General features: G+C 43.1%; 1 protein-coding gene across 2 annotated transcripts; it reads left to right on the plus strand.

Annotated features, from left to right (window-relative positions):
• Positions 1–14,020: 14,020 nt before the first annotated feature.
• DET1 (DET1 partner of COP1 E3 ubiquitin ligase) lies at positions 14,021–42,475 on the plus strand. 2 transcript variants are annotated; one of them, XM_060755174.2, is made up of 5 exons: positions 14,021–14,059; positions 18,777–19,901; positions 24,944–25,134; positions 28,360–28,551; positions 42,031–42,475. In XM_060755174.2, exons 2-5 carry the CDS (start codon positions 18,819–18,821, stop codon positions 42,218–42,220), a joined length of 1,656 nt encoding a protein of 551 aa, XP_060611157.1. In that variant the 5' UTR covers positions 14,021–14,059; positions 18,777–18,818; the 3' UTR covers positions 42,221–42,475. The 2 variants fall into 2 exon arrangements, with proteins under 2 accessions (XP_060611157.1, XP_060611156.1); XM_060755173.2 differs by having other exon boundaries at positions 14,026–14,179.
• Positions 42,476–72,089: the final 29,614 nt, after the last annotated feature.

The raw sequence follows: 72,089 nt of genomic DNA on the forward strand, positions 1-72,089 counted from the left end.
CATCTTCACTGGGAGCACTTAGTATGTCCCAGATCCTTTTTCTTTGACATTCTTTGTCTGATTCCTGCTCCCGAGTCCTGTTCAACATCTTCATTAATGACTTAGATGAAGGGCTAGAAGGCATGATCACCAAGTTTGCAGACAACACCAAATTGGGAGGGAAAGCGAAGACTCCAGAGGACAGGAGCAGAATTCAAAACGATCTTGACAGATTAGAGAGATGAAGGGCCAAACTAACAAAATGAAGTTCAACAGTGACAAATGCAAGATACTCCACTTTGGCAGGAAAAACGAAATGCAAAGATACAGAATGGGGGACGATGAGGCCTGGCTTGAGAGCAGTATGTGTGGAAAAGATCTTGGAGTCCTCGTGGACAACAAGTTAAACATGAGCCAGGAATGTGATGTGGCGGCAAAAAAAGCCAATGGGATTTTGGCCTGCATCAAGAGGAGCATAGTGTCTAGGGAAGTCATGCTCCCCATGCTCTATTCCGCTTTGGTTAGACCACTTTACCTGGAATACTGTGTCCAATTCTGGGCACCACAATTGAAGAGAGATATTGACAAGCTGGAATGTGTCCAGAGGAAGCGGGCGACTCAAATGATCAAGGGTCTGGAGAACAAGCCCTATGAGGAGCGGCTTAAGGAGCTGGGCATGTTTAGCCTGAAGAAGAGAAGGATGAGAGGAGATATCATAGCCATGTATAAGTATGTGAGAAGAAGCCACAGGGAGGAGGGAGCAAGCTTGTTTACTGCTTCCGTGGAGATTAGGACAAGGAACAATGGCTTCAAACTACAAGAGAGGAGATTCCATCTGAACCCGAGGAAGAACTTCCTGACTGTGAGAGCCGTTCAGCAGTGGAACTCTCTGCCCCGGAGGGAGTGTGGTGGAGGCTCCTTCTTTGGAAGTTTTGAAACAGAGGCTGGATGGCCATTTGTCAGGGGTGATTTGAATGCAATATTCCTGCTTCTTGGCAGAATGGGGTTGGACTGGACGGCCCAGGAGGTCTCTTCCAACTCTTTGATTCTATGACTCTATGAGTCTATGACACCTCTACTCTCATCTCCCTCCTCCTCCTCTCACATTTCACTCTCTGAGAAACCTTCGAATGAGTCTTCGTCTGTGGGAGACATAAGTATCTCCCGGATACGCTTCCTTTGTTGTTCTTCTTCTAATACCTGAGCACCTCGTTTCCCTCCTCTACTACTCCCACTAGTAGTAGTATCGGTGCCAGCAGACTCTACTACAGCAATCCATGGATACAGAATCCATGGATGTGGAAAGCCAACTATAGTGTTATACACAAAGTCTATAAATGAAAAAGAGACATCTCCTAAGTTACTGTATAGTGCCTTCAGGCTGTCCTTTGAAGATTTGCAGTAACTATCAAAACACAAGTCCCACTCCTAGGAATAGGAATACGAAGGTTCAAGAAACTATTTGGTACTTGAAATATAGTCCACAAAAGAGACTATCTGAAGATGTGCAGCTAACTTGTAAGAGGGAAGTGAAGAAGCTGAGTGCTTGAGAGGTTGCAAAAGAATACAGATTGTGCAGAAGTACTCAGTCCTCAAACTGAACTCCGTACCAGAATGTTTGCTTATTCCACAAGTACAAATACTTACAAATAAGTAGGTTTTACAAATACATTTTAAGACTTCATTGCAAGTGATCTAATTAGGGAACTATACAGCATTCAAAAAATTAGAAAGCTGTAAAACAGTGTTTCTCAACCTGGGGGTCGGGACCCCTGTGGGGGTCGCAAGGGGGTGTCAGAGGGGTCACCAAAGACCATCAGAAAACATAGTATTTTCTGTTGGTCATGGGGGTTCTGTGTGGAAAATTTGGTCCAATTCTATCGTTGGTGGGGTTCAGAATGCTATTTTATTGTGGGTGAACTATAAATCCCAACAACTACAACTCTCGAATGGCAAGGTCTATTTTCTCCAAACTCTACTAGTGTTCACATGTGCCAAGTTTGATCCAAATCCATCATTGCTCGAGTCCACGGTGTTCTCTGGATGTAGGTGAACTACAACTCCAAAAACTCAAGGTCAGTGTCCACCAGACCTTCCCATTATTTTCTCTTGGTCATGAGAATTCTGTGTGCCAAGTTTGATTCAATTCCATCATTGGTGGAGTTCAAGAGGCTCTTTGATTTTAGGTGAACTATAAATCCCAGCAACTCCAGCATTACCAAATGACAAAATCAATCACCCCCAACCCCACCAATATTCAAATTTAGGGGTATTGGGTATTTGTGCCAAAATTGGTCCAGTGACTGAAAATACATCCTGCATATCAGATATTTACATTACGATTCACAACAGTAGGAAAATTACAATTATGAAGTAGCAATGAAATAACGTTATGGTTGGGGGTCACCACAACATGAGGACCTGTACTAAGGGGTCACGGCATTAGGAAGGTTGAGAACCACTGCTGTAAAACAATAGTAAGCAGTAGGTATTGCTTATCTGCAAGTATTCATTCTATTCTGGTCTTCTATTTCAGGTATAGTCAAAACAGTTGAAGAATTTCCAAAAGTACAAGCCAAAATACAACATTTCTACATTGAATTAGCGTATCTCAACAGTTCATCAATGTTGCTTCGATACTCATTTGCTCAGGGAAATAAACACAACAAAGGGCTGCTAAAATAAATCACTGATCAAATGGCAAAACTACGAGTATCGTCATCTCTGTTGTCACAATTCCTTCATAGGTAAGGTAAAGGTTTTCCCCTGATATTAAGTCCAGTCGTGTCCGACTCTGGGGTGTGGTGCTCATCTCCACTTCTAAGCCAAAGAGCCAGCGTTGACCATAGACACCTCCAGGGTCATGTGGCCAGCATGTCTGCACAGAGTGCCATTACCTTCCTGCTGGAGCGGTACCTATTGATTTACTCACATTTGCATGTTTTCAAACTGTTAGGTTGGTAGAAACTGGGGTTAACAGCAGGAGCTCCAGAATCCAGAATCGGGAAGGCAAAATTCCAGCGAGCTTAAAACAAGCTATAATAAAACCGCTGTTGAAGAAACCATCACTAGACCCCACTAAATTTGACAACTTTCGTCCAGTTTCCAATCTCCCCTTTTTGGGCAAAGTCCTGGAATGCGTGGTGGCCTCACAACTCCAGGTATTCTTGGGAGACACGGATTATCTGGATCCGGCACAGTCTGGCTTTAGGCCGGGACATGGAACTGAGACGGTCTTGGTCGCCTTAGTGGATGATCTGCGCCGGGAGCTCAACAGGGGGAGTGTGTCCCTGTTGGTGCTCCTGGACCTCTCAGCGGCCTTCGATACCGTCGACCACGGTATCCTTCTGGGGCGCCTTGCGGAAATGGGTCTCGGAGGCACTGTTTTGCAGTGGCTCCGGTCATTCCTGGAGGGCCGTTCCCAGAAGGTGTTATGGGGTGACACCTGTTCAACCCCACAACCATTGTCTTGTGGGGTTCCTCAGGGCTCAATTCTGTCTCCCATGTTGTTAACATCTACATGAAGCCGCTGGGGGAGATCATCCGGAGTTTCGGGGTGCGGTGTCATCTGTACGCAGATGATGTCCAACTCTGTCACTCCTTCCCACCCGCTACTAAGGAGGCTGTCGAGGTCCTGAACCGGTGCTTGGCCGCTGTAACGGTCTGGATGAGGGTGAACAAATTGAAACTGAATCCAGACAAGACAGAGGTACTCCTGGTCAGTCGTAAGGCCGAACAGGGTATAGGTTTACAGCCTGTGCTGGATGGGGTCGCACTCCCTCTGAAGACACAGGTTCGCAGCTTGGGTGTGATCCTGGATTCATTGCTGAGCCTGGAACCCCAGGTTTCAGCGGTGACCAGGGGAGCATTTGCACAGCTTAGGCTCGTGCGCCAGCTGCGCCTGTACCTTGGGAAGTCTGACTTGGCCACAGTAGTCCACGCTCTTGTCACATCCCGCCTAGACTACTGCAACGCTCTCTACATGGGGCTGCCCCTGAAGATGGCCCGGAAGCTGCAATTAGTCCAACGCGCGGCAGCCATGATTCTAACAGGAGTGGAGTGCAGGGAGCACACAACCCCCCTGTTGCACCAGCTCCACTGGCTGCCGATTTGCTGGGTTTTTTTGTCTTTACTGTTTGTGAACTGCTGTGAGTCGCCCTCGGGCTTGAGATACAGCGGTATATAAGCATAGTAAATAAATAAATAAATAAATCCTGGAATTGATAGTTTGGTTTGCCACAGCACGACAGCTCCCTAGTCACAAATTCTAGGTTTTCCCATTGACATAAAGTCTAGTTGCGTCTGACTCTGGGGGTTGGTGCTCATCTCCATTTCTAAGCCAAAGAGCTGGCATTGTCCATAGACACCACCAAGGTCATGTGGTCAGCACGACTCCATGGAGCTCCCTTCCTGCCAAAGTGGTGCCTATTGTTCTACTCACATCTACATGTTTTCAAACTGCTAGGTTGGCAGAAGCTAGGGCTAACAGCAGGAGCTCATGCTGCCCCCCAGATTCGAACCTGCAACCTTTCGGTCAGCAAGTTCAGCAGCTCAGCACTTTAACTTACTGCACCACCGGAGGCTCCTAATTCCTTCATATCCATCCTATTTTTGTTACCAAGATTTTTCCACTTTTAAAAATGGACACTCTTCTCAAATGGAGGATATGAATTCTAATGGCACATGGTTGTGTGTACATGTGATTGTGCATATGTGTGTGCTGATCTTTCCTAATTTAAGGCTCCCATATCTGCTGGAATAACAATTGTTGGGGTAATACTGCCTGTTCTCCCAGCCAGCATGGATATTAGGGAATGCTGTGGTAAAAATGTTGGCAACTGTTTTTTATATATCCAGAAGGTACTGGGATGAGAAAATCTACGCTAGGTGTAGAACAGCTTTTCCCAGTGTGACACCTTCCATGGTATTGAATTATCGTGCCATAACCTCCAACTGGCATTGATCATGCTGACTGACAGGAGTTGTAATCAAACACATCTGGACTATACCAGAAGCCGAGAAGCACATTTCATGTCAATCAGTCCCAGAACAAATATGTCTCCCATGGATCATTGGGAGATTTCTGGGGAAATGACAAAGACAAGTCTGCTGGCCGTTGCCTGTGAAAGAGCAATGTGGAAACCGCAATATGCAAGAGAACTCATGGAGGTTTGAGTACGATTCAAGCAGTCAATACACAGCAGGGATATTGATTCTCTTCGCCTCCTGTTAAAACATTTTCCCCCCAAACATTGACTTGAGAATTCAAGCAGGATTTCCCCCCTGCCCCTCAACTCAGACCGATGAAGTGACTCACTCCCATCCCCACTGAAATGTTTTGTTGGTCTGACAAGGCGGAGATAAGACTTTTGACTGGGAGGTGACCTGACCTTGAGTTTCCGAATGCACCTCTTGCCCACGATTTTTTTTAAAAAATATATTTATTGCAATTTTCATATATATACAAACATTAGAGATATTGGGGTAGGGAAGTTCAGAAGTAGAGAGAGGAGGGGAAGAAGAGGGAGAGGGGAAAGGGAAGGGTGTGGTGTCGTGTAGGTAGGTAGGGTAGAAAAGAATAAGGAAAGAGGAAAACGGATATATGAGTGCAGTGAAAGTGACAGTTAAAAGAAAAAATACAAGATGTTTCGTTCTTCAATTCGCTTGACTTCCAGGATTCTTCTTCAGGGAGCTCTTTTCCTTTTCTTTCCTTTCCTCTTCCTTCGTCTTTCTATTTCTCCGCCTCTTTAGTCGACTAGTATATGGTTTCTGTCCTTCTCCTTGTCCATCTTTCTCTTTTCATTTTTTTCCCTTCCTTTTCTTCATTTTCTCTCTGTCTGGCTTTTGTCTATTTATGGTGTACTCATAGTTTTAATTATGTAATTTTAAATATTCTTTAAATTTTGTCCAGTCTGTTTCGGTTTCCATTATTCCTTTGCTTCTTTGCATAATGAAACTCAGTCTATCCATATTTCTAACTTCCATCATTTTTCTTTTCCAGTCCTCTAAGCTAGGAATTTCTTTTTCTCTCCATAGTTTAGCAAATTTTAAGTTACCGCAATTTTAAGTTACCGTATATACTCAAGCATAAGCTGATCCAAGGCACCTAATTTTACCATAAAAAACTGGGGAAACATATTCACTTGAGTATAAGTCGAGGGTGGGAAATGTAGCAGCTATAAGCTAATTTCCAAATAAAAGTAGATGCCAATAAAATTACATTAATTGAGGCATCAGTAGGTTAAATGTTTTTGAATCTATCTATATAAATAAAAATGTAATGTTCGTTTGTGGGATTAACAGAACTCAAAAACCACTGGACGAATTGACACCAGATTTGGACACAAGACACCTAACAACCCAACTTCACTAAAAAAAATTGAGTTTGTCATTTGGGAGTTGTAGTTGCTGGGATTTATAGTTCACCTACAATCAAAGAGCATTCTGAACCCCACCAATGATAGAATTGAACCAAAAGTGGCACACAGTTCTCCCATGACCAACAGAAAATACTGGAAGGGTTTGGAGGGGAATGTCCTTTGGTTTTGGAGTTGTAGTTCACCTACATTTAGAGAGCACTGTGGACTCAAGCAATGATGGGTCTGGACCAAACTCTACATGAATACTCAATATGCCCAAATGTGAACACAGATGGAGTTTGGGGAAAAAATAGAATATTGACATTTGGGAGTTGTAGTTTCTAGGATTTATAGTTCACCTACAATCACAGAGCATTCTGAACCCCACCAACGATAGAATTGGGACAAACCTCCCACACAGAACCCCCATGTGTGCCATAGCAACGCATGGCAGGGGATGGCTAGTATATAAATAAAAATGTAATGTTCGTTTGTGGGATTAACATATCTCAGAAACCACTGGACAAATTGACATGAAAATTTAATATTTTAATATATAAAGAGCATGTAAATATATATAGTATTTCCAAGTAAAGAGGGGAAACAATTCAGTTTAAAGGAGAGTAGGAAACGATGAAAAAGAAAGAAAACGAAGAAGAAAAAGAGAGAGAGAAAAGAGGAGAGAGAAAAAAGAAGAAAAAACCCAAAAAATCCAAAAAATGAGTATAAAAAATAAAAATAAAAATAGTTTGTGACTTCCTTCTAATTCTTCGCAAGATCACCTTTATAATCCAATTAATCTTCCAAGTTATCACAAATGAAAAAAGAAAAAAAATGTATCAAAGCCCAAGGTTTTACCACTTTTTTTACCCACTTATTGTATTATTCAGAATCAGTTTCCTTTATTTCTTTTTTCTATGTATTTCTCCACTTGTGACCAGTCTGTTTGTTTAATCAGGTTACCTGTGTTCCTCTTTAATAAGAAAGTTAATTTATCCATTTCTTTAATTTCATTTATTTTTATTATGAATTGACACGAAATTTTGACACAATACATCTAACCATCCAACGAGTGTTCATCACCCCTAAAAATACAAAAACAAAAATCCCAGTAGAACAGATTTAAAACCCCCCAAAATACTATATATATATATATATATATATAGACACTAGGCCTGGGCGGTTTCGTTTCGTTAATTCGTAATTCGTTAATAATTCGTTAATTTTTTCAATTACAAAATGATAACGAACCATTCTGGAGCAATTATTTAAAAAAACGAATTTTCAAAAACGTTTTGTAAATGCTTCATATTTCGTTATTGTGTTCGTTTCGTTATTGTTTTGAGGTCGTTTCGTTATTATTTCCGCATGTCTGGGCCAGTTTTATGGTTTAATTAGTGAAAAAAAAATATAATATCACACCAACAGTCAAGAACAGAGGGAGAGGGAAGCTTCAGAAGGTTTTGGAGGTTTTTTAGCGTATTGCGCAGTCGCGTCCGCCATTAACGAATCGATTCGTTATTGTTTCGGAAATCGATTAGTTAATTTTTTACCATTTACGAAATTTCGTAAATATCGAACTTTTTTAAGGGAAAATTTTGTAATTATTTTAAATATCGAAACAAACCCCCCCCCCCCCAAATACAAATCAATTTTAGAAACAAATTTTTCCGTTGTTACCCAGGCCTAATAGACACACATATACTCATATACATATACACATGCACACATACATACACATATGTGTATAAAGCAAAATCCCTTTCTCTTTTCCAGGTAGTAGCAGAGCAAAATCTGATACAGTAATGTTAATACAGCCAATCTTGGGCAGATGGGGAAAAAAGAGGAAGAGAAAGAGGAGACATGAAGAAAAAGAAGCTCCAGAGTAGACTCAACACACCTAATACGAAAGCCGGTGGTTGCTATTGGTGATGATCCAGGTATTATGAAACAATGACAGTGAGATGGGGACAGTAGAAGACAGGTGGCATCAAATCAAGGGGGGCTCTGAAATATGTTTGTTGCTCTGAATATAAAAGCACGTATACGTGTACCAATCTATCCCTCTCTCTATCTCACCCTTGTGATGTCTACATTTCGCTCAGGGTGGTGGAGAATAATCAGAACCAATAACAAAACAAAAACAAAATTACAAGGCAACACATGATGAGAAATCAATAGCTACAGTAAACAAAATGGACTGAAATCCATAAAAGCTTAATCTGTTGCACCGACAAGACCAGAAAGCTCAACTTGCGCCTTTTGCCAATCGCACAGCAAACATGGATCAGAAACAGCAGGAACTGAATATGTATTTATGTCTGTTTTGGCAGGCAGGCTTTGAAAAAGATCTGTTTCCGCACTGATCTAGTCTGCTTTTCCCAGAAAAAGAAATAAAACAAAGCTTCTCTTGGACACGTGGACACAAAAGGCATTGACTTCTGGAGGAACAGATGTCCGTGAAATACAATACAACTAGATCTTTATGCAGTACGCACACATTTCTGCTGCTCCTCTAGTAGTCCAACAGATGCTACCCATTTATGTTTTTGCACTGCCAGTAGCATTTAGCTCTATCCTGGTATTTTAGGCTTCCTTCCTGAATTCACTTTCCTTAGAGCAACGCTTCTCAAACTGGGTATCAGAAGGGTCACTAAAGATCATCAGAAATCACAATATTTTCTGTTGGTCGTGGGGGTTCTATATGGGAAGTTTGGCCCAATTATATGATTGCTGGGGTTCAGAATGCTCTTTGATTGTAGCTGCTCTATAAATCACAGCAACTACAACTCCCAAACGTCAAGGTCTAGTTTCCCTAAACTCCAGCAGTGTTCACATTTGGGCATATTGAGTATTCGTGCCAAGTTTGGTCGAGATCTATCATTGTTTGAGTCTGCAGTGTTCTCTGGATGTAGGTGAACTACAACTCCAAAACTCAAGGTCAATGCCCGCCAAACCCTTCCAGTATTTTCTATCGGTCATGGGAGTTCTGTGTGCCAAATGTGGTTCAATTTCATTGTTAATGGAGTTCAGAATGCTCTTTGATTGTAGGTGAACGATAAATCCCAGCAATTACAACTGGGGTTCAGAATGCTTTTTGGTTGTAATTGATCTATGAATCTCAGCAATTACAACTTCCAAATGTCAAGATCTAGTTTCCCCAAACTCCACCAGTGTTCACATTTGGGCATATTGAGAATTCATGCCAAGTTTAATCCAGATCTATCATTGTTTGAGTCCATAGTGCTCTCTGAACTATGAACTACAACTCCAAAACTCAAGGTCAATGCCCACCAAAACCTTAAAGTATTTTCTGTTGGTCATGGGAGTTCTGTGTGCCAAGTTTGGTTCAATTCCACTGTTGGTGGAGTTCAGAATGCTCTATGATTTTAGGTGAACTATAAATCCCTGCAACTACAACTCCCAAATGACAAAATCAAAATCAATCAGTATTCAAATTGGGGCGTATTGGGTATTTGTGCCAAATTTGGTCCAGTAAATGAAAATACATCCTGCATATCAGATGTTTACATTACGATTCATAACAGTAGCAAAATTACAGTTATGAAGTGGCAATGAAAATAATATTATGGTTGGGGGTCAGCACAACATGAGGAACTGTATTAAGAGATCATGGAATTAGGAAGGTAGAGAAACACTGCCTTAGAGTAAGCTTAATAGATATAGGCAGTGTGGTGTAGTGATCCGAGTGTTGGACCAGGACTGGGAGACTAGGATTTAGATCCCTATTTCATTGTAGAGACCCATTGGATGACCTTGGGCAGATTACATTCTCTCAGCTTCAGTGGGAGGCATTGGCCAATCCCCCTCGGCAAGGAAATCGTTCTAGCCCAGCAAGCAGCAGAGGATTTTTCCGTTCCTCATGGGGGTTCTGTGTGGGAAGTTTGCCCCAATTTTCTCATTGGTGAGGTTCAGAATGCTCTTTGATTGCAGGTGAACTATAAATCCCAGTAGCCACAACTCCCAAATGTCAAGGCCTATTTTCCCCAAACTCCATCTGTGTTCATAGCTGGGCATATGGAATATTTGTGCCAAGCTTGGTCCAGGTCTATCATTGTTTGAGTCCACATTGCTCTCTGGATGTAGGTGAACTACAACTCCCAAACTCAAGGCCAATGCCCACCAAACCCTTCTAGTGTTTTCTGTTAGTCATGGGAGTCCTGTGTGCCACGTTTGGTTCAATTCCATCATTGGTGGAGTTCAAAATGCTCTATAATTTCAGGTTAACTATAAATCCTAGCAACTACAACTCCCAAATGACAAACTCATTTTTTTTAGTGATGGTCACTACTTGGGTTAGTAGGTGTCTCGTGGCCAAATTTGGTGGCAATTCATCCAGCACAGGCATGTAGCCGGGGCGGGGTGTGGGCGCTTGAGGAGCTTAACCCCCCCCCCCCCCCGAAATTCTCAGGGTGGTCTGCAAATAAACCATTGTTTATTCATATCATGATCTGATCACCATGCTCAATATATCCCATATGCATGGGGGTATTGGGGTAACGATACAAAAGTTTGCTAGGGTAGATCCTTAGTCCCTCCCCGCAAATCGAGCTCAGCCCCCCCCCCCCCCCCCCCCCCCCCGAATCAAAATCCTGGCTATGGGCCTCCAGCAGATTTTGAGTTGTGTTTATCCCACAAACGAACATTACATTTTTATTTATATCGATAGATAGATGAGGTCCCTCAAATAGGAGCTCCAGGCGCCAAAGGATGCTGAAGTCTCAGCAAACTACAAATCCCAGCATGGCATAGAATTGAGCCATTAGATTAGAGATCAGGTCCCTCAAATAGGAGCTCCTGAAGCAGCTTCTCCTTTTGCTTTGGCTCAGCACCATTCTAGGAAAACACGTGTCTGGCGGGCTGCACGTGGGGAGCGTAGACACGTGTTTTCTCAAGGCCTGATGCTTTTGCTCTCTTGCTGCCAGCTTATTTTTATTTATTTATCGTGTCATCCGCAACCAGAACATTGTATTACATTTCTAACAGAACAGAACAAACAAACAGATAAAATAAATTTTAAAAACACACACACAAATTTTGTAAGCTTGGTAGTTGATTAAATGTCCTTTGACCAGTATCTGGCCCCTTGGAGTGCCTCTGGTATTGCCGCAAGGAGGTCCTCCCTTGTGCATCATGTGGCAGGGCTCAGGGTGCATGGCAGCAGGTGGTCAGTGGTTTGCTCTTCTCCACACTCGCATGCCGTGGATTCCACTTTGTGGGCCCATTCCTTGAGGTTGGCTCTGCATCTCGTGGTGCCAGAGCGCAGTCCGTTCAGCGCCTTCCAAGTCGCCCAGTTTTCTGTGTGCCCAGGGGGGAGTCTCTCCATTGGTATCAGCCATTGATTGAGGCTCTGGGTTTGGGCCTGCCACTTTTGGACTCTTGCTTGCTGAGGTGTTCCAGCGAGTGTCTCTGTAGATCTAAGAAAACTATTTCTTAATTTAAGTCGTTGATGTGCTGCCTGATACCAAAATAGGGATGAGCTGGAGATGTCTCTGCCTTGGTCCTTTCACTATTGGCTGCTCCTTCCCGGCAGATGTCAGGTGGTGCAATACCGGCTAAGCAGTGTCATTTCTCCAGTGGTGTAGGCACAGGCACCCCGTGATAATGCGGCATGTCTCATTAAGAGCCACATCCTCTGTTTTAGCATGGTGAGATGTGTTCCACACTGGGCATGTGTACTCAGCAGCAGAGTAGCACAGTGCAAGGGCAGATGTCTCCACTGTGTCTGGTTGTGATCCTCAGGTTGTGCCAGTCAGCTTTTGTATGATATTGTTTCTAGCACCCACTTTTTGCTTGATGTTCAGGCAGTGCTTCTTGTAGGTCAGAGCATGGTCCAGAGTGACTCCTCCCAGGTCTTTGGGTGCGCTGCAATGCTCCCGTGGGATTCCTTCCTTCCCAGGTAATAATCCTCAGAGCTCGGGATGCTTGTCTGTTCTTAAGGTGAAAGGCACATGTCTGCGTTTTAGATGGGTTAGGGATCAGCTGGTTATTATTATTATTATTATTATTATTATTATCTTTATTTGTACCCCGCTAGCATCTCCTGAAGGACTCGATGCGGCTTACAAAGGCCAAGGCCTCAAAACACAACATAACAATACACAACCTAAAGCAAATTAAAAACGATTAAAGCAATATTAAACAACAAGCAATAAACAATACACCAAGACACAATAAAACTGGGCCGGGCCAGAGTAATGGGTACAAGGTTAAAAGTGCTGATGTGACAGGTGATATGTAAGGCATTATAGGGCAAGTGCAGTGTGCCAGCAATCTTAATTCTAATAAAGTGCTTCTGGGACTTTGTGTTGGAGGTTTCCTATTCTGAGAAGGCACATTGGAACAGCCAGGTCTTCAAGTTCTTTCTGAAGACTGCCAATGTAGGGGCCTGTCTAAGCTCTTTGGGGATGGTATTCAGGAGTCGGGGGGCCAACACAGAAAAGGCCCTGTCTCGCGTCCCCACCAAACGCGCTTGCAACGCAGGCGGGATCACGAGCAGGGCTTCTCCGGATGAACGAAGTGAGTGCGTGGGTTCATACACGGAGATGCGGTCACGCAGGTAGGGTGGTCCCAAACTGTTCAGGGCTTTGTAGGTAAGCACCTGCACCTTGAATTGGGCTCGGAAAATAAACGGCAGCCAATGGAGCTCCTTGAACAGAAGGGTTGACCATCCTGTTAACATCCTGGCCGCTGCCTGTTGAACCAGCTGGAATTTTCGAACCGTTTTCAAGGGCAGCCGCACGTAGAGCACATTGCAGTAGTCCAATCCGGAGGTGACCAAGGCATGGACCACTCCAGCCAGATAAGCCTTCACGAGGTACGGTCGCAGTTGGCGCACGAGTCTCAGTTGTGCGAAAGCCCTCCCAGACACTGCCGACGCCTGAGCCTCAAGCGTAAGCGATGAATCCAGGAGGACTCCCAAACTGCGGACCTGTGGCTTCAGGGGGAGTGTAACCCCGTCCAACACAGGTTGCCACCCTATTCCCCGGTCAGGTTTGCGATCAACCAGGAGGACCTCTGTCTTATCAGGATTGATCTTCAGCTTGTTCCTCATCCAGAGGTTTTCCCTGTAGTAGGCAGTAAGAGCACCTAGAGCTTCGGAGAGCTTCTGTTCTACCATCTCAAAGCTCGCTGCTTGAGTGGTGATGGCACGATCATCAGCATAGAGGAAACGATGTGCTCCTGAAGCAGCTTCTCCTTTTGCTTTGGCTCAGCACTCTTCTAGGAAAACACGTGTCTGGCGGGCCGCACGTGGGAAGCGTAGACACGTGTTTTCTCAAGGCGTGATATGCCTTTGCTCTCTTGCTGCCAGCTAAACTTATGGAGAACTGAACACACGGGTACAACAGGTAGCTCAGACGCGTGTTCAGTCTCACAGGCCCTGCTTGGAGAGCTGTTGTCATGGCATCCCGTTGTCATGGCAACTCGCAGAGGAAGAGGAAGGCCGCGGCGGCCCCCTTAAGCAGCCGGTTGCCATGGCGAGGATGCGGTTGCCATGGCAGCCGCGCGAAGGGAGGGGGAGGCAGCGGCGGCGACGGAGGGGAGCATCGCGCGCCACCGCCCGCCAGGGGGCGCCGCCCCGATGCCTAGAGCGGAAGGAGGGCGCGCGGGGATATGGAGCGCTGGCTCCACGAGGAAACTCGTTGGTCAGAGCAGGCCCCGCCTCTTTGGGAGGAAAGATGGCGGCGGCGAGGGTGGAGGTAAATGCGAGTGGTCCAAATGGCCATTTGCTCCACGATGGCCTGGCACCCAGGGACTGCCAAGTAGTATCCCCCGCCAGGAGCGGTGCTTTTGTGAAAAATCAGTAACTGAGAGCTCACGTGAGTGTCCAGAAGCGAGGGAAGGCCAGGCATGGGCACATTTGGGCCTTCCCTCCATTTGTTTTGGACTTCCACCATCCCTAACAGCCTCTGGACCCTTCCTTTTCCCCCTCAGACGCTTAAGCGGCTGAGGGGGAAAAGGAAAGGGCCTGAGGCTGTTAGGACTGCTGGGAGTTGGAGTCCCAAAACACCTGGAGGGAAGGCCCAAGCTTGCCCAAGCCTGTACTAGTATCTTCCCCTTCCAAAAATCTTGGAAATGCCTGTTATTATCTTACAAATTATTTATATTGTGTCCCCAAACATTCTGTTACTACGTTTTATGTTGGCGCCCATATTTCTGATAAGGAGTTGTTCTCACCGATTTGCTAATAAGACTGAATCACTGTGTTGTTATTATTATTATTATTGATTATTAAACTTTATTTGTACCCCGCTAGCATCTCCCGCAGGACTCGATGCGGCTTACAAAGGCCAAGGCCTCAACACAACAACAGCAAAACAATAACAGTATTATTATTATTATTATTATTATTAAACTTTATTTGTACCCCGCTAGCATCTCCCGCAGGACTCGATGCGGCTTACAAAGGCCAAGGCCTTAACACAACAACAGCAAAACAATAACAGTATTATTATTATTATTATTATTAAACTTTATTTGTACCCCCCAAGCTAGCATCTCCCGCAGGACTCGATGCGGCTTACCAAGGCCAAGGCCTCAACACAACAACAGCAAAACAATAACAGTATTATTATTATTATTATTATTATTAAACTTTATTTGTACCCCCCAAGCTAGCATCTCCCGCAGGACTCGATGCGGCTTACAGTGGCCAAGGTCTCAACACAACAACAGCAAAACAATAACAGTATTATTATTATTATTATTATTAAACTTTATTTGTACCCCCCAAGCTAGCATCTCCCGCAGGACTCGATGCGGCTTACAGAGGCCAAGGCCTCAACACAACAACAGCAAAACAATAACAGTATTATTATTATTATTATTATTATTAAACTTTATTTGTACCCCCCAAGCTAGCATCTCCCGCAGGACTCGATGCGGCTTACAGTGGCCAAGGTCTCAACACAACAACAGCAAAACAATAACAGTATTATTATTATTATTATTATTATTATTAAACTTTATTTGTACCCCCCAAGCTAGCATCTCCCGCAGGACTCGATGCGGCTTACAGAGGCCAAGGCCTCAACACAACAACAGCAAAACAATAACAGTACAATTTAAAGCAGATTAAAACATAAGCAATAAAAACAATACATCAATTACACCAAGGGTCTACAAACTTTTTAAACAGAGGGCCAGGTCACAGTCCCTCAAACTATTGGCGGGCCGGATTATAATTCAAAATATACACGAATGAATTCCTATTCACACTGCACATATCTTATTTATAGTGCAAAAAGCATTTAAAAACAATACAATAATTAAAATGAAAAACAGTTTGAACAAATATAAACTTATTGGTATTTCAATGGAAAGTGTGGGCCTGCTTTTGGCTGATGAGATAGGATTATTGTTGTTATTGTGTGCTTTCAAGTAGTTTCATACTTAGGTTGACCCTGAGAGAGGGCCGGGTAAATGACCTTGGAGGACCGCATCCGGCCCCCGGGCCTTAGTTTGAGGACCCCTGAATTACACAATAAAAACCAGGGCCGGGCCAGTGATGGGTACAGGTTAAAAATGCAGGGTGTGGCAGGTGGTATTTTGGATTTCTGGGAAAATGCAGTGTGCAGAGAGTCTTAAACTCTAATAAAGTGCTTCTGGGATGTAGTTTCCTATTCCAGAAAGGCACATCGGAAAAGCCAGGTCCTCAGATTCTTCCTGAAGACTGCCAACGTGGGTGCTAGTCTAATATCTATGGGGAGGGTGTTCCAGAGTTGGGGGGCAGCCACAGAGAAGGCCCTGTCCCTCGTCCCCACCAAATGCGCCTGTGACACAGGTGGGATCACGAGCAGGGCCTCGCCAGATGAACAAAGGGAGCACGTGGGTTCATAAACGGAGATGCGGTCATGCAGGTAGGCAGGTCCTAAAACATTTAGGGCTTTATAGGTAAGCACCTGCACCTTGAATTGGGCTCGGTAGGTAAACGGCAGCCAATGAAGCTCCTTAAACAGAAGGGTTGACCTCTCTCTGTAAGGAGCGCCAGTTAACATCCTTGCCACCGCCAGTTGAACCAGTTGGAATTTCCGAGCTGTTTTCAAGGGCAGCCCCACGTAGCAGATATTGTGGGATTTTCTGCCTTGATATTCTGGGTTATATGTCATTGTGGAAGGGCCCTTAATTTTGAGGAGAAACTTTTATCTTATGCTGTAATGTATGAAACTCTTCTTTAGCTCCTTACTTTATGTCCTGAGTTTAAAATCAGAACCTTGGGTTGGACAGGCACACAAGTAATAACAATAAAAAGCCACCTTGAGGCCCCTCGAGGGAGGAAAATTTATTGTTTTAATTGTTGTTATATTGCTTTGTTAGATTTAATGGCATCAAATTGTGCCAAATGTAAGCTGTCCTGAGTCACCCTTCAGGGGTTGAGAAGGACGCGGTAGAAATACTGGAAATAAACAAATAAATAAATAAAAAGGAAATAAATAAAAAATAAACATGAAATGTTTGGAAACCTCTGCTTTAGCCTCTTATCCATCCAGCCTATTTTGAAGAAGTCCAATGGAGGGTGGGATATATTTGTTGCATATTTAGGAAGTTGTCTTACATCAAGTTAGCTTGATTCAGTATTATCTGATGGGCAGGAGTTCTGTGAGGGTTAGGACTGGGTACTTATTTAACAGAGATGGAGATGAGAAAGGCCGAACCTAGAAGTTTCTGAACACAAAGCCTGTGCTGTGTGACTGTGCCATTTTGGCACTTAAAAATCTGAAACCTGACAGCATTGGTTTTAATTCCACTGATGCACAGCACATTAGATCAGAAGTTCTGAAAAAAAATAGATAATGTGTTTGGATTTAGACCTGGATTCACGTTTTCTTGCCGCTTCCGAGTGGCTATCGGCTGCCCTTTATCTCTTATTCTTCTTGCTTTACATAGTTGTTAAGATAAAGCTATAGGAATGTCCTGAACCTCTTGGAGAGAGAATGGGAATCCATTCTGTTGCAGACATGTTGTTATCTGGCTCCCTGATACTTAAATCATGGTGATAATGTTTAATTAATTGGTTCTTACAGAGTATCTAATAATGGTTTGATTTTCAGCAGCAGTTCATACCTCGGCATGTCTTTATTGAGAACACTGACATTTTATTTGCAAAAGCCTGGTTCTGGCACCAGCATTTGAGACCATTTCATCTTGGCTTCTATTTTAATCATGAACATACTCTCTCATAATACTTTAGTTTCTCTTAAGAGAATGTTCTTGTGTCCTTTTGGATCACGTTTCTTGTGATACTGTGCCAGTAAGTTCAGCTGTCCTATATAATATTCTGTACTGTTGGACTAGATCGTTACTCCGTCACTGCAAGTATACAGTGTATTACTTGAGATATGAAAGCTGGCTTATCCCTGTTTCTTATTTATTACTGTTCTTTGTGTAATTTTTCAACCATATAGAAAAAGTGTCAATTTTTTTGCCAGACTCATTGTAGATAAGGTGTCACAGCTCACACATCTTATTCAGACCTTAGGTGTTAAGTGCCGGAAAAAAAAAGTTGAAGTGGTAAGGAAGTGGGACTTCATGGGCCAGAGTCCCACTTCATTGGGTCCTCTTTACTGGGTAAAGATTCATGTGACATGCAAAGAGAACACATTTACTGTGGGATAGGCTTCATGGGCCAGAGTCCCACTTCATTTGTTATACTTCACAGTAGATAATAATAATGATGATGATAATAATAAGAAATCGAGCATAGAGATCTCATTTGCTGTGACATACTGTGGATTTGTGTCAGTAAAATGATGATGATGATGATGATGATGATGATGATGATGATAATAATATACTTTATTTATATTCCGCTGTATCTCCCTGAGGGGATTCAGGGCAGATTTCAGAACACATGTACGGCAAACATACAAAGCCATTATTGAATTAACAATGACAGACACTATATAAACAGAGGTATAGGCTTTCCCATCTTTTTCCATCTCCAGCTTCTGGAGGCTGTGCTCGACTCTGGACACAGGGGGTGCTGTCGTTCCATCTTCCACTCTGAGGAGCTTTGTTGCCCATAGACATACTCCCAATGAAAACCACCAGCATGTCTTTATGGGTACTTTTTATTACCTCCCTGCTTAAAGTGGTACCTATTTATCTACTTACATTGCTATTTTCCATCTGCTAGATGAGCAGAAGCTGGGCTGATGGTGGAAGCTCATCCTGATCTGGGCTTGAACTGCCGACCTTTCAATCGACAAGATTTTCTACAGCTGGTAGTTTAACCCACTGTGCTAATGTCCAGACCGATTTGGCAGATTGCCTATTTTTAGTACAAGCAGTGGTATCTTAAATAGATGATATATATTAGATTATAATTTATTTTATTTTCTCCTTTCTTAAAGCTCATTCTTACAGCAACCACCTTCCTTTCCTTAACAAACATGGTTTTGCTTTTTGCTCTGTCAGGTTCTTGTTGTGCTGGGATATTCTTGATTTGAGGAAAGTATTATGGATCATGATGCCCCAACCATCAAGCCTCGTCGGATCCAGAATCAGAATGTCATTTATCGTTTAGAACGTCGGAGGATCACCTCTGGAAAAACAGGGACTCACTGGCACCAAGTCCGCATCTTCCATCAAAATGTTTTCCCCAATTTTACCATTGTCAATGTTGAAAAACCACCCTGCTTCTTGCGGAAGTTTTCCCCTGATGGGAGATACTTCATTGCCTTCTCCTCGGATCAGACATCTTTGGAGATCTACGAATATCAGGGTTGTCAAGCGGCTGAAGACCTCCTCCAGGGCTATGATGGGGAGATCTTGGCTAATGGCAATGACCAGAGATCCATCAATATTCGTGGGCGCCTCTTTGAGCGTTTCTTTGTGCTCCTTCACATTACCAATGTGGCGTCGAATGGTGAGCACTTGAACCGTGAATGTAGTCTATTCACAGACGATTGCCGCTATGTCATTGTTGGCTCTGCTGCCTACTTACCTGAGGAACCCCACCCTCCTTTTTTTGAGGTTTACCGCAACAGTGAATCAGTCACGCCGAATCCCAGATCCCCTTTGGAAGATTACTCTTTGCACATCATAGACCTTCACACAGGCAGGCTGTGTGACACTAGGACGTTCAAGTGTGACAAAGTTATCTTGTCCCATAACCAAGGACTGTACCTGTATAAGAATATCTTGGCTATTCTGTCTGTGCAGCAGCAAACCATCCATGTCTTTCAGGTAACACCTGAAGGCACCTTCATTGATGTACGAACAATAGGTCGCTTTTGCTACGAGGATGATCTCCTCACACTTTCTGCTGTATATCCGGAAGTCCAACGGGATTCTCAGACAGGCATGGCAAACCCATACAAAGAACCATTCATAAATTCCCTGAAACACAGGCTGTTGGTGTACTTGTGGCGAAGAGCAGAGCAGGATGGGAGTGCCATGGCTAAAAGGAGGTTCTTCCAGTATTTTGACCAACTGAGGCAACTACGCATGTGGAAGATGCAGTTATTGGATGAAAACCATCTTTTCATTAAATATACAAGCGAGGATGTAGTCACATTACGAGTGACAGACCCTTCACAGGTAAGAGTTCTGGCCTTTGTCCTGTTGGAAATAGCAGCCTTCTCAAGCCTTCAAGTTATTTGTTATATATATTATTGAGTGGGTTGTTGTAGGTTTTTTCAGGCTATATTGCCATGGTCTAGAGGCATTCTCTCCTGACGTTTCGCCTGCATCTATGGCAAGCATCCTCAGAGGTAACCATGAAAATGAACAAAATCTGGCTACCAGTATTAAAATACTCTAAAATTACAACAGCACAACAACAGAGAGGAAACAAACAAGGACATCTAATCACCTCTCAACAAAAGTTTGCTCTAGGCACTGTCAGGCCATTATATGCTAATGTGGTCAGTTGAAACATTCCCACCTAGCTCCAGCAGACAAGAGTCCTTTGCCTCACCCTGGTCATTCCACAGATATATAAACCCTTTTTCCTAGTTCCAACAGACCTCACTACTTCTGAGGATGCTTGCCACAGATGCAGGTGAAATGTCAAGGAGAATGCCTCTAGACCATGGCCATATAGCCCAAAAAAGCCTACAACAAACCAGTTATTCCGGCCATGAAAGCCTTTGACAATATATTATTGAGATTGCTTACTATATTATATGTGTGTATTGGTTTGCAATTGTACCTAACCTCTTGTGGGAGGTGCTGCAGACTGTGTGATCAGAACTGGACATGTTCGGGGCTTAGACTCCATTTTAGATCAGTAGAAGCCGTTAGACTCTTAGCAAGACTAGAAGCCATCTGTATGCTTTTAGAAATCAAAGTGTGAGTTTGTATCAGAAGCAGCGAGTTCAGTTTAGACTTCAGTGCAGGAACAGTATGCTTAGACACTTATTAGACTCTCAAAACAGAGAGATGCTTTGGACTATGGACTATTGTTCCTAAGAGTGATGCCCTGTGCTACCTGTACAAAGAAACTACTTAAAATCTTATTGTACCTAAATTCATAAGCAAAGTGCCTGCATGCTGTATACATGAAGCTTTTTGAGTAAACCAACTCTTTTATTTTAAAGAAGACTGTTTATTTTGTCTCTTGAGAGCATGGAAAGGCAAATATATTTTAAGGGAGAGTAGATGTTTTTAGGGCAACTAAAGGGACACTTCTGAAACTCTGCTGAATATGTATGTGTTTTTGTGCATTGGCATGTCTTTGTCCCAAATAGTTCAAATACATACAAAGGTACATCTTTTTAACAGCTTGAGAGACCTAGTTGCCTTGCATGAATGCTGGCGAACATCAAAAGGATGTGACTTGTAACAAGGTCATGCCTTTTCCGTGACCAGTGGTTTTTCAAAAAGGTTATGAATTCCATTTCCCAAATGGTTATGGAGATTCACATTTTCCAAAATGTGCTGAACTAACTTACAGCAGACTGAAGTTTTGTCATTTTATTAACATTGTATGGTATCTTTATCATTCGCTTTTGTAGGAAGAGGGCATGAGTTATGCTTTCTCTGTGGCATTGTGTCAGGGACCTTTTTTTCAACCCTTGACTATATGCTCTTCTCCATAAGCCCCAATCATTCCAAATTCCCTATTGGAAGGGAAATAAACTGCAAAAAGTTACGGTAATTGCCAGCTCTAGGACTTAGAATCATAGAATCAAAGAGTTGGAAGAGACCTCATGGGCCATCCAGTCCAACCCCATTCTGCCAAGAAGCAGGAATATTGCATTCAAATCACCCCTGACAGATGGCCATCCAGCCTCTGTTTAAAAGCTTCCAAAGAAGGAGCCTCCACCACACTCCGGGGCAGAGAGTTCCACTGCTGAACGGCTCTCACAGTCAGGAAGTTCTTCCTCATGTTCAGATGGAATCTCCTCTCTTGTAGTTTGAAGCCATTGTTCCATTGCATCCTAGTCTCCAGGGAAGCAGAAAGGAAGCTTGCTCCCTCCTCCTCCTCCCTGTGGCTTCCTCTCACATATTTATACATGGCTATCATATCTCCTCTCAGCCTTCTCTTCTTCAGGCTAAACATGCCCAGCTCCTTAAGCCGCTCCTCATAGGGCTTGTTCTCCAGACCCTTGATCATTTTAGTTGCCCTCCTCTGGACACATTCCAGCTTGTCAATATCTCTCTTGAATTGTGGTGCCCAGAATTGGACACAGTATTCCAGGTGTGGTCTAACCAAAGCGGAATAGAGCATGGGGAGCAGGACTTCCCTAGATCTAGACACTAGGCTCCTATTGATGCAGGCCAAAATCCCATTGGCTTTTTTTGCCGCCACATCACATTGTTGGCTCATGTTTAACTTGTTGTCCACGAGGACTCCAAGATCTTTTTCACACGTACTGCTCTTGAGCCAGGGACTTCCAAGGACAATAGTACATCTTAAAACCAGATTCTTAACCTCCCCAAGGCAGAAGAAATAGCAGAACTGGAAGTGACTTCCATTGCCTGTATGTGGCATAGTTCAGACTCTCATAAATGCAAAGCTTGGCCCCCTGCACCTTGCTGCATATGTTGCTTGTAGCAGATCCTAGAGCAGTGGTTCCCAACCTGTGGTCCATGGACCACCAGTGGTCCACAAGAACTAAAATATGGTCTGCAGCCTCACCGTTACTATATCATTGCAACAAAAGCGACTGGTCTCACGAAACCTTCTTGTCGTTCCAATCCTTATTAAGTATGGTTTTATGTTGGCTAGCAGATGGAGACCACTGGATGGCATATGTTCTGTACCAGAAATTAGAGCTCATGTTGTCTGTCCAGTGCAATGTTTTGAATCAGCACCCCAAACAACCAAACAGAATCTAAAGTTGACCAAAAACTGATTTGTAACCCCTTTGGTACTAATGTTGGAGAGTGGTCCCTGGTCAAAGTGGTCCCTGGTTGACCACTGTCCTAGAGAAAGCTAAATGTATCTCTTGAGGTGGGGGCTGCTGTGTGGAATGTGGTTGTCTCAGTGTTGCAGCCAATTCTTAGTTATTGCTTATGTTTATATATTGTTGGTGCCATAATTTTTTATGCTTTATGTCTAAATGTTCTTTTATGTTTATGTTTTAATTTGGTTTGGTTAATTTGTAGCTACATGTTATTATCTTGCTATTATCTTTTGGTTTTCACATGTATGTACAGCATTGAATTTTGCCGTTAGGGCAGAGTTTCTCAAACTTTATTTACTGGGCCAAATTTTGCAGCTTTTGGACATTCTTGGATAAGAGTGCCTGTCATTCAAATGCCATGACCCCTTAATACCGTTCCTCATGTTGTGGTGACCCCCAACCATAACATTATTTTCCTTGCTACTTCATAACTGTAATGTTACTACTGTTATAAATTGTAATGTAAATAACTGATATGCAGGATGTATTTTTTACTTACTGGGCCAAATTTTGCACAAATATCCAGTACGCCCAAGTTTGAATACTGGTAGGATTGCGGGGACTGAATTTGTCATTTGGGAGTTGTACTTGCTGGGATTTATAGTTCACCTACAATCAAAGAGCATTCTGAACTCTACCAACGATGGAATTGAACCAAACTTGGCACACAGAACACCCATAATCAACAGAAAATACTGGAAGGTTTTGGTGGGCATTGACCTTGAGTTTTGGAGTTGTAGTTCACCTACATCCAGAGAACATGTGGACTCAAACAATGATGGATCTGGACCAAACTTGGCACGGATACTCAGTATACCCAAATGTGAATACTGGAATTTATAGTTCACCTACAATCAAAGAGCGTTTTGAACCCCACAAATGATAGAATTGGGCCAAAATTCCTACACATAACCCCCATGACCAACAGAAAATACTGTGTTTTCTGATGGTTTTTGGCGATCCCCTTGACACTCCCTGGCGACCCTCCCAGGGGTCCTGACCCCCAGGTTGAGAAACGCTGCCTTAGGGGGAGAAAAGTGGCATATAAATGTAGTAAATAAATAAAACTCCAAAGAGATGCCTGAATTTGCATACAAGTCTTTAGTGCCAAGGAAGTCAAATTATGTATATTTATGTATATAAATTCCAATACAAATACAAATTATGTATATAAATTCCAGTATAGCAATGTTCCTCTAGTATTTTTGGCATACCCAAGATAGCAAAGAGACATGGCAAAGAATTAAATGGAGACTGGAACTTCAACCAGTCATCCAGGGTTATTAGGGTTTGTTGGACAGTATGCTTAATTTTCTCCAAAACTTTATAAGCTGATATATTAAACACAATATAGCAGCTTATATTTAAAACAATGTGGATTGAAAGCTTTATTTTAAAATGGAAATTGGGATTCTCAAAATGCTGTGTTCTCAGCCAATGCAAGCGCTGGGTCTCTAAAAATGTCGAAAATGTTTGTTTTCTTGATCATTAGTTTGCACAGTGTTACTTAGGAAAAGATTTCTTCACAAGTACCCAGGTGACTGATTGCAAAACCAAAATGCAGCTTTTGGACATTCTTGGATAAGAGTGCCAGTCATTCAAAAGAAATAGTTAGCGGTGCTCAGCCTTTCATTTCCCGAGCAGCGGGGGACCCTGAAGGGTACGCCGTTTACAGGCAACAGTGGAACACAATGCACCTTTAAAAGCTCATCTCTGCATGTTGGTACTATTAAGACAGGAAAAGAAAATAAGTGCCCCTGAGCCCCTCCCCAATAAAACCTACCAACTTTCACCTTTCTGCATACAGAGGGGAAAAATAATTGGTTGCCAGCCACCCCCTGGCTTAAAAAATCACTTCTCAGCAGGACCTAAAATTAAATCTGCCTTTCTGGGGGGAAGAAAACATTTCATGTTTGGCAGAGAAAGGAAATGGGAACACTGATGTGTCCAGCTTGAAGTAAACAAAACAAAGTAGAAATCAGAGGAATTTCACATTGCTTTGTAAATCATTTGATGGTGGTTAATAGCTTACTTAATCTGGAACCCATTGAGATGACTGGAAGTACAATGCACTGACAGGCAAAACGTGGAATCCTCCCACCCAGCCACAAAATCATGTCTAAAGTTTTGGTCGGTTTAACCAGTTGGTGGTGGTAATTACTAACTCGTATGGTCTGATATTTGCCTGTCCTCCGCTGCCTGATTTGAATTCTACTTCCTCCCTTTCAGCCCTCGTTTTTTGTTGTTTACAACATGGTGACCACTGAGGTGATTGCTGTCTTTGAGAACACATCGGACGAGCTGCTGGAACTTTTTGAGAACTTTTGCGACCTTTTCCGGAATGCCACACTCCACAGTGAAGCAGTTCAGTTCCCTTGTTCAGCTTCAAGCAACAATTTTGCAAGGCAGATCCAACGCCGGTGAGCCCATGAGACTGGCAGCAATTCATAACCATTTTATCTGACTTAGTTTTCATAGAATTATTGACGTATGTAGTGCTGTGTTTTGTTTTTGTTTGTTTTAGAAATCATTAAGTTGTTTACAACAAATACAGTCAATAAAGATACAATATCATATAGTCAGCACTCTACAATTTAAACATTCTTTTCTTGGGCACTACACACACACACACACACACACACACACATATATATATATAGGTTTTCCCCTATTAAGTCTAGTCATGCCCGACTCTGGGGGGTGGTGCTCATTTCCATTTCTAAGCTGAAGACCTGGCATTGTCCTTAGATGCCTCCTAGGTCATGTGGCCGGCATAACTGCATGGAGCATCATTGCCTTCCCGCTGGAGCGGTAGCTATTGATCTACTCACATTTGTATGCTTTCAAACTGCTAGGTTGGCAGAAGCTGGGACTAATAGAGGGAGCTCACCCCACTCTCTGGATTCGAAATGCTGACCTTTTGGTCAACAAATTTAGCATGTCAGGAGTTTAACCTGCTGTGGTACCGGGGGCTCCTACACACACACACACACACACACACACACACATACAGGAATTAATTAAAGGACTTAATTTTAATAATTAGTAAAGTAAGATAATGATAAAAGTAATAATAAAAGGACACCTAAATTAGTTTTAAACTTTCCTTATCAAAAAATACACTGGAGATCCAATGCAATTCTTCCAATTCCCTAAATATATTTAACTTTTTTCCTTTCCCCCTTCTTTGTGCCACCTTCCTCTAGACCAACTTACCTAATTATCTCCAAAATTTCATTGTTTCTGTTGCAGGTTTGTTCCCCTGTCCTTCAGTAATCACAAATTCTATAAACTTCCCTCATATTTTCCAAAAGTCTGTTTGTTTCTGTATTCTCTTTTTAGCATTGATGTCGCAAGTCATTTTGCCATTAATTGCTATATTCCAATCTTCTTTGGATTTTGCTTTTATCTTTCCATTTTTTAGTTGCTAAATAATCCAAACCTTCACAGGTAAACTGTGGAAAGAGGGCACCCCTGTCTTGTACCTCGGTTTAATCTTATTTTTTCTGTTAGGCCATCATTCACCATTACTGAAGCATAATTTTTTGAATACAGTTTACCAATTAAACCTCTAAACCTTTCACCAAATCCAAATTTCTCCAGAATCATTTTTAAAGCAGACCAAGATACGCTATCAAAGGCTTTGAATTTATCTAAAGCTAATAAGCCTGTTGTTAATTTTGTTTTAATTGTATAAATTATATTTAATACCCTACCCATTAGAGTTGACATTTGTTTTCCTGCCTATAAAGCTCTAAATGGTTCTGGCCCAATGTATCTATCTGAACGTATCTCCCTCTATGAACCACCGTGGAGTTTAAGATCATTTGGGGAGGCCCTGCTTTCGGTCCAGCTCCCTCCCTTCTGACCTTCTGCAAGAGAGTGAAAATGTGGCTTTGTAACCAAGACTTTAGAGAACTTGTGCAATAGATAGGCTTGGAACAATGTGCAATGACCCCAATGGACCGAATTTCATTCGTGGATTATGTGTTTAACTCTGAATGTATTTTTAAAAATGTTTTCATTGTTTTAATGTACCTTTAAATTCTATTTTAATATTTATATAGGTGTACATTGTGTTTTAGGGCATCTAATTGTTGTCTTTATGTAAAACCTCCTTGAGTTCCCTCTGGGGTGAGAAAGGCAGCGTAGAAATGTCGTAAACGTATATATAAATATATTTATATATACGTTTACGACATTTCTACGTTTACGACGTTTCTATGGATCTATATGATATGGATCATATAGATCCATATCTTTGATAAACTAAGATGCAAAAATATTAACTGCAATAAAGACAAAAAGAATAAATGTATATATAAATATATTTATATATACATTTATTCTTTTTGCCTTTATTGCAGTTAATATTTTTGCATCTTGGTTTATCAAAGATATGGATCTATATGATCCAAGACGTGTAGGGTCCTTATTAGGTTTTTAAATTAATATAACCAGAGATTGTTCTCACAATGGTGGGATCTTTTCACTATGTGGTGCTTTGATGGTAATAATACATAGACTTTCTATTCTAAATTCTAAACATTAAGATGTTGTAAGTGTTTTGCATTCATTATAGGCCAATCAAATCCCAATAATAATAGTCAGTAAAATAATAATAATAATAAACATTATTAAATTATTATTATTATTACATTATTGTTATTAAATTATTAAAACCTCAGCCATTAGCAGTGTTTTTGTGTCAGTGAAATAATAATAATAATAATAATAATAACAACAACAACAGTACGATTGCAGAGAAACAACTGGAAAAGCTGACACGATATGAGGATTTAAAGATCGAACTGCAAAGATTCTGGCCCAAGCCAGTAAAGGTGGTCCCAGTGGTGATCAACACACTGGGTACAGTGCCTAAAGACCTTGGCCTGCACTTAAACACAATTGGCGCTGACAAAATTACCACCTGCCAGCTGCAGAAGGCCACCTTACTGGGATCTGCACGCATTATTTGCCGATACATCACACAGTCCTAGACACTTGGGAAGGGTCCGACGTGTGATCCAATTCAACAGCCAGCAGAGTGTCTGCTGTGGACTCATCTTGTTGTGTTTCAAATAATAATAATAATAATATAGAGGGAGATATGTTCAGACAGATAAGCTTGGCCAGAATTGTTTAGAGCCTTATAGGCAGGAAGACAAATGTCAAATCTAATGGGTAGGGTATTAAATATAAGTTATACAATTAAAACAAAATTAAGAGCAGACTTATTAGCTTTAGATAAATTCAATGAAAGCCATGTACAGTATTATCATTGCTGTCTTGTAGGTGATAAAAGCTGAGACACCACGATGCTTATGTCAGCAACAGACTTAAACATTACCTTTAACCCATTGTGGCTAAATGCTTTTAACTAAGCTCTGATCCGTACTTCCTTTTCATAAGGTCTGGGTGAGGGGTGGGGTGTCTTTCTAGCTCAGCTTTTCCCATGACAAAGACCTAGTAGTGATCAATTGTGTTATTTTTTTGGACATCAACCTCCAGGATCTTCATCCAGCGTGACCATTAATCATACTGGTTGAGAATTCTTGGGAGCGGTAGTCCAAAATTGACCATTCAAAGCCTGGGTTGTTGCTGGCAGAGGCTTTTGTTTAATTTTGTAACCATCTCTGTTTCAGCTTCAAGGACACAATTGTGAATGCAAAGTATGGTGGACACACAGAGGCTGTGCGCCGGCTGTTGGGTCAGCTTCCGATCAGTGCTCAGTCCTACAGTGGCAGCCCCTACCTCGACCTCTCCCTCTTCAGTTACGATGACAAGTGGGTCTCGGTCATGGAACGCCCCAAGACATGTGGGGACCATCCAATCAGGTATATAAAGGTGTTTAAAAACACTCATTTTGCAGTGCGAGGGAGATTGGATATATGACTTCACTGCATTTATTCTTTCTAAATTTTGTTGCTTATTTTAATTTTATTTATATCCTGCCTTTCTCTTGTATTTTAACTCTGTATTTTAATTCTGTGTAATTTGTTGTATGTGTTTTGATAGTGTATTATTTAGGTTCTTGCGGGTTTTTTCGGGCTATAGAGCCATGTTCTAGAGGCATTTCTCCTGACGTTTCGCCTGCATCTATGGCAAGCATCCTCAGAGGTAGTGAGGTCTGTTGGAAGTAGGAAAAATGGGTTTATATATCTGTGGAATGGCTGGGGTGGGGCAAGGAGCTCTTCCCTGCTGCAGTTAGGTGTGAATGTTTAGCTGATCACCTTCATTAGCATTTGAAGGCCTGCCTGAGCCTGGGAAAATCTGTTGCTGGGAGGTGTTAATCTGTGCCTGGTTTTTTCCTCTCTGTTGTTTAGCTGTTGTAATTTTAGAGTTTTTTAATACTGGTAGCCAGATTTTGTTCATTTTCATGGTCTCTTCCTTTCTGTTGAAATTGTCCACATGCTTGTGGATTTCAATGGCTTCTCTGTGTAGTCTGACGTGGTGGTTGTTGGAGTGGTCATCAGGTGCTCCGCTATGGCTGACTTCTCTGGTTGAAGTAGTCTGCAGTGCCTTTCATGTTCCTTGATGCGTGTCCACAGCCATAGCAGAGCACCTGATGAACCAGCCTGGACACAGCATATTATTTGAGAACACAGAAATGCTGGACCACTCCAACAACCACCACGTCAGACTACATTTATTATTATTACTTACTGTGGCCCAGTGTGGCAATCTGGAAAATAAAGTAATGAGAAAGTGTTGGTTTCTAATATATATAATTTCTTTGTGCTTCTGAGTAAACAGTGTTTCTTCTTGTTTCTTTGTAAGTGCTGATGTAGAGAGTGTCTGGTTTGTGCATTCTGGAGCATGCAACGTATAATTGTCCTTATTTAGGGGTCCCTTTCAAATTCATGATACTATATCGGTCATATACATATATATGTGTGTGTGAATCATATCTATCTATACCTAGGGCTGGATGGCTCTTTGTCAGGAGGGCTTTGGTTATGTTTTCTTGCCCCGGTGAAGGGAGTTGGACTGGATGGCCTTAAGGCACCATTTCTTAACCTGGGGGTCAGGACCCCTGTTGAGGTCATAAAGGGGTGTTAGAGGGGTCGCCAAAGACATCAGAAAACACAGTATTTTTTTGTTGGTCATAGGGGTTCTGTGTGGAAAGTTTGGCTCAATGCTATTTAAATGGGGTTTTAAATGCTCTTTGATTGTTGTTGTTGTTGTTCATTTGTTCAGTCGTCTCCGACTCTTCGTGACCTCATGGACCAGTCCACGCCAGAGCTCCCTGTCAGCCGTCACCACCCCCAGCTCCTTCAAGGTCAGTCCAGTCACTTCAAGGATGCCACTCATCCATCTTGCCCTTGGTCAGCCACTCTTCCTTTTGCCTTCCACTTTCCCCAGCATCATTGTTTTCTCTAGGCTTTCCTGTCTCCTCATGATGTGGAGGTGAACTATAAATTTGATTGTAAGTGAACTATAAATCCCAGCAACTACAACACCCAAATGTCAAGGTCCATTTCCCCCAAGCTCCATCTGTGTTCATATTGGGGCATATGGAGTATTCGTGCTAAGTTTGGTGCAGATCCATCATTGTTTGAATCCACAGTGCTCTCTGGGTGTAAGTAAACTATAACTCCAAAACTCAAGGTCAATGCCCACCAAACCCTTCTACTGTTTTCTGTTGGTCTTGGAAGTCCTGTGTGCCGAGTTTGGCTCAATTCCATCATAAGTGAAGTTCAGAATGCTCTTTGATTGTAGGTGAACTATAAATCCCAGCAACTACAACTCCCAAATGACAAAATCTTTTTCTTTTTTTTTGAGTGATGATCACTCCTTGGCCCGATAGGTGAATTGTGTCCAAATTTGGTGCCCAAATTTATCCACTGGTTTTCAAGTTATGTTAATCCTGCAAATGAACATTACATTTTTATTTATATAGATGATGATGATGATGATGATGATGATGATGATGGACCAAGTAGCTTGCACCATGGTTATTGCTATAAGAAAAATCTATCACTATTTTCCCTTCTAAGATATCTGGAGAAGAGAATCATTTTCTTCTTGTTCCTGGAGTGCCTTGTGTTTCCCTTGTTGCCCTGATAGGCCATGGGGAATGTTCAAACAATCACAGCTCATGCTGTTTCCTGGTTGGAAGTGTTTGATACATATTAGTCATCCCAGGTTATTATTTTTTTCAGCTTGTTTTTCTTGCAACTGTCCTTGGTGCTCGGTGATGGGTTTCTTCAGTAGGCAAACAAAACAGCCACCTTCTTCCAGCTCTTTCACTGCTGCAGGTTCAGGAGGCTCAATACAAAATGACACATTTCAGGGTTTTGTAAATCTCCAAATATCCAAATGGTGCATGCAATTGTAAAAAAAAATGCTAAATTAATTACCATTAGGAATTTTCTAGGGAAGACTGCCATACCTAATTAATGGTAACAAACGAACAAAAGTCCCATGGCAATCAGCAAGTGGAGACGGGGGCAGGACTGCGAAATCTTGAAGCCCCTAGTCATGGCCAAAGAGGTTGTCTCACAAATCCCGCAACAACAAACCAAGAATGAGCTTGCAGCATTGCCTAGTTTGGAAGAAGTCAACAATGCCATCAGCCAACAAAAAAATAACAAAGCCAGCAGACCTGATGGGATCCCTGTTGAAATCTTTAAAGAGGGAGGACTTGAACTGACACAACAACTTCACCAGCTCATAGAAAAAGTGTAGGTGACCAAGAAAATCCCACCAGATTTCATCACCCTCTTCAAAAAAGGGAAAAGAACAGACTGTGGAGACTATCAAGGTGTCTTCCTTCTAACCTCCGCTGGGAAAATCCTTGCAAGAATCCTTGCAAACTGCCTTCTACCCCTCTCAGAAGACACCCTCCCAGAATCCCAGAATGGCTTCCTTTCCTCTGGAGGGGCAAAGGAGAAGGTCTAGGAGAAGGTCTTGTGTGGTCCACCAGACTTTGGACTGCAACCAACATCAACCATCATCAGAATAATCTCACATGTGTGTGTGTGTGTGTATGTATACATGCAGTCCCCAAGTTATGAACAAGATAGGTTCTTTAGGTTTGTTCTTAAGTTGAATTTGTTTGTAAGTTGGAACAGGTACATTTTTCAGTGTACCTCCAGCCAAGGATATATGTATGTAACTAAATTTGAAACATTTTCTGTTCCTGGTTTGAAAGTATTATTTCCTGTTTAATTGTGTAGCACTTGCTTTGAAAGTAGTTGTTATACTTCAGAAACTTTGTTTTAGTGGCTGCCACAAACTATGTTGTATTGGTTGGGACTCTTATGAGTTATTCATTGAAAAACAATAGGAAAATGTGCTGGAGGATGTCCCGCAAAAAAAAAAAAGTTTTTGCATTTTAATAAACTTCCCCATGTTTTTATGATAGAACCAATTAGTAAATGCCATTTATAATCCAGGAACAAAAATTGTGTTACATAGCGATTGGCAATGTAACACAATTTGGCTCGTTGTGAAGACATGGATTAGTGAGAAAGCTTCAGTGGAGATATCTTTTCCCCATGATAATTCAGGAGTGAATTTCCCTTCCTAGGCATAGATTTCTCTCACTTCCTGTTGCGTCATCCCCGTTCTTCACTATGAGTGTGTTTGTAACTCGGAAAGCCAATGGGATTTTGGCCTGCATCAATAGGAGCCTAGTGTCTAGATCTAGGGAAGTCATGCTCCCCATGCTCTATTCTGCCTTGGCTAGACCACACCTGGAATATTTTGTCCAATTCTGGGCACCACAATTCAAGAAAGATATTGACTCTAAGCTGGAATGTGTCCAGAGGAGGGCGACTCAAATGATCAAGGGTCTGGAGAACAGGCCCTATGAGGAGTGGCTTAAGGAGCTGGGCATGTTTAACCTGAAGAAGAGAAGGCTGAGAGGAGATATGATGAGGGACATGTATAAATATGTGAGAGGAAGCCACAGAGAGGAGGGAGCAAGCTTGTTTTCTGCTTCCCTGGAGACTCGGACGCAATGGAACAATGGCTTCAAACTACAAGAGAGGAGATTCCATCTGAACATGAGGAAGAACTTCCTGACTGTGAGACCCGTTCAGCAGTGGAACTCTCTGCCCCGGAGGGAGTGTGGTGGAAGCTCCTTCTTTGGAAGCTTTGAAACAGAGGCTGGATGGCCATCTGTCAGGGGTGATTTGAATGCAATATTCCTGCTTCTTGGCAGAATGGGGTTGGACTGGATGGCCCACGAGGTCTCTTCCAACTCTTTGATTCTAGGATTCTATGATTTCCACAATCGAGTATAGTGTTGCAATTAAGCCAAGTAAAGGACATAAAAATGTGAGTAAGCTTTTGAAATTTCCAGATTGTTTCATCAGGCAAGATGCAAGGTAGCTTGGGAGAGAAAAAATATAATTTCTGGCAAGGTAGTTTTTGGTCAAAGCGATTTAAGGGAGCCGTAGCACAAGGCAGACTCTCAGGACAGACTGTTCCTTTGGAAACAAGCAAGTGCACCAGATGGACATTGCTAAATTACTGATATGTTTGCTTATCTCTGAAGAAGAAGAAGAAATAAATTGAATTTGTATTAGTAATTGAACAGCCATGTATATTCAGACTAAATTCTGATGTCCCTAAAAATGCATTTTGCACAAGGGCCTGGAAGAATTTATGGCTCGCTCTCCTCCTTCCCCCTCCCAATGGGAGCCAGTTTTTTTCCCCCGTATCAGGAGCGACTTGAGAAACTGCAAGTTTTTTAGATGTCTTTGTCTCTGCGCAGGGGAGCCTAGGGATGATTATTGTTGTTACCAATTTGAAAGGAACCAAATTTACCATCAAGTTAGAAGGGAGGCTGTTCAATCGCACCTCTTCTTTTATTAAAATAGTAATAACTTAGTAGTAATTAAACGGTATGTATTGTAGCGTGACTGGAGATAAGAATGTATATCTATTTGGTCACTTTCCCCTGCGTTTTCTGCCACCACGTGAGGTAAGTTATAATATTGTGAGAAATGGCACACTGGACGCAGAATTGATGGAGGTAAGGCAGTCTTCAAACAAAAGTTAACAAGTTTATTGAGCACAAAGCGTGTGGTTGCAAGTTGTAACTTTTCTTATAGAACTTAGAACAATGCTTGTAAGTTTAACAGTTCATTCTTCAAAGTAACACAGTATCTTCCTGACGTAGAGCGCTTGCTTCAGACAAAGTATCAATACAGGGATATTTCCCTTATTTGATCCTTCCTAGATCAGATTCTAAATAAGCTATTCTTTAGCCTCTCCTTGGACTAAAGAATTCCGGCTATGTTTCCCCCTTTCGGCTACCCTAGCCAGAGAAACTTTCAATAGCCAGACCCGGCTTTCCAAAGCCTCGAAACTTTGCTTCACAAGTCACTCAGCCACCTTTTCCTCTCCTTCTCTCTCAACTACTCACTCTAACTCCTCACTGCTAAACCCTAACTGAACATAAACTGTCGTTTTTCAAACTCTCCCCTCTAAGCTCCTCCCACTTCTCTCTCTAGCCTACATCGTCTCCATGGCAACGCACTCCTCTCAGTTAGGCCGCTCCGGCATTAGTGCAGCCAATCTAAATACAAATACAGTTAAAATCATACAATTTATAATCAATTTCTGTACAGTCTCCATCATTGTTGCCACTCTATTTCGGTTATTTTTATCCCTAAATCTTCTTCTTCCCAGACCTCCTTGATGGTGTTATTTTTTTGTTTTTCCCTCCTTTATTTCAATTATTATCTTATATACTTTACTAGTCACTCCTTTCAAATTTTCATGCTCCTCTACAACCCTTCCATTTTGTATTATTTGTTCAAATTGGTTAAGCTTACTTCCGTGTTTATTATTTTTTCCCAATTTTTAAACCATTGTTCTAATTGTATACAATGGAACCATGTCAATTTTATTTCTCTAAATTCTCCCATAATCATTTCCTTCTTCATTCCAACCTTTATCCAATCCTCTATTTTGTCTAAATTTTTCCCTTAACTTTTTATCCATTACTTTTTTTAAAAAAATGTTGGAAATTTCTTTTCCATTACAATCGGGGTTATTACTGAGAATGTTACGTTATTAACATTCTCCTATATTGGTTTGTTGTAGGTTTTTTCGGGCTATATGGCCATGTTCTAGAGGCATTCTCTCCTGACGTTTTGCCTGCATCTATGGCAAGCATCCTCAGAGGTAGTGAGGTCTGTTGGAACTAGGAAAAAGGTTTATATATCTGTGGAATGACCAGGGTGAGGCAAAGAACTCTTGCCTGCTGGAGCTAGGTGTGAATGTTTCAACTGACCACCTTAATTAGTGGGTTGTTGTAGGTTTTTTCGGGCTATATGGCCATGTTCTAGAGGCATTCTCTCCTGACGTTTCACCTGCATCTATGGCAAGCATCCTCAGAGGTAGTGAGGTCTGTTGGAAACTGGGGGAAAAGGGTTTATATATCTGTGGAATGACCAGGGTGGGACAAAGGACTCTTGTCTGCTGGAGCCAGGTGGGAATGTTTCAACTGACCAAACCTGGCACGAATACTCAATCTGCTGAAATGTGAACACTGGTGGATTTTGGGGGAAATAAACCTTGAACCACACCGACGATAGATTTATTTATTTATTTATTTATTTACATACTTTGCTTATATACCGCTGTTCTCAGCCCAGGGGCGACTCACAGCGGTGTACAACATAGGAACCACAAAATTCAAGACACAGTATAAAACAATTCACAATCCAGCATTATACAAAAACATCGTCATTACTACGAAAACCATTTCGCGTCGTCTCATCGTCCAGGCCACAATCCAGTATCATTTCTATTGTTCCATTCCTATCGTCATTACCAATCATTGCACTTCTTGTTCGAACGCCTTCTTGAACAACCAAGGCTTTGATTTCCTGCGGAATATCATCAGGGAAGGAGCCAGTCGAGATGCGGTCAGATAGATTTGGGACAAATGTGCCACACAGAACCCCCATGACCAACAGAAAATGATGTGATTTCTGATGGTGTTGGGGCGACCCGTTTATATATCTGTGGAATGACCAGGGTGAGGCAAAGGACTCTTGTCCGCTGGAGCCAGGTGGGAATGTTTCAACTGACCATACCTGGCATGAATACTCAATCTGCTGAAATGTGAACACTGGTGGATTTTGGGGGAAATAAACCTTCAACCACACCGACGATAGATTTATTTATTTATTTACTTTGCTTATATACCGCTGTTCTCAGCCCAGGGGCGACTCACAGCGGTGTACAACATAGGAACCACAAAATTCAAGACACAGCATAAAACAATTCACAATCCAGCATTATACAAAAACATCGTCATTACTACGAAAACCATTCCGCGTCGTCTCATCGTCCAAACCACAATCCAGTATCATTTTCCGTTGATCCATTCCTATCGTCATTACCAATCATTGCACTTCTTGTTCGAGACGCCTTCTTGGACAACCAAGTCTTTAATTTCCTGCGGAATATCATCAGGGAAGGAGCCAGTCGAGATGCGGTCAGATAGATTTGGGACAAATGTGCCACACAGAACCCCCATGACCAACAGAAAATACTGTGATTTCTGATGGTGTTTGGCGACCCCTCTGACACCCCCTTGCAACCCCCCCCCCCCCAGGGGTCCCAACATCCAGGTTGAGAAACACTGGTTTAAACCCATTGTGCCACTGGGGATCTATATGGAAGCCAGTGAATCAACTTAAGTGGCAGACTGGCTGTTTGTGGTCTGTGTTTCTGAATTCCATTGAGTCTCCCCCACTTACAGAGACATTTAGCTTTTCTCCCACATAGGGTTCTGATTATGCCTCCTCTTGGGTGCTTCATCATTACATCTCGCATTTCTCCTCCCTTTAATTTTTTTCCTCCTTCTTCAATGCACAGTATTTCTCCTTGCATGCCAAGCTGGAGCTTCTGAGGCTGCCCTTCCTTCCTTCCTTTTCTGGCTGCTGTGCCATATGGCCCAGACTGCAGGAGTTCTGACTCTTCTCTATTGTTCCATCAAGAAACTTGACACATGCCCTTTAGCCAAGCATGGGGCCTTGAGGTGGGACCAAAAAAAGAAAAGGAATGGGACCATTAGGATGCATTTTTCCATTGTCTTTGGCTGCTCTCGCATCTTAGAGGGCTCGGGAGACTTATAAGTTCAGTAGGAAGGCTTTTAAAAGCAAACCAATTTGCAGGTAAACTTCCTATTTTCATAACAATAGAGAAGAGAGAGGCTCAATAGGACTGTTCCTGTTGACACGCATCCCGCGTTTCAGCGTCTAATTTATCCAAACCTGTAGAAATGGGCTGTGATTGCAGAGCACTTTTCAAAAAATAGATTTTAAAATACCAAACGGAGCCCATCTTGGAGATTATAGGGTTGTCTTCTTGAGAAAAAGGGTAAATTGCCCTGAATTGGAGTAAGAGGAGCAGACCACAGGCTGGGTCTTATTTGGGAGGATGGGTGGGAACTCGGTCCCCATCCCTTTATCTCCTTCCTCCCCCGTTTGTCAGCTTCCCGGGCGGAGGAGGGAGCCATTTAGAAAGGCAGTTGTCAAGATTGTTGTTCCTCTTCCACCCAGCCCTTGTCTGTTAATTGTCAGGGAAGCAGGAGCTTTTAGGAGAAGAAAGAGAATAATGGCTACTTAGTCTGTGAGGAATTCAACAGGCTGTATTATCAACACCAGGAGGGCGGGTTACTTAGGGAAAGAGCATCCCCCTTCCTATTCTGTCAACCAAAGGGCAGCTTGCTGCGAGAGTGCACAAGGTTTCCGTGTATAGGAGGATATAGAATCCTAGAGGTGGAAGAGACCTCCTGGGCCATCCAGTCCAACCCCATTCTGCCAAGAAGCAGGAAAATCGTATTCAAAGCAACCTCAACAGATATCACAAAGGACTACCACCTCACCTGCCTCATAGGAAACCTGCTACAAAACAGGAGCTTTTTTGTTGAGTTCCAGGGCCAGAGAAGCAGAGGGCGGAAACAGAAGAACGGCCTGCCTCAGGGGAGCGTGCTTGCTCCATCCATGTTCAGCATCTACACAAATGACCAGCCACTGCCAGAAGGGACAGAGAGTTTCATCTATGCTGATGGTCGTGCCATTACTGCTCAAGCAGAGAGCTTTGAGATGGTTGAACAGAAACTCTCCGAAGCTCTAGGTGCTCTTACTGCCTATTTCAGGGAAAACCAGCTGATCCCTAATCCATCTAAAACACAGACATGTGCCTTTCACCTTACGAACAGACAAGCATCCCGAGCTCTGAGGATTACCTGGGAAGGAATACCACTGGAGCATTGCAACACACCCAAATACCTGGGAGTCAACCTGGACCGTGCTCTGACCTACAAGAAGCACTGCCTGAACATCAAGCAAAAAGTGGGTACTAGAAACAACATCATACGAAAGCTGACTGGCACAACCTGGGGATCACAACCAGACACAGTGAAGACATCTGCCCTTGCGCTATGCTACTCTGCTGCTGAGTATGCATGCCCCGAGTGGAACATATCTCACCACGCTAAAACAGTGGATGTGGCTCTTAATGAGACATGCTGCATTATCACGGGGTGTCTGTGCCCTACACCAGTGGAGAAATTACACTCCTTAGCCGGTATTGCACCACCTGACATCCGCCGGGAAGTAGCAGCCAATAGTGAAAGGACCAAGGCAGAGACATCTCCAGCTCATCCTTTGTTTGGGTATCATCCAGCACGTCAATGACTTAAATCTAGAAATAGTTTTCTAAGAGCTACAGAGACACTTGCTGGAACACCTCAGCAAGCGAGAGTCCAAAAGTGGCAGGCTCAAACCCAGAACCTCAACCAATGGCTGATACCAAATGAGAGACTCCCCCCTGGGCACACAGAGGACTGGGCGACTTGGAAGGCGCTGAGCAGACTGCGCTCTGGCACCACGAGATGCAGAGCCAACCTTCAGAAATGGGGCCACAAAGTGGAATCCACAACATGCGAGTGTGGAGAAGAGCAAACCACTGACCACCTTCTGCAATGCTCCCTGAGCCCTGCCACATGCACAAGGGAGGACCTTCTTGCGGCAACACCAGAGGCACTCCAAGGGGTCAGATACTGGTCAAAGGACATTTAATCAACTACCAAACTTGCAAACTCTGTGTATTGTCTGTTTGTTTGTTTTGTTACGTTAGAAATGTAATACAATTGACTGGTTGCCCTGACACGACAAATAAAATAACCCCGACAGATGGCCATCCAGCCTCTGCTTAAAAGGCTCCAAAGAAGTAGCCTCCACCACACTCCGGGGCAGAGAGTTCCACTGCTGAACAGCTCTCACAGTCAGGAAGTTCTTCCTCATGTTCAGGTGGAATCTCCTTTCTTATAGTTTGAAGCCATTGCTCCATTGCGTCCTAGTCTCCAAGGCAGAAAAAAACAAGCTTGCTCCCTCCTCCCTATGACATCCCCTCACATCGTTATCAATGGCCCTCATCATGTCTCCTCTCAGCCTTCTTTTCTGAAGGGTAAACATGCCCAGCTCTTTAAGCTGCTCCTTATTTATGTATTTATTTATTTACCATATTTATATCCTGCCTTTCTCATCCCGGAGGGGACTCAAGGCGGTTTACGATCGGCATAATTCAATGCCCTCAACAACATAAAATATAGTTAAAACATTAACATATAATATAAACCAAGTAAAAACAATAAAACACAAGCCCTCAGTGTCTCATTCCTAAAATCATTTTCCAGTCGCATCGTCCAATCTTTTCATGGATCTAAATTAGCCTATGACACTGCATCTGTGAATGCTTGCTCAAAGAGCCAGGTTTTAACTCTTTTTTGAAATGTTAGGAGGGAGGGGGCTGATCTGATATCCCTAGGGATAGCGTTCCATAGCCAAGGGGCCACCGCTGAGAAGGCCCTGTCTCTCGTTCCTGCCAGTTGCATCTGCGAAGGAGGTGGGACCGAGAGCAGCCCCACCCCCTAGCAATCTTAGAGACCTAGATGGTTCATAGGGAGAGATGCATTTAGACAGGTAAGCTGGGCCGGAACTGTCTCCAGACCCTTGTCCTTATAGGGCCATGATGGCGAACCTATGACACGTGTGTCAGCACTGACACGCGTAGCCATTTTCAGTGACACACAGCCGCATGCAGCCGCATACAGAGAAGGTCATTTCATCCTCGGCTCCTACACCAGCATTTTTCTATAATGCCGAGATATATAGCATTATAGAAAAAGCAGGTAACTTAAATAATTAGTTTTTGGTTTATTAAGTACAGTTATATATTACAATAATATATTTTTGTTATTAAACTATAAATATCATGAAATTATGGGTTTTTCTCGAAGTGACACCCCACTCGAGCTATACTCGGTTTTTTGGCCAGTATTGACACACCAAACTCAAAAGGTTTCCCATCATTGTTATAGGGCTTGTTCTCCAGACCCTTGATCCTTTTAGTCTCCCTCCTCTTTACTGAGTTGAAAGCAGGAAGTCACACAAGGGGAGCTTCTTTCAAGGAAGAGCACAAGCAATAAAGAAGTTGCCTATAGTCAGTAAAAAAAATCACTCATCTTTTGAAGAATGAATAATATATCCCATGATGGGTCCTCTCCCAGTGTCAATTTGGTTTTTTTTTAAATCATCTTTATTGAGAAAGTTTTCTATTTTGTGCAGATATGGAGTAGTGTAAAAAAGAAAAAAAGGGGAAAGGGGATAAAAATAATAAAAAGAAAAAAAATCAAAAAGAGAAAAAAAAGAATACGAAGTAAAAATAGGAGCAGATTGTTGTATGACTCCTTTGTTGACTTCCTGAGTATCTTCCTGGTGGTTTTTCCTCTTCTTTCTTTCTTCTCTCCTTCTTCACTCTTGTTTTCTCTTCCCTTCATATTATTATATGTCCATTTCTTGGTTTCAAATAATTTATTACTTTTGTCCAATCAGTCTCTTTTATTGGGGTCCCTTTATTTTTTGTTACTAGATATGGTAACCTGTCCATCAGTGTCAATTTGGTTTTCTGGTGCACTTTCTCTCATCCCTCAGTGGAGATTAACCCCATTGTATATCCCACCAAAGTCTCTCACTAGACACAGCACTTTATCTATCTACCTCGCCCACGGGTTTTACAATTTTTACCTTTCGCATTTAGCTCAGCTCACCCTCGTTAATTCCTTGTACCATTTTACCCTTTGTTTTATTGTGTTATTGTCACTATTTTTATTGCATTACCATGTTATTGTTTAGCATTTTTGCTTGATGTTTTTGTCTAAGTTTTGTATGTATTTTATTTTGCCTTATTGTAACTGCCTGGGCTTGGCCCCATGTTAGCTGCCCCGAGACCCTTTAGGGAAGTTATTTTTTGTATATTTTTATTTCACTCATTATGTTGGAACTCAACCACATTCTGCATAAGTGTATAGTCCTCATCAAGGAAATAGGCAAATGATTGGGTTGTTGTAAGTTTTTCAGGCTGTATGGCCATGTTTCAGAAGCATTCTCTCCTGATGTTTTGCCTGCATCCATGGCAGGCATCCTCAGAGGTTGTGAGGTCTGTTGGAAACTAGGGAAATGGGTTTATATATCTGTGGAATGTCCAGGGTGGGAGAAAGAACTCTTGTCTGTTGGAGGTAGGCATGAATGTTTTGATTGGCCACCTTGATTAACATTTAACGGCCTAACAGTTTTGAAGGTATGGCATCGTGTTATCGTTATTGTTTTTGCTTATTTTGTTATGAGTTTTGTATTGTTTTGTGTTATTGCTGTTATTGTTATTGTTGTGTTGTGGGCTCGGCCTCATGTAAGCCGCACCGAGTCCCTCGGGAGATGGTAGCGGGGTACAAATAAATTATTATTATTATTATTATTATTATTATTATTATTATTATTATTAAAAGGAAGAAACCATGAAAATGAACAAAATGAACAAAACCATGAAAATGAACCAGTTATTTAAAAAATCTAAAATAATAACAGTAAATAAATAACAACATTCAAAATCGGGGGAGCTACAGACAAGAAAAATCAGGGCCAGCTAATTACCTCTCAACAAAGGATTCCATCAGCCAGTAAGAAGTTCTTTATCCCACCATGGACATTCCACAGGTATATAAACCCCACTTGCCTAGTTTCCAACAGACTTCACAATCTCTGAGGATGCCTGCCATAGATGTGGATGAAATGTCAGGAGAAAATGCTTCTGGAACATGGCCATACAGCCTAGAAAACTCACAGCAACCCAGTGATTCTGGCCATGAAAGCCTTCGACAAATCAAATTTTCATGTTTTGTGTTCTTCCTGACATGATACATGTCCTTGGTTCAGTTCCATATGAGTGGGATAAATGAGACTGCAAGCCTCATTGTTTCCTCTTTTTTCTCTCCTTTGCAGATTCTATGCCCGAGATTCGGGTCTTCTGAAGTTTGAAATCCAGGCAGGACTCCTGGGCCGGCCAATCAACCACACGGTCCGGCGCCTGGTTGCCTTTACTTTCCACCCTTTCGAGCCCTTTGCGATCTCGGTGCAGCGGACTAATGCCGAATATGTGGTGAACTTCCACATGAGGCACAGCTGCACGTGACCGACTCCTCCCCTGTGCCGGCCATGCGCTTTGAATATATGCATTCAATCATGGGCACACCAAAGCTGGACTTGTATTCTAGGAAACCAAACAGATGATGTACCCCTTGGAAAGAGGTAACCATGCTATGCATTTCAGCCCAAACTGTTTGGCCCTGAAGAGTAGGCCAAATGGTATTGAATCTATAATTGTTACACTTATCTTTCTGTTTGTGTGAATGGAACAGATGATCTTATAAAGCTCTCCTTTTCATAACTTCTGTATTTTATTCTGTTGGTACTTCTGGGTAAGCACAATGACAGAAAGAAACCATGTATGTTTCAGCAAAGGTCTTAATCTGCTCATTTCGTCTCTATCTCTGCCCCTTCAGCTCTGTTTTCTGACTGTGGGAGAACACCATTTCATGATACAGATAATCTCTTTGAAATGCTCCTTGCACATCCTTACATTATTTTTCCCCCTATGACAGTGATGGGCAACCTTTTGAGCTTGGTGTGTCAAAATTTACCAAAAACCTGAGCATAACTTGGTTGGAGTGTCACTTTGAGAAAAAAAAACCCATAATTTTGCAATATTTATAGTTTAAATAAGAAAAATGTATAATCTGCTGAGTTATGGAGTGAACAATGCTCAAATGTGCAGATGTTAAATCTGTAGAGCCTTTTACAAATTTAAAGATGGAATTAGATTGGTTCTTATAAGGTGTATTTCTCTGTATGTGGCCGCATGTGTCTGCGTGTCATCAAAAATAGCCATGCGTGTCAGTGCTGACACGCATGTCATAGGTTCACCATCACGGCTCTATGACATGCTGCCCCTTAAGCTTCCCCACATCCCAAAGGCTGCTAATGTTCAAGGGTGGTTTGTGCAGAGGTGAGAGAATTCTGTTTGCAAATCACCAAAGAAGCAAAAGTGGGGCCCATCGCACTATTGCAGCTGCACAGTATCTGCCAGTAACTGGTATAAGCACATAATGATGCGGTCATTAATGTATCCTAGTTACCAAAAGCACTACAGGAAAGGGCTAAGCTTTCTTAAAGCCATTGGTCATTGATCAAAGCAGAAAGCCACTTCTCTCTCTCTCTCTCTTCATCAGCTTCCAAACATATTGAAGTGCAGGATATTCTGTACATGAAATGCACACTTCTTTATGTTTTATCTCCGATTTCACTGCCTTGAGGATCCATTTCAATCATACTCTACCAGTTCTGACTTGGAGGCAAAGTCATGTATTGGGATATAAGGCCCTGATTGAGTTGACAAGAATTATGCTGTAGCTCTTTTAATTTTGAAAGAACATTGTAGGCAGCAGAGGTATCTTTGCAAACGAGTCACTCCATGGGCATCTGGATTACGGTATGAGTCCCAATCACCAAGGATATGTCTCAAGATACCATGGATACCTGGAATTCAATAATAATGAACCCTATTTTGACACATATCATAGAGTAGCACTGAAGGACTTAGAGAGGTCCACAACCCCTCTACAGGTCAGTCCATGGGCATTTGGATTACGGTATGGCTCTCATATCAGCAAGGATATGTCCCAAGATCCCATGAAAAGGATACCTGGAATTGGATAATAATGAACCCTATAAAAAGGTAAAGGTAGTCCCCTGACATTAAGTCCAGTCATGTCTGAATCTGGGGTGTGGTGCTCCATCTCCATTTCTAAGCCAAAGAGCCAGCGTTGTCCGTAGACACCTCCAAGGTCATGTGGCCGGCATGACTGTATGGAACCCGATATTTTGACTATATTTTGACCATATCATATAATAGCACTGGAGGACCTAGAGAGGCCCACAAACCCTCTACGGGTCGGTCCATGGGCATTTGGATTATGGTATGACTTCCAATCACCAAGGATATGTCTCAAGATCCCATGGATACCTGGAATTGGATAATAATGAACTCTATATTTTGATGCATATCATAGAATAGCACTGAAGGACTTAGAGAGGCCCACAAACCCTCTAGGGGTCACTCCATGGGCATTTGCTGGGCAATCAGCAGGGATATGTCCCAAGATCCCATGGATAGGATACCTGGAATTGGATAATAATGAATCCTATATTTTGAAGCATATCATAGAATAGCACTGAAGGACCTAGAGAGGCCCACAAACCCTCTAAGGGTCACTCCATGGGCATTTGGATTACGGTATGACTTCCAATCAGCAAGGATATGGCTCAAGATCCCATGGACACCTGGAATTGGATAATAATGAACCTTATATTTTGACTATATTTTGAAGCATATCATAGAATAGCACCGGAGGACCTAGAGAGGTCCACAAACCCCTCTACATGTCACTCCATGGGCATTTGGATTACGGTATGACTTCCAATCAGCAAGGATATGTCCCAAGATCCCGTGGATACCTGGAATTGGATAATAATGAACCTTATATTTTAACTATATTTTGAAGCATATCATAGAATAGCACCGGAGGACCTAGAGAGGTCCACAAACCCCTCTACATGTCACTCCATGGGCATTTGGATTACGGTATGATTCCCAATCAGCAAGGATATGTCCCAAGACCCCGTGGATACCTGAAATTGGATAATAATGAACCCTATATTTTGACTATATTTTGAAGCATATCATAGAATAGCACTGGATGACTTAGAGAAGCCCACAAACCCTCTACGGGTCACTCCATGGGCATTTGGATTACGGTATGAGTCCCAAATAAATAAAAATAAATAATCAGCAAGGATATGTCCCAAGATCCCATAGATACCTGGAATTGGATAATAATGAACCCTATATTTTGAATATATTTTTAAGCTTATCATAGAATAGCACTGGAGGACCTAGAGAGGCCCACAAACCTTCTACGGGTCACTCCATGAACATTTGGATTATGGTATGACTCCCAATCAAGAAGGATAAAGATCTTGTGGATTCCTGGAATTGGTTTGCCTGAAGCAATAAAGCCCTGAAAGCTTTTACTGCTTTTGGAATATGCAACATGGAACTGCATCCTTGACTTCTGAGCCTTGGTTTCTGGTGCTGAAATAAATGAACACTTTTGTGAAGGCACATTTGCCTCCTGGATTATCAACTGGGAAGTAAACAAAGCAGAATTCAAAAGCAGCGTCATTGCCTTGGATGAAAACTGGATTTTCTGTGAGAGGAAAAGATCATGGCCACTTTTTATTGGATGATATGAATGACGAAGAATAGTATCTGTTCAGACCTTCTTCTTTTTTTTTTTTTTTGCCTGTAAACATTGCTTGTATTCTTTCTCAAACAGCTGTATGCAGTACTTGTCACACTTTCATTGTGCCCATCATGCCATGCGGAGACAGAGTTAACACTGGCAAGAAGTGTGATATCCTCCTTGGAAGATGTTCTAGCATCTGCTCCACCTGAAATGCCTGTTGCCCTTTTTGTATGATTTGTGAAGCAGAGGTCACACTGTTGCATACAGCGCAACACAACTTGATAAGTTAACTTATTGTAAAACCTTTGGAATTTGGTAGAGATCAGCTATTACAGTATTTTTGGTTGACTCTTTACTTCCTGCATTTTATAGATATAGGTGACAAATTTTGGGCATAGAATCATGAATCGTAGAATCAAAGAGTTGGAAGATACCTCCTGGGCCGTCCAGTCCAACCCCATTCTGTCAAGAAGCAGGAATATTGCATTCAAATCACCCCTGACAGATGGCCATCCAGCCTCTGTTTAAAAGCTTCCAAAGAAGGAGCCTCCACCACACTCCAGGGCAGAGAGTTCCACTGCTGAACGGCTCTCACAGTCAGGAAGTTCTTGCTCGTGTTCAGATGGAATCTCCTCTCTTGTAGTTTGAAGCCATTGTTCCCTTGCGTCCTAGTCTCCATGGAAGCAGAAAACAAGCTTGCTCCCTCCTCCCTGTGGCTTCCTCTCACATATTAATACATGGCTATCATATATCCTCTCAGCCTTCTCTTCTTCAGGCTAAACATGCCCAGCTCCTTAAGCCGCTCCTCATAGGGCTTGTTCTCCAGACCCTTGTTCATTTGAGTCGCCCTCCTCTGGACATATCCCAGCTTGTCAATATCTCTCTTGAATTGTGGTGCCCAGAATTGGACACAATATTCCAGGTGTGGTCTAACCAAGGTGGAATAGAGCATGGGGAGCATGACTTCCCTGGATCTAGACCCTAGGCTCCTATTGATGCAGGCTGAAATCCCATTGGCTTTTTTTGCTGCCACATCACATTGTTGGCTCATGTTTAACTTGTTATCCACAAGGACTCCAAGATCTTTATCACACGTACTGCTCTCAAGCCAGGTGTCACCCATTTTATATCTTTGCATTTCGTTTTTCCTGCCAAAGTGGAGTCTCTTGCATTTGTCCCTGTTGAACTTCATTTTGTTAGTTTTGGCCATTCATCTCTCTAATCTGTCAAGATCGTTTTGAATCCTGCTCCTGTCCTCTGGAGTCTTGGCTCTCCCTCCCAATTTGGTGTCTTCTCCAAACTTGATGATCCTGCCTTCTAGCCCTTCATCTAAGTCATTAATAAAGATGTTGAACAGGACCGGGCCCAGGAGGGAACTCTGTGGCACTCCACTCGTCACTTCTTTCCAGGATGAAGAGGAAGCATAGACAGGAAGGATGTGATAAGAACTGGATCAGAATTATTTCATAATGTTGTGCTTTCTTTAAGAAGATAAAATGGCCATGGGAAGCAGGCAAGCACAATGCAATTGTAATGGTTGAGTGACTCTGATACCAGACACAGTTATAACCATTTGGCCTGCAGTCATTGATGGAAGCGATGGCATGATTCTTGAACACTGTCTTTCCTTGCTCTTCCTTCAACAATCCATGCATTGTTTTCACCATGGTTTATATAATCTCTCGGCGATCTGATTGAGTTGGCAAAATGTTTTCACAAATTTCCAGATGTAATTTGGAAAAGAGGGGAAATCCACAAGTGGATCTTGCAGTTCTACCTGCTAAAACCTCATTTGAAACACCCTTTATCATTATACAGGGGAGGTGGATTTTAACTTTCTTCCACATGCCATTTTCCTGATTAAACCTGATATTTGGCCTCTGTTGGGGAAGGTCACAAATACCCGTAATATAAATATAGCACCGTGTAGCATCACAAATATGGGAGAACAAAGCATTGTTGATGACATTCAAGATCTGCAAGCCTGATGAATGTAAAAACACTGCAAATCGTGTGGTGGCTTTGACAAAAGTAAGGAGATATACCTACATGCAGCATGACAGGTCCTGCAACTATTATCTGTGACATTACCTCTCCAAACTCACCATGCAAGCCTTTTGTTGGGGAATGTGAAAAGAGGGCAGATATTGGTGCTTCACTTTTTCCTTTCCTTTCTGATGGGATGTAAACTTGTTAACTACATGAGTTGAAAACGAAATAAACCACAATTCTATTTTTGAGAATTTACTTTTGTTATCTTTGCACCGTCTCCATAATGTATAGTTCTGTGAAGAGGAAAGTGAACTTGCAAGATGCATTTTGACATTGTCATTCCAGAATTCCCCAAAGCCTGATGGAATAAAAAGGCCTCCTATAAGACACTCCCTGTTCTGTTAGTATTCCTTATCAAGGAATCACATGTAGTATTTCCCTAAATCTGCTAAAATTAGGTTTTGAAGTTTAGAATTCATGTCTTGACTATGCTTTCTGCTGTAGAACAAACTCAAGGACAACATGGCCACTCCCTCCTAAGAAACCACTTCCACTCCATTACTTAGGTAATCCGTCATTATCAGAGTATGATGGCCTTCCAAGTGTTAACTTGGAAGATGCTTGTGTGTGAGTCTTTTTGATGTGTGGAGGTCGGTGCACAGCCAATCAACACACAGTCTTCACAGAATGAGGGTCCCAACCAGTGGCATGGTTAACATGACAGTGGTTTCTCAATCGGTTACAGCCTTCTGCCTTCACAGACATTGTAACATGTACAATGTTGTCTTCTACCTGATCTGCCATTGAGATCTTCGGATTGTGCTTGGTATGGAACCTCCCCTGTGGCCCTTCCTGGGAGTACATGACTCTGATAGTTATGCCACAGTTTCATCAGAACACGCAATCCCCCTCACCATGACAAGGTGACCATCCATCCATTCCATTAACCAGGTCTCACTGTTGCTTTAGGACAGTGGTTCTCAACCTGGGGTCCCCAGATGTTTTTGGCCTTCAACTCCCAGAAATCCTAACAGCTGGTAAACTGGCTGGGATTTCTGGGAGTTGTAGGCCAAAACACCTGGGGACCCACAGGTGTTTTGGGAACCACTGCTTTAGGGCCATATCAGAAATAGGTGCTCCCCTTGTTGGTTGATACTTCCCAACAGATGTCAAGTGGTGCAATACCGGCTAAATAGTGTAATTTTTCCAGTGGTGTAGGGCGCAGACACCCCATGATAAGGCAGCATGTCTCATTAAGAGCCACATCCACTGTTTTAGCGTGGTGGGATGTGTTCTACACTGGGCGTGCATACTCTGCAGCAAATCCCAAAGGCAGATGTCTTCATTGTGTCTGGTTATGATCCCCAGGTTGTGCCAGTCAGCTTTCATATGATATTGTTTCTAGTGCCCACTTTTTGCTTGATATTCAGGCAGCGTTTCTTGTAGATCAGAGAACTGTCCAGGGTAAATCCCAGGTATTTGGATGTGCTACAATGCTCCAGTTGGATTCCTTCCTAAGTAATCAGAGCCAACAGGAAGTGGGAGAAATATATCCCTTGGAAGGGAAATCCACTCCTGAATAGAGTTATCATGGGGGAAAGGTGTTTCAACTGAAACTTTATCACCAATCCTTGTTTCCACAACAAACCAATTTTTTTCAAAATCCAAATATCTCAGGGTCAGACTAGGGGACTGCCTGTACTCTTCAAAGAGTAACCAAAACAGGATGTAAGAAATTCTGGGCCTAAAGCTATAGGATTTCCCTCACTTCTGCACCATTTAAAAATAGCTCATCTTGCCTCCTTCCTGAGCTATATGCATCAGTTGGGGGCAAAGGTGTGTTTTATAATTTGATGACCAGTACTAATGCCTGAAGGAAGGCTGAGCGAAGGGAGAGAGATGCTTTTGAACTGTGGTGCTGGAGGAAAGTCCTGAGAGTGCCTTGGACTGCCAGAAGATCCAAACAGTCCATACTTCAGGAAATAAAGCCTGACTGCTCATTGGAGGGAAGGAGACTAGAGGCCAAGATGAAGTCCTTTGGCCACATCAAAGGAAAGCTTAAGAGAAGACAATTATGTTGGGGAAAATAGAAGGAAAAAGGAAGAGGAGCCAACCAAGGGCAAGATGGATGGATGGCATCCTTGAAGTGACTGGACTGACCTTGAAGGAGCTGGGGGTGGTGACGACCGACAGGGAGCTCTGGTGTGGGCTGGTCCATGAGGTCATGAAGAATTGGAAACGACTGAATGAATGAACAACAACAAAAAGTAATCCCTACCAATACTAATTAATCAAATTCCCCTTGAAAATATTCAGTTTAAATAATAAATTAAATGGTTAACTTACCCCAGCAATCTTGGTGTAGAACTCTTGTTATAGAATTCTTGAAGGCCACACAAACATGGAAAGTTACAACAAGCAAGCAACCTTAGTTGCCAAGTGTCAACCAAAACATCAGACTTTCCTTGCATGAGTTGTACAATTTGGTTCTCCGTATACTCCCAGCCCCATTGCAATAGGTCCTTGACTGGAGTGAAGAAGTATGGTTGCAATCTTTTTCTCCTTCTGCCCTAAGGCAAACAACTTACCTGAGCCATTGTTGGAAATGGCCCTCTTGCCACACTTTGCAGAAACTGAGACTTCCATTTGCTTCTGTTTGCTTTATGGCAGATGCGCTTCAATTTCTACCCTTGTTGTCATCACTCAAGCCAACCCAAGCAGATCCACAGGATGAATGGAAACAAAAATTAACTTGGAAGGCAGGCTCCTGGGGGTGACTGGAGCTTTTCATGTACTTTTCTGTTGGCAAATGTAGTGGCCATTATTTGTCACCCCCAGGACATACAGAGCAAAACAGACCACCAGTTTGGATAATGGGGAGAGGCCCATTTAGTGCCAGTGACAAGAAGCATACAGACAGTCGCCATTTGTCTCCAGAGCAGGGTTTACATTGACATGATTCAGAGACAGTGTTGTTGTTGTTCATTCGTTCAGTCGTTTCAGACTCTTTGTGACTTCATGGAGCAGCTCACACCAGAGCTCCCTGTTGGCCGTCACCACCCCCAGCTCCTTCAAGGTCAGTCCAGGCACTTCAAGGATGCCATCCATCCATCCTGCCCTTGGTCGGCCCCTCTTCCTTTTGCCTTCCACTTTCCCCAGCATCATTCCCTTCTCTAAGCTTTCCTGTCTCCTCATGATGTGGCCAAAGGACTTCCTCTTGGCCTCTACTATCCTTCCCTCCAATGAGTAGTCGGGCTTTCTTTCCTGGAGGATGGACTGGTTGGATCTTCTCGCTGTCCAAGGCACTCTCAGAATTTTCCTCCAACACTACTGTTCAAGAGCATCTCTCTTCCTTCACTCAGCCTTCCTTGTGATCCAGCTCTCACATCCGTAGGTTTTTTTTGTTGTGTCAGGAGCAAGTCGCTTCTGGTGTGAGGGAATTGGCTGTCTACATTGCCCAGGGGATGCCTGGATGATTTGATGTTTTTATCATCCTTGTGGGAGGCTTCTTTCATGTCCCCACATGAGGAGCTGGAGCTGATAGAGGGAGCCCATCCGCTTCTCCCTGGATTCGAACCTGCGACCTGTTGGTCTTCAGTCCTGCTGGCTCAGGGGTTTAACCCACTGTGCCACCGGGGGCTCCATAGGTGACTATGGGGAATACCATGGCTTTAACTATGCGGATCTTCGTTGCCAGTGTGATGTCTCTACTCTTCACTATTTTATTGAGATTGGTCCTTGCTCTCCTCCCAAGAAGGAAGCGTCTTCTGATTTCCTGGCCACAGTCTGCATCTGCAGTCATCTTTGCACCTAGAAATACAAACCCTGTCACGGCCTCCACATTTTCTCCCTCTATTTCCCAGTTGTCAATCATTCTTGTTGCCATAAGGTAAAGGTAGTCCCCTGACATTAAGTCCAGTCATGTCTGACACTGGGGTGTGGTGCTCATCTCCATTTCTAAGCCGAAGAGCCGGCGTTGTCCGTAGACACCTCCAAGGTCATGTGGCCGGCATGACTGCATGGAGCGCCGTTACCTTCCCACCGGAGTGGTACCTATTGATCTACTCACATTTGCATGTTTTCGAACTGCTAGGTTGGCAGAAGCTAGGGCTGACAGCGGAAGCTCACGCTGCTCCCCGGAATCGTACCTACGACCTTTCGATCAACAAGCTCAGCAGCTCAGTGCTTTAACCCACTGCGCCACCGGGGGCTCCCGATTGTTGTCCTTGTTGCCATAATCTTGGGGTTTTTTTATGTTTAGCTGCCACCCAGCTTTTGCGCTTTCTTCTTTCACCTTGATTAGAAGGCTCCTCAGCTCCTCCTCGCTTTTGGCCATCAGAGTGGTGTCATCTTCATATCTAAGGTTGTTAATGTTTCTTCCAGCCATTTTCACCCCAGCCTTGCATTCGTCAAGCCCCGCACATCCTCGCATGATGTGTTCTGCATACACGTTAAAAAGGTTGCGGGAGAGGAAACAACCCTGCCGGATGCCTTTCCCAATCTTGAACCAGTCATAGAATCATAGAATCATAGCATCCAAGAGTTGGAAGAGACCTCATGGGCCATCCAGTCCAACCCCATTCTGCCAAGAAGCAGGAATATTGCATTCAAATCACCCCTGACAGATGGCCATCCAGCCTCTGTTTAAAAGCTTCCAAAGAAGGAGCCTCCACCACACTCCGGGGCAGAGAGTTCCACTGCTGAACGGCTCTCACAGTCAGGAAGTTCTTCCTCATGTTCAGATGGAATCTCCTCTCTTGTAGTTTGAAGCCATTGTTCCATTGCGTCCTAGTCTCCAGGGAAGCAGAAAACAAGCTTGCTCCCTCCTCCCTGTGGCTTCCTCTCACATATTTATACATGGCTCTCATCATATCCCCTCTCGGCCTTCTCTTCTTCAGGCTAAACATGCCCAGCTCCTTAAGCCGCTCCTCATAGGGCTTGTTCTCCAGACTCTTGATCATTTTAGTCGCCCTCCTCTGGACACATTCCAGCTTGTCAATATCTCTCTTCAATTGTGGTGCCTGTCTGTTGTTCCATGGTTAGTTCTGACTGTTGCTACTTGGTCCTTAGACAGATTCCTCAGGAGAGAGACAAGGTGGTTTGGGATGCCTAGACCACCAAGAACTTGCCACAATTTATGATGATCCGCACAGAGACAGTATCAGAGACAGTATCATCCTCCATATTCCTTCTCAATGCACTGGAGCTGCAGAAGGCTGCTCCAAACAAACCACTTTGCAATGTGCATCACCTGTTCACACACGGGGTCATCGCTTTGCTGATTTCCATTATCCCAGTGACTCAGATGTGTGAACAAATTCTTACAGATCCATAAGGCAGAGTTTTGTTAATGCTTTTCAACTCACATGCTCAACAATGCGGAAATATCTGGTGACACAGGCACGTGGATAAACAGGCCTAATTCGTGCTGCATGCTGTGCACCTTCAGATGGGCAGTTCGGAGCCAGCACAGCTTAGCAATTACCATGCTGGACTAGGAACGGAGAGCCGAGAATTAGCATTTTCACTCAGTCACAAAGTTATTTTGCTTCACATTACCTCTTCATTTGTGTAGATAGAAAACTGACCTTTCCGTTCACCCCTCCAGAATCTTCCCGGTCTCTGCCCCAGTTGCTATGAATATAATTTACTCTAGGTTCTTGTGGGTTTTTTCGGGCTATAGGGCCATGTTCTAGAGGCATTCTCTCCTGACGTTTCGCCTGCATCTATGGCAAGCATCCTCAGAGGTAGTGAGGTCTGTTGGAATTAGGACAATGGGTTTATATTAGGGCTGGGCGGTTTCGTTTCGTTAATTTGTAATTCGTTAATAACTCGATATTTTTTTCAATTACAAAACGATAACGAACCATTCTGGAGCAATTTTTTAAAAAAACGAATTTTGAAACACGTTTTGTAAATGCTTTGTATTTCGTTATTGTATTCGTTTCGTTATTGTTCTGAGGTCGTTTCGTTATTATTTCCGCATGTCTGGGGCAAGTTTTTTGTTTAATTAGTGAAAAAAAATTATAATATCACACCAACAGTCAACAACAGAGGGAGAGGGAAGCGTCAGAAGTTTTTGGAGGTTTTTTAGCGTATTTCGCAGTCGCGTCCGCCATTAACGAATTGATTCGTTATTGTTTCGGAAATCGATTCGTTAATGTTTTGTAATTTTTTTTCACATTTACGAAATTTCGTAAATACCGAACTTTTTTAAGGGAAAATTTTGTAATTATTTTAAATATCGAAACAAACCCCCCCCCCCCCCCAAATACAAATCGATTTTAGAAACAAATTTTTCCATTGTTACCCAGGCCTAGTTTATATATCTGTGGAATGACCAGGGTGGGGCAAAGAGCTCTTCTCTGCTGGAGCTAGGTGTGAATGTTTCAACTGACCACCTTCATTAGCATTTGAAGGCCTGGCTGAGCCTGGGAAAATCTTTTGTTGAGAGGTGTTAAGATGTGCCTGGTTGTTTCCTCTCTGTTGTTTTGCTGTTATAATTTTAGAGTTTTTTAATACTGGTAGCCAGATTTTGTTCATTTTCATGGTCTCCTCCTTTCTGTTGAAATTGTCCCTATGCTTGTGTATTTCAATGGCTTCTCTGTGTAGTCTGACATGGTGGTTGTTGGTGTGGTCCAGCATTTCTGTGTTCTCAAATAATCTGCTGTGTCCAGGCTGGTTCATCAGGTGCTCTAGAACATGGCCCTATAGCCCGAAAAAACCCACAAGAACCTAGTGATTCCAGCCATGAAAGCCTTCGACAACATAATTTACTCTGCTGCAAGGTACAAATCTGGAAGAAGGTATCTTATATAGACTGGAGAGGGATGGATACAGCTATGTTCAAGAATTGGCTTTAAATGAGACTAGTCAGAAAGTGAACGCAAGGAGTAAATGAGGGAGAATGGAGTAAGGTGGGGAATGTTCCCTTTATACCTGCTTCTGCCATCAATATATGGACGTCTTCTGGCTGGGGCCAATTCATGGGCCCCATCTACACTGGTCATTTAATGCAGTTTTAAATCTGTATTAAAGAAAGTGGCTTCATTTTGTAGATTTTTTGTGTGTCAGGAGCAACTTGAGAAACTGCAAGTTGCTTTTGGTGTGAGAGAATTGGCCATCTTCAAGGACATTCCCAGGGGATGCCTGGATGTTTTTGATATTTTACCATCCTTGTAGGAGGCTTCTCTTATGTCTTCGCATGGGGAGCTGGGGCTGACAGAGGGAGCTCATCCACACTCTCCTCGGATTCAAACCTGTCGGTCGTCAGTTCTGCCAGCACAAGGGCTTAACCCATTGCACCACCGCGGGTTCCAATGCTTTGTAGATGGTTACACAGGAAATCCTGGAACCAGTTTGACCCCAGATGGTGATTACACAAACCACACAGCACAGATGAACATTTATGGCAGTGTTTCTCAACCTTTCTAATGCTGCGACCCCTTCATACAGTTCCTCCTGTTGTGGTGACCCCCAACCATAACATTATTTTTGTTACTACTTCACAACTACAATTTTGCTACTGTTGTGAATATCTGATATTCAGGATGCTATTCAGTGATATTTCAATCACTGGCACAAATTTGGCACAAATACATGATATGCCCCAATTTGAATACTGGTGGGGTTGGCAGGGGATTGATGTTGTCATTTGGGAGTTGTAGTTGCGGGGATTTATAGTTTACCTACAATAAAAGAGCATTAAGAACTCCAAAAATGGAATTGAACCAATCTTGCCACACAGAACTCCCTTGACCATCAGAAAATACTGGAAGGGTTTGGTGAGCATTGACCTTGAGGTTTGGAGTTGTAGTTCACCTACATCCAGAGAGCACTATGGACTCACACAATGATGGATCTGGACGAAACTTGCCATGAATACTCAACATGCCCAATGTGTATGAACACTGGTGGAGTTTGGGGAAAATAGACCTTGGCATTTGAGAGTTTTAGTTGCGGGGATCTATAGTTCACCTACAATACAAGATCATTCTGATCCCTACCAATGATAGAATTGGGCCAAACTTCCCCATGGAACCCTTATGACCAACGTTTTGGATGGTCTTCGGCGACCCCTCTGAAACCCCCTCGTGACCCCCCAGGGGTCCTGACCCCCAGGTTGAGAACCACTGATTTGGGGCTTTCTTTCAAGGGCTTCTGTGGGAGTTGGTTGCCTGTCCTCCCCAGTTTGAGGCTAGGTGGAACCTGCATCTCAGCTACCATACCTGCAAAAGAGGGAAAGGATCGGAGAAGAAGTCACGGAAATCAGGCTCTTTCCTTCTGCAAGTGTTCACTTGCCAGGCTATTCCCCTTTTCTTCCTTCTCTTCTTCTTTCTTCTTTTCCTTTCTCAAGTTCCTTCTTTTCTCCTCTTCCCCTACTGTTCTTTCTCCTCTTCCTCTTCCTCTTCTTTCTTCTACTAATCCTCCTCTTTTTAATCATCCTCTTCTTTTCCCTTCTCTTCCTCCTCCTCCTCTTTTTCTTCTCCTTTTCCCTTCTCAAGTTCCTTCTTTTCTCCTCTTCCCCTTCTGTTCTTTCTCCTCTTCCTCCTCCTCTTCTTTCTTCTACTAATCCTCCTCCTTTTAAATCATCCTTCTCATCTTTTCCCTTCTCTTCCTCCTCCTCCTCCTCTTCTTTTTCTTCTCCTTTTCCCTTCTCAAGTTCCTTCTTTTCTCCTCTTCCCCTTCTGTTCTTTCTCCTCTTCCTCTTCCTCTTCTTTCTTCTACTAATCCTCCTCTTTTTAATCATCCTCTTCTTTTCCCTTCTCTTCCTCCTCCTCCTCCTCTTCTTTTTCTTCTCCTTTTCCCTTCTCAAGTTCCTTCTTTTCTCCTCTTCCCCTTCTGTTCTTTCTCCTCTTCCTCTTCCTCTTCTTTCTTCTACTAATCCTCCTCTTTTTAATCATCCTCTTCTTTTCCCTTCTCTTCCTCCTCCTCCTCCTCTTCTTTTTGTTCTCCTTTTCCCTTCTCAAGTTCCTTCTTTTCTCCTCTTCCCCTTCTGTTCTTTCTCCTCTTCCTCTTCTTTCTTCTACTAATCCTCCTCTTTTTAATCATCCTTCTCATCTTTTCCCTTCTCTTCCTCCTCCTCCTCCTCTTCTTTTTCTTCTCCTTTTCCCTTCTCAAGTTCCTTCTTTTCTCCTCTTCCCCTTCTGTTCTTTCTCCTCTTCCTCTTCCTCTTCTTTCTTCTACTAATCCTCCTCTTTTTAATCATCCTTCTCTTCTTTTCCCTTCTCTTCCTCCTCCTCGTCCTCTTCTTTTTCTTCTCCTTTTCCCTTCTCAAGTTCCTTCTTTTCTCCTCTTCCCCTTCTGTTCTTTCTCCTCTTCCTCTTCTTTCTTCTACTAATCCTCCTCTTTTTAATCATCCTCTTCTTTTCCCTTCTCTTCCTCCTCCTCCTCCTCTTCTTTTTCTTCTCCTTTTCCCTTCTCAAGTTCCTTCTTTTCTCCTCTTCCCCTTCTGTTCTTTCTCCTCTTCCTCTTCCTCTTCTTTCTTCTACTAATCCTCCTCTTTTTAATCATCCTCTTCTTTTTCCTTCTCTTCCTCCTCCTCCTCCTCCTCCTCTTCTTTTTCTTCTCCTTTTCCCTTCTCAAGTTCCTTCTTTTCTCCTCTTCCCCTTCTGTTCTTTCTCCTCTTCCTCTTCCTCTTCTTTCTTCTACTAATCCTCCTCTTTTTAACCATCCTCTTCTTTTCCTTCTCTTCCTCCTCCTCCTCCTCTTCTTTTTCTTCTCCTTTTCCCTTCTCAAGTTCCTTCTTTTCTCCTCTTCCCCTACTGTTCTTTCTCCTCTTCCTCCTCCTCTTCTTTCTTCTACTAATCCTCCTCCTTTAAAATCATCCTTCTCTTCTTTTCCCTTCTCTTCCTCCTCCTCCTCCTCTTCTTTTTCTTCTCCTTTTCTTCTCTTCCTCTTCCTCTTCTTTCTTCTACTAATCCTCCTCTTTTTAATCATCCTTCTCTTCTTTTCCCTTCTCTTCCTCCTCCTCGTCCTCTTCTTTTTCTTCTCCTTTTCCCTTCTCAAGTTCCTTCTTTTCTCCTCTTCCCCTACTGTTCTTTCTCCTCTTCCTCCTCCTCTTCTTTCTTCTACTAATCCTCCTCTTTTTAATCATCCTCTTCTTTTCCCTTCTCTTCCTCCTCCTCCTCCTCTTCTTTTTCTTCTCCTTTTCCCTTCTCAAGTTCCTTCTTTTCTCCTCTTCCCCTTCTGTTCTTTCTCCTCTTCCTCCTCCTCTTCTTTCTTCTACTAATCCTCCTCCTTTTAAATCATCCTTCTCATCTTTTCCCTTCTCTTCCTCCTCCTCCTCCTCTTCTTTTTCTTCTCCTTTTCCCTTCTCAAGTTCCTTCTTTTCTCCTCTTCCCCTTCTGTTCTTTCTCCTCTTCCTCCTCCTCTTCTTTCTTCTACTAATCCTCCTCCTTTTAAATCATCCTTCTCATCTTTTCCCTTCTCTTCCTCCTCCTCCTCCTCTTCTTTTTCTTCTCCTTTTCCCTTCTCAAGTTCCTTCTTTTCTCCTCTTCCCCTTCTGTTCTTTCTCCTCTTCCTCTTCCTCTTCTTTCTTCTACTAATCCTCCTCTTTTTAATCATCCTCTTCTTTTCCCTTCTCTTCCTCCTCCTCGTCCTCTTCTTTTTCTTCTCCTTTTCCCTTCTCAAGTTCCTTCTTTTCTCCTCTTCCCCTTCTGTTCTTTCTCCTCTTCCTCTTCCTCTTCTTTCTTCTACTAATCCTCCTCTTTTTAACCATCCTCTTCTTTTTCCTTCTCTTCCTCCTCCTCCTCCTCTTCTTTTTCTTCTCCTTTTCCCTTCTCAAGTTCCTTCTTTTCTCCTCTTCCCCTACTGTTCTTTCTCCTCTTCCTCCTCCTCTTCTTTCTTCTACTAATCCTCCTCCTTTAAAATCATCCTTCTCTTCTTTTCCCTTCTCTTCCTCCTCCTCCTCCTCTTTTTTCTTCTCCTTTTCCCTTCTCAAGTTCCTTCTTTTCTCCTCTTCCCCTTCTGTTCTTTCTCCTCTTCCTCTTCCTCTTCTTTCTTCTACTAATCCTCCTCTTTTTAATCATCCTTCTCTTCTTTTCCCTTCTCTTCCTCCTCCTCGTCCTCTTCTTTTTCTTCTCCTTTTCCCTTCTCAAGTTCCTTCTTTTCTCCTCTTCCCCTTCTGTTCTTTCTCCTCTTCCTCTTCTTTCTTCTACTAATCCTCCTCTTTTTAATCATCCTCTTCTTTTCCCTTCTCTTCCTCCTCCTCCTCCTCTTCTTTTTCTTCTCCTTTTCCCTTCTCAAGTTCCTTCTTTTCTCCTCTTCCCTTCTGTTCTTTCTCCTCTTCCTCTTCCTCTTCTTTCTTCTACTAATCCTCCTCTTTTTAATCATCCTCTTCTTTTCCCTTCTCTTCCTCCTCCTCCTCCTCTTCTTTTTCTTCTCCTTTTCCCTTCTCAAGTTCCTTCTTTTCTCCTCTTCCCCTTCTGTTCTTTCTCCTCTTCCTCCTCCTCTTCTTTCTTCTACTAATCCTCCTCTTTTTAATCATCCTCTTCTTTTCCCTTCTCTTCCTCCTCCTCCTCCTCTTCTTTTTCTTCTCCTTTTCCCTTCTCAAGTTCCTTCTTTTCTCCTCTTCCCCTTCTGTTCTTTCTCCTCTTCCTCTTCCTCTTCTTTCTTCTACTAATCCTCCTCTTTTTAACCATCCTCTTCTTTTTCCTTCTCTTCCTCCTCCTCCTCCTCTTCTTTTTCTTCTCCTTTTCCCTTCTCAAGTTCCTTCTTTTCTCCTCTTCCCCTACTGTTCTTTCTCCTCTTCCTCCTCCTCTTCTTTCTTCTACTAATCCTCCTCTTTTTAATCATCCTCTTCTTTTTCCTTCTCTTCCTCCTCCTCCTCCTCTTCTTTTTCTTCTCCTTTTCCCTTCTCAAGTTCCTTCTTTTCTCCTCTTCCCCTTCTGTTCTTTCTCCTCTTCCTCTTCCTCTTCTTTCTTCTACTAATCCTCCTCTTTTTAATCATCCTCTTCTTTTTCCTTCTCTTCCTCCTCCTCCTCCTCTTCTTTTTCTTCTCCTTTTCCCTTCTCAAGTTCCTTCTTTTCTCCTCTTCCCCTTCTGTTCTTTCTCCTCTTCCTCTTCTTTCTTCTACTAATCCTCCTCTTTTTAATCATCCTCTTCTTTTCCCTTCTCTTCCTCCTCCTCCTCCTCTTCTTTTTCTTCTCCTTTTCCCTTCTCAAGTTCCTTCTTTTCTCCTCTTCCCTTCTGTTCTTTCTCCTCTTCCTCTTCCTCTTCTTTCTTCTACTAATCCTCCTCTTTTTAATCCTCCTCTTCTTTTCCCTTCTCTTCCTCCTCCTCCTCCTCTTCTTTTTCTTCTCCTTTTCCCTTCTCAAGTTCCTTCTTTTCTCCTCTTCCCCTTCTGTTCTTTCTCCTCTTCCTCTTCTTTCTTCTACTAATCCTCCTCTTTTTAATCATCCTCTTCTTTTCCCTTCTCTTCCTCCTCCTCCTCCTCTTCTTTTTCTTCTCCTTTTCCCTTCTCAAGTTCCTTCTTTTCTCCTCTTCCCCTTCTGTTCTTTCTCCTCTTCCTCTTCCTCTTCTTTCTTCTACTAATCCTCCTCTTTTTAATCATCCTTCTCATCTTTTCCCTTCTCTTCCTCCTCCTCCTCCTCTTCTTTTTCTTCTCCTTTTCCCTTCTCAAGTTCCTTCTTTTCTCCTCTTCCCCTTCTGTTCTTTCTCCTCTTCCTCTTCCTCTTCTTTCTTCTACTAATCCTCCTCTTTTTAATCATCCTTCTCTTCTTTTCCCTTCTCTTCCTCCTCCTCGTCCTCTTCTTTTTCTTCTCCTTTTCCCTTCTCAAGTTCCTTCTTTTCTCCTCTTCCCCTTCTGTTCTTTCTCCTCTTCCTCTTCTTTCTTCTACTAATCCTCCTCTTTTTAATCATCCTCTTCTTTTCCCTTCTCTTCCTCCTCCTCCTCCTCTTCTTTTTCTTCTCCTTTTCCCTTCTCAAGTTCCTTCTTTTCTCCTCTTCCCCTTCTGTTCTTTCTCCTCTTCCTCTTCCTCTTCTTTCTTCTACTAATCCTCCTCTTTTTAATCATCCTTCTCTTCTTTTCCCTTCTCTTCCTCCTCCTCGTCCTCTTCTTTTTCTTCTCCTTTTCCCTTCTCAAGTTCCTTCTTTTCTCCTCTTCCCCTACTGTTCTTTCTCCTCTTCCTCCTCCTCTTCTTTCTTCTACTAATCCTCCTCTTTTTAATCATCCTCTTCTTTTCCCTTCTCTTCCTCCTCCTCCTCCTCTTCTTTTTCTTCTCCTTTTCCCTTCTCAAGTTCCTTCTTTTCTCCTCTTCCCCTTCTGTTCTTTCTCCTCTTCCTCTTCCTCTTCTTTCTTCTACTAATCCTCCTCTTTTTAATCATCCTCTTCTTTTTCCTTCTCTTCCTCCTCCTCCTCCTCTTCTTTTTCTTCTCCTTTTCCCTTCTCAAGTTCCTTCTTTTCTCCTCTTCCCCTTCTGTTCTTTCTCCTCTTCCTCTTCCTCTTCTTTCTTCTACTAATCCTCCTCTTTTTAATCATCCTCTTCTTTTTCCTTCTCTTCCTCCTCCTCCTCCTCTTCTTTTTCTTCTCCTTTTCCCTTCTCAAGTTCCTTCTTTTCTCCTCTTCCCCTTCTGTTCTTTCTCCTCTTCCTCTTCCTCTTCTTTCTTCTACTAATCCTCCTCTTTTTAATCATCCTTCTCTTCTTTTCCCTTCTCTTCCTCCTCCTCGTCCTCTTCTTTTTCTTCTCCTTTTCCCTTCTCAAGTTCCTTCTTTTCTCCTCTTCCCCTACTGTTCTTTCTCCTCTTCCTCCTCCTCTTCTTTCTTCTACTAATCCTCCTCTTTTTAATCATCCTCTTCTTTTCCCTTCTCTTCCTCCTCCTCCTCCTCTTCTTTTTCTTCTCCTTTTCCCTTCTCAAGTTCCTTCTTTTCTCCTCTTCCCCTACTGTTCTTTCTCCTCTTCCTCCTCTCTTCTTTCTTCTACTAATCCTCCTCTTTTTAATCATCCTCTTCTTTTCCCTTCTCTTCCTCCTCCTCCTCCTCTTCTTTTTCTTCTCCTTTTCCCTTCTCAAGTTCCTTCTTTTCTCCTCTTCCCCTTCTGTTCTTTCTCCTCTTCCTCCTCCTCTTCTTTCTTCTACTAATCCTCCTCCTTTTAAATCATCCTTCTCATCTTTTCCCTTCTCTTCCTCCTCCTCCTCCTCTTCTTTTTCTTCTCCTTTTCCCTTCTCAAGTTCCTTCTTTTCTCCTCTTCCCCTTCTGTTCTTTCTCCTCTTCCTCCTCCTCTTCTTTCTTCTACTAATCCTCCTCCTTTTAAATCATCCTTCTCATCTTTTCCCTTCTCTTCCTCCTCCTCCTCCTCTTCTTTTTCTTCTCCTTTTCCCTTCTCAAGTTCCTTCTTTTCTCCTCTTCCCCTTCTGTTCTTTCTCCTCTTCCTCCTCCTCTTCTTTCTTCTACTAATCCTCCTCTTTTTAATCATCCTCTTCTTTTTCCTTCTCTTCCTCCTCCTCTTCTTTTTCTTCTCCTTTTCCCTTCTCAAGTTCCTTCTTTTCTCCTCTTCCCCTTCTGTTCTTTCTCCTCTTCCTCTTCCTCTTCTTTCTTCTACTAATCCTCCTCTTTTTAATCATCCTCTTCTTTTTCCTTCTCTTCCTCCTCCTCCTCCTCCTCTTCTTTTTCTTCTCCTTTTCCCTTCTCAAGTTCCTTCTTTTCTCCTCTTCCCCTTCTGTTCTTTCTCCTCTTCCTCTTCCTCTTCTTTCTTCTACTAATCCTCCTCTTTTTAATCATCCTTCTCTTCTTTTCCCTTCTCTTCCTCCTCCTCGTCCTCTTCTTTTTCTTCTCCTTTTCCCTTCTCAAGTTCCTTCTTTTCTCCTCTTCCCCTACTGTTCTTTCTCCTCTTCCTCCTCCTCTTCTTTCTTCTACTAATCCTCCTCTTTTTAATCATCCTCTTCTTTTCCCTTCTCTTCCTCCTCCTCCTCCTCTTCTTTTTCTTCTCCTTTTCCCTTCTCAAGTTCCTTCTTTTCTCCTCTTCCCCTACTGTTCTTTCTCCTCTTCCTCCTCCTCTTCTTTCTTCTACTAATCCTCCTCCTTTAAAATCATCCTTCTCTTCTTTTCCCTTCTCTTCCTCCTCCTCCTCCTCTTCTTTTTCTTCTCCTTTTCCCTTCTCAAGTTCCTTCTTTTCTCCTCTTCCCCTTCTGTTCTTTCTCCTCTTCCTCCTCCTCTTCTTTCTTCTACTAATCCTCCTCTTTTTAATCATCCTCTTCTTTTTCCTTCTCTTCCTCCTCCTCTTCTTTTTCTTCTCCTTTTCCCTTCTCAAGTTCCTTCTTTTCTCCTCTTCCCCTTCTGTTCTTTCTCCTCTTCCTCTTCCTCTTCTTTTTTCTACTAATCCTCCTCTTTTTAATCATCCTCTTCTTTTTCCTTCTCTTCCTCCTCCTCCTCCTCTTCTTTTTCTTCTCCTTTTCCCTTCTCAAGTTCCTTCTTTTCTCCTCTTCTCCTTCTGTTCTTTCCCCCCTCTTTTCTTCCTCTTCTCCCTCTTCCTTTTTCTCCCTCCTCCTCCTCCTCTTCTTCTCTTCTTCTGCTTCTTCCCCGTTCCTTGTTTTCTCCAGGCTCAAACTCAAAACAATACAACCCAAATGCATAAACATCAAAGTAGAATTGAATATAGGATGATTTTCAACCATTACAACCCTATTAAAATACATAAAATCCAACTAAGCATCCCCGTTTAGGTCTTAACAACTTTCTGCACTCTTTGCCCTGGAGTGTGGTTGAGGTTCCTTCTTTGGAGGCTTTTGAACAGAGGCTGGATGACCATCTGTCGGGGGTGATTTGAATGCAATATTCCTGCTTCTTGGCAGAATGGGGTTGGACTGGATGGCCCAGGAGGTCTCTTCCAACTCTTTGATTCTATGATTCTATGTGAAGGGAGAAACAGCAGTGCTATTCCTCTGGCCTTTGCTGGAAAATCAGTCGCTTTTGCCTCTTTTTGGAACGGCTCCTGCTCAAGCTGGGTCATTCTAACATCTTAATACAGTGGTTCCCAACCTTCCTAATGCCGTGACCCCTTAGTACAGTCCCTCATGTGGTGGTGACCCCCAACCATAACATTGTTTTTCTTGCTCCTTCATAACAGTCATTTTACTACTGTTGTAAATCATAATATAAATATTAGATATGCAAGATGTATTTTCATTCACTGGACCAAACTGGGCAAAAATACCCAATGCACCCACATGTAAATGCTAGTGGGATTGGAGGACGATTGATTTTGTAATTTGGGAGTTGTAGTTGCTGGGATTTATAGTTCACTTCTAATCAAAGAGCGTTCTGAACTCCACCAGCGATGGATTTGAACCTAATTTGCCACACAGAACTCCCATGGCCAAAGGAAAACACTGGAAGGGTTTGCTGGGTATTGACTTTGAGTTTGGGAGTTGTAGTTCACCTATATTCAGAGAGCATGGTGGACTCACGCAATGGTGGATCTGGACCAAACTTGGCACAAATACTCAATATGCGCAAATGTGAACACTGGTGGAGCCTGGGGGAAATAAACCTTGACTTTTGGGAGTTGTAGTTGCTGGGATTTATAGTTCAGCTACAATCAAAGAGCATTCTGAACTCCACCAGCGATGGATTTGAACCTAATTTGCCACACAGAACTCCCATGGCCAAAGGAAAACACTGGAAGGGTTTGCTGGGTATTGACTTTGAGTTTGGGAGTTGTAGTTCACCTATATCAAGAGAGCACGGTGGACTCACGCAATGGTGGATCTGGACCAAACTTGGCACAAATACTCAATATGCGCAAATGTGAACACTGGTGGAGCCTGGGGGAAATAGACCTTGACTTTTGGGAGTTGTAGTTGCTGGGATTTATAGTTCAGCTACAATCAAAGAGCATTCTGAACTCCACCAGCGATGGATTTGAACCTAATTTGCCACACAGAACTCCCATGGCCAAAGGAAAACACTGGAAGGGTTTGCTGGGTATTGACTTTGAGTTTGGGAGTTGTAGTTCACCTATATCAAGAGAGCACGGTGGACTCACGCAATGGTGGATCTGGACCAAACTTGGCACAAATACTCAATATGCGCAAATGTGAACACTGGTGGAGCCTGGGGGAAATAGACCTTGGCATTTGAGAGTTTTAGTTGCGGGGATCTATAGTTCACCTACAATACAAGATCATTCTGATCCCTACCAATGATAGAATTGGGCCAAACTTCCCCATGGAACCCCTATGACCAACGTTTTTGGATGGTCTTCGGCGACCCCTCTGAAACCCCCTCGTGACCCTGACTTTTGGGAGTTGTAGTTGCTGGGATTTATAGTTCAGCTACAATCAAAGGACATTCTGAACTCCACCAACGATAGAATTGGCTCAAACTTCCCACATGGAATCCCCATGACCATCAGAAAATACTGTGTTTTCTGACGGTCTTTGGCGACCCCTCTGACACCCGTTCGCGACCCCCTCAGGGGTCCCGACCCCCAGGTTGGGAAACACTGTCTTAATATATTGTCGAAGGCTTTCATGGCCGGAATCACTGAGTTCTTGTGGGTTTTTTCAGGCTATATGGCCATGTTCTAGAGGCATTTCTCCTGACGTTTCGCCTGCATCTATGGCAAGCTTCCTCAGAGGTAGTGAGGTCTGCTGGAACTGGGAAAAAAGGGGTTTATATATCTGTGGAATGACCAGGGTGAGACAAAACTTGGTGTATACTACTCCTTGGTGTATACTACTCCAGTGGGACGGTAATGGTGCTCCATGCAGTCATGCTGGCCACATGATCTTGGAGGCATCTACGGACAATGCTGGCTCTTTGGCTTAGAAATGGAGAAGATCACCACTCCCCAGAATTGGACACGACTATACTTAATGTCAAGGGGAAACCTTTACCTAAGAAAGAAAGAGAGACGTAACTTTAAAATGTGAATACAATGCGAATACAATATTTTAAATACAATGGCACACTTTGAAATAAAAAGTAAATATACGTTTCTGTTTTAATACTATTCACAAATCAAGAAACCTACATCTTGTATGTAGCAAGCAGAAGATTGGGGCTAGTGGGCATTAATTACAGATAGACACCACATTGGAAACCCTTGGTGTATAGTATACACCAACTTACAAAACTTACAAAAGTTACAAAAGCCTTTTGTCTCACCCTGGTCATTCCACAGATATATAAACCCCTTTTTTCCCAGTTCCAGCAGACCTCACCTCTGAGAATGCTTGCCATAGATGCAGGCGAAACGTCAGGAGAAATGCCTCTAGAACATGGCCATATAGCCCGAAAAAACCCACAAGAACTGACTGTCTTAATACATGATGCTTGAGTCTTCATTCTTTGCCTCTTTCCACCGCACTTCTTCTCCTTTTGTGCCATGCCTTTTAAGACTCTAAACCCAAAGGGACAGCGGGGAGCCCTTTTCAGTTCGAGACTGGAGTAAATAAAAATACTTTGTAAACACAAACAAAGCTGGCCTGCTTTAGCGGCTGCACATGGCAAAGGCGGCTGGAACAGAATACAAGGGCTTTGAATTCCCAGAATGTCTAGAGGAGGTTGTTATGAAAGGAGTAAATAAGGGTCGAACGAGGTCAGGCGCCATACTCTCCCTTTACATGCAAACAAAGTCCTCATGTCTGGCATGAGTCAAGATGACTCCTCTTTGGAGATGAATCCAATTGGGGCCGAATTTACAAAAATAACCCTCATTACCACCGCCATTGCAGATACTCAGGAACTTCCAACGGAATTAAAGAGGCCGTGGAGAAGGACCAGGAAGGAAATGTAGAGTCAGGGGAGGGGGTCAAACCGGTTTCCAGCGTCATATTACTTTCATAGAATCCTAGAATCCAAGAGTTGGAAGAGACCTCATGGGCCATCCATTCCAACCCCATTCTGCCAAGAAGCAGGAATATTGCATTCAAAGCACCCCTGACAGATGGCCATCCAGCCTCTGTTTAAAAGCCTCCAAAGAAGGAGCCTCCACCACGCTCCAGGGCAGAGAGTTCCACTGTGGAACGGCTCCCACAGTCAGGAAGTTCTTAGAATCATAGAATCCAAGAGTTGGAAGAGACCTCCTGGGCCATCATCCAGTCCAGGGGTCAGGAACCTTCGGCCCTCCAGGTGTGGTGGACTTCAACTCCCACAATTCCTTGGGCCAAGGTAAGCCTTTGGGGCAAATGCCGAGCCTCAAGGAATTGTGGGAGTTGAAGTCCACCACACCTGGAGGGCCGAAGGTTCCCCATGCCTGATCCAGTCCAACCCCATTCTGCCAAGAAGCAGGAATATTGCATTCAAAGCACCCCTGACAGATGCCCATCCAGCCTCTGTTTAAAAGCTTCCAAAGAAGGAGCCCCCACCACGCTCCAGAGCAGAGAGTTCCACTGCTGAACGGCTCTCATAGTCAGGAAGTTCTTAGAATCATAGAATCCAAGAGTTGGAAGAGACCTCCTGGGCCATCATCCAGTCCAGGGGTCAGGAACCTTCGGCCCTCCAGGTGTGGTGGACTTCAACTCCCACAATTCCTTGGGCCAAGGTAAGCCTTTGGGGCAAATGCCGAGCCTCAAGGAATTGTGGGAGTTGAAGTCCACCACACCTGGAGGGCCGAAGGTTCCCCATGCCTGATCCAGTCCAACCCCATTCTGCCAAGAAGCAGGAATATTGCATTCAAAGCACCCCTGACAGATGCCCATCCAGCCTCTGTTTAAAAGCTTCCAAAGAAGGAGCCCCCACCACGCTCCAGAGCAGAGAGTTCCACTGCTGAACAGCTCTCATAGTCAGGAAGTTCTTAGAATCATAGAATCCAAGAGTTGGAAGAGACCTCATGAGCTATCATCCAGTCCAACCCCATTCTGCCAAGAAGCAGGAATATTGCATTCAAAGCACCCCTGAGAGATGGTCATCCAGCCTCTGTTTAAAAGCCTCCAAAGAAGGAGCCTCCACCACGCTCCAGGGCAGAGAGTTCCACTGCTGAACGGCTCTCATAGTCACGAAGTTCTTAGAATCATAGAATCAAAGAGTTGGAAGAGACCTCATGGGCCATCCAGTCCAACCCCATTCTGCCAAGAAGCAGGAATATTGCATTCAAATCACCCCTGACAGATGGCCATCCAGCCTCTGTTTAAAAGCTTCCGAAGAAGGCGCCTCCACCACACTCCGGGACAGAGAGTTCCACTGCTGAACGGCTCTCACAGTCAGGAAGTTCTTCCTCATGTTCAGGTGGAATTTCCTCTCTTGTAGTTTGAAGCCATTGTTCCATTGCGTCCTAGTCTCCATGGAAGCAGAAAACAAGCTTGCTCCCTCCTCCTCCCTGTGGCTTCCTCTCACATATTTATACATGGCCTTCATCATATCTCCTTTCAGCCTTCTCTTCTTCAGGCTTAGCATGCCCAGCTCCTTAAGCCGCTCTTCATAGGGGTTGTTCTCCAGACCCTGGATCATTTGAGTCGCCCTCCTCTGGACACATTCCAGCTTAGGGTCAATATCTCTCTTCAATTGTGGTGCCCAGAATTGGACACAATATTCCAGGTGTGGTCTAACCAAGGCAGAATAGAGCATGGGGAGCATTACTTCCTTAGATCTAGACACTATGCTCCTATTGATGCAGGCCAAAATCCCATTGGCTTTTTTTGCCGCCACATCACATTCCTGGCTCATGTTTAACTTGTTGTCCACGAGGACTCCAAGATCTTTTTCACACGTCCTGCTCTCGAGCCAGGCCTCATTGTCCCCCATTTTGTATCTTTGCATTGATCCAGAGCGCCCCTGGGCAAAACGAAGTATACCACAAATGCTTACTCTGCGTAATGGTTGAGCCGCCCCTGACGGCTAGTACTATAACAGTGTTTCTCAACCTTCCTAATGCTGTGTCCCCTTAATACAGTTCCTCATGTTGTGGTGACCCCCAATCACAAAATTATTTGCATTGTTACTTCATAATTGTAATCTTACTCCAATTAAGAATCATAATGTAAATATCCGTGGACAGTCAAAATCTTGGAAATAATGAATATGGATTTACTAACCCAAAGGTTGTCACAAAACAGGTTTAAAATAAAAGATACGAATTGGGACAAATTCTTAAATTATCTGGAACAGGAGAATAGGGAGATAAATATCCTTAGAGTGACATAGTAAAAAGGAAAAAGTCTCCAGTACCAATAACAACAATAAAAAATAGCAAAAAGAGACAACAATAACAATCATAAACAAAATGAGAAGAAAGCATAAACAAATATGGAAAACATGGCAAGAAAATATTAAAAAAGAAAGTAAGAGAGAGATAAAAGAAGAAGATGAACAATAATAAGAACAAAAATAAGAAACAAAAATAAACAAATTAAAAACACTCAGTTCTTGTGGGTTTTTTCGGGCTATATGGCCATGTTCTAGAGGCATTTCTCCTGACGTTTCGCCTGCATCTATGGCAGGCTTCCTCAGAGGTCTGCTGGAGCTGGGAAAAAAGGGGTTTATATATCTGTGGACTGACCAGGGTGAGACAAAAGGCTTTTGTAAGTTGGGCTAGGTGTGAATCTTTTCAACTGACCACCTTGATTAGCATACAATGGGCTGACTGTGCCTGGAGCAAACTCTTAATGAAAGGTGCTTAGAAGTCCCTGCCTGTTTTTCTCTCTGCTGTTGCAATTTTAGGGTTTTTTAATACTGGTAGCCAGATTTTGTTCATTTTCATGGTTTCTTCCTTTCTGTTGAAATTGTCCACATGTTTGTGGATTTCAATGGCTTCTCTGTGTAGTCTGACATGGTGGTTGTGAGAGTGGTCCAGCATTTTTGTGTTCTCAAATAAAATGCTGTGTCCAGGTTAGTTCATCAGGTGCTCTGCTATGGCTGATTTCTCTGGTTGGAGTAGTCTGCAGTGCCTTTCATGTTCCTGGATTCTTGTTTGGGCGCTGCGTTTGGTGGTAAAATAAGAGAACACACATTAAAACACAAAACACAAAAGAAGAAAGAAGAAGACCGTCGCCCCTGCAATGAAGAAAATAGACAGCGAGTCTTGAACAAGAAGAATGAGCTTGGTCCTGGAGATCCTGGAAGCACATATTTCCAGTAGTGACCAACCCTTGGGTCATCTACGTGTTCTTTTTTATTCCCTTCCCCATCATCCCCCTCCCCACTCCTATCCCAGCTACTTCTTTCCTGTTCAATGTTCGTCTCCCTCCCTATCCCCTCTTGCCCCCTGCTTATCCTTGGTGTTTTTTCCCCACCTGTTTTGCTATCACTCTACTGTATGTACATTGTTCCCCCATTATCGATGTACATCAACTCATTTTATCCTAATGTAACTTAATTTTTTTTCTATTTCTTTCCTATCCAGCTCCGCCCTCAGGAGCACAATATTCTAAATAAAAACAATTAAAAAAAAAGAATCATAATGTAAATATCTGATATGCAGGATGTAATTTCAATAACTGGACCAAAATCAGCACAAATATCCAATACGCCCAAATTTGAATACCGATGAGGTGGGGAGGGATTGATTTTGTCATCTGAGAGTTGTAGTTGATGGGATGCATAGTTCACCTACAAACAAAGAGCATTCTGAACTCCACCAATGATAGAATTGAAGCAAACCTGGCACACAGAGCTCCCATGACCGACAGAAAATACTGGAAGGGTTTGTTGGGCATTGACCCTGAGTTTTGGAGTTGTGGTTCACTTACATCCAGAGAGCACTGTGGACTCAAACAATGATGGATCTGGACCAAACTTGGCACAAATACACAATATGCCCAAATGTGAACACTGGTGGAGTTTGGGGAAAATAGAATCTTGACATTTGGGAGTTGTAGTTGCTGGGATTTGTAGTTCACCTACAATCAAAGAGCATTCTGAACCCCACCAATGAAAGTATTGGGCCAAACTTCCCACACAGGAGCCCCATGACCAACAGAAAATACAGTGTTTTCTGATGGTCTCTGGCGACCCCTCTGACATCCCCTCGTGACCCTCCCGGGGGTCCCAACCCCCAGGTTGAGAAACACTGTACTATAATATTTCACTCTGGGGGGTCTGTCTTCAAGAACATTTTAACCACATTTAGATTCCACTTGGCTACACGTGTCCTGCTTTTTCACCTATTCTATATTGCATGATATGTCACTGCCCAAACAACTCACCGAACTGCAGCAGGGAAGAGCTCCTTGCCCCACCCCAGCCATTCCACAGATATATAAACCCATTGTCCTAATTCCAACAGACCTCACTACCTCTGAGGATGCTTGCCATAGATGCAGGCGAAACGTCAGGAGAGAATGCCTCTAGAACATGGCTCTATAGCCCGAAAAAACCCACAAGAACCTAACTCTCTTTTAATTTTTATCTGCGTTGTTACCAAGGAGCAAGAGAAGAGTGCATGTCCCACAGCCAGGATAAGCCAAGGTTTTCTCTCCAGGGATGTATTGCAAGCATAAGCTGCCCTTAGTTAAACTACTTAGTTAAACTACGAGGTAGCCTTCTCTCCGATCCATTTCTGAGAAATGAACAAAAAGCCGTGCTCCAGGAGCGGCTGCCCGTCTCCCTTCCTCCATTATTCGACCCCTCCATCAGGGCTCGGCCTCTTGGATGCTTTTAGCCAGCTTGCTAACAAAGGCAGGCTCCGGAGTCTGAAAGAGTGCCAATTAAGGGAAGGTTGTCTTGCAAGGAGTGGAGAGGGCTGATGGAAGTACAAAAACAACTGGAGGACCCTTGATAGTCTTTGCTCTGCCAGACTGGAGTTGAGGAGCGTGAAGAGGCAAGACAGCTTAAGAAGGATTGCAGCTGCATCCGTGCTTGGGTTGCGGGCCAGGACGGAAGGAAGGAGACCAGAAACCCATCAGTGGGCGCACCAAAAAGTTGCATTTTACAAACCAGAATTAATACAGCGCTGCCAGGGTTACTTCACAGAACAAGAAGGAAACGTCTGCCTGGAGGTGTCTGCAACACGAACATGTAATTATTCATTTATTTGATCCATTTGTGTGACACCTCTCTTGTCAAGAGCCTCAAGGCACAGCAGATAGTCCGTCCCCATTTTCACTCACAACAACAATCTATATAAATAAAAATGTCATGTTCGTTTGTGGGATTAACACAACTCAAAAACCACTGGGCGAATTGACACCAAATTTGGACACAAGACACCTCTCAGGCCGACAAGTGACCATCGCTCATGTTGTTGTTGTTGTTGTTCATTCGTTCAGTCGTCTCCGACTCTTCGTGACCTCATGGACCAGCCCACGCCAGAGCTCCCTGTCGGCCGTCACCACCCCCAGCTCCTTCAAGGTCAGTCCAGTCACTTCAAGGATGCCATCCATCCATCTTGCCCTTGGTCGGCCCCTCTTCCTTTTGCCTTCCACTTTCCCCAGCATAATTGTCTTCTCTAGGTGACCTCATGCACCAGCCCACGCCAGAGCTCCTTGTCAGCCGTCACCACTCCCAGCTCCTTCAAGGTCAGTCCAGTCACTTCAAGGATGCCATCCATCCATCTTGCCCTTGGTCGGCCCCTCTTCCTTTTGCCTTCCACTTTCCCCAGCATCATTCCCTTCTCTAGGCTTTGCTGTCTCCTCATGATGTGGCCAAAGTACAAACACTGAAAAACACAGCGGAAGAGACTTAAAAGGCTAAAAAAAAAAAATACACTACAACACATGCACATAACCACATTGTTCCCCTGACATTAAGTCCAGTCGGGTTGGGGATTGGTGCTCATCTCCATTTCTAAGCCCAAGAGCTGGCATTGTCCATAATGTAAAGGTAGTCCC

This window comes from Anolis sagrei, chromosome 9 (genome assembly GCF_037176765.1).
Source record: "Anolis sagrei isolate rAnoSag1 chromosome 9, rAnoSag1.mat, whole genome shotgun sequence".
In the NCBI taxonomy this organism is placed as follows: Eukaryota; Metazoa; Chordata; class Lepidosauria; order Squamata; family Dactyloidae; genus Anolis; species Anolis sagrei.

What these genes read in the sequence shown, in the direction of transcription:
- DET1 (XM_060755174.2), top strand. Translation starts at nt 18,819, where the DNA reads ATGGATCATGATGCCCCAACCATCAAGCCTCGTCGGATCCAGAATCAG. An exon ending in GCAAGGCAGATCCAACGCCG is followed by an intron (nt 25,135 to 28,359) that starts GTGAGCCCATGA and finishes TCTCTGTTTCAG; the next exon opens with CTTCAAGGACACAATTGTGA. An exon ending in TGTGGGGACCATCCAATCAG is followed by an intron (nt 28,552 to 42,030) that starts GTATATAAAGGT and finishes TCTCCTTTGCAG; the next exon opens with ATTCTATGCCCGAGATTCGG.